The sequence below is a fragment of the Amphiprion ocellaris genome, chromosome 7 (genome assembly GCF_022539595.1).
Source record: "Amphiprion ocellaris isolate individual 3 ecotype Okinawa chromosome 7, ASM2253959v1, whole genome shotgun sequence".
Lineage (NCBI taxonomy): Eukaryota > Metazoa > Chordata > Actinopteri > Pomacentridae > Amphiprion > Amphiprion ocellaris.
The window spans coordinates 12,129,676-12,201,764 of NC_072772.1; the positions used below are offsets into that span (position 1 = coordinate 12,129,676).

General features: G+C 39.1%; 1 protein-coding gene across 3 annotated transcripts; it reads left to right on the plus strand.

Annotated features, from left to right (window-relative positions):
* Nucleotides 1-28,947: 28,947 nt before the first annotated feature.
* LOC111579784 (acetylcholinesterase-like) lies at nucleotides 28,948-39,984 on the plus strand. 3 transcript variants are annotated; one of them, XM_055012477.1, is made up of 11 exons: nucleotides 28,948-29,074; nucleotides 30,673-30,978; nucleotides 32,410-32,638; nucleotides 32,875-33,007; nucleotides 33,094-33,245; nucleotides 35,392-35,575; nucleotides 35,999-36,309; nucleotides 37,024-37,233; nucleotides 37,327-37,484; nucleotides 38,054-38,095; nucleotides 39,141-39,984. In XM_055012477.1, exons 2-10 carry the CDS (start codon nucleotides 30,681-30,683, stop codon nucleotides 38,080-38,082), a joined length of 1,704 nt encoding a protein of 567 aa, XP_054868452.1. In that variant the 5' UTR covers nucleotides 28,948-29,074; nucleotides 30,673-30,680; the 3' UTR covers nucleotides 38,083-38,095; nucleotides 39,141-39,984. The 3 variants fall into 3 exon arrangements, with proteins under 3 accessions (XP_054868452.1, XP_023142977.1, XP_035811718.1); XM_023287209.3 differs by lacking the exon at nucleotides 38,054-38,095; XM_035955825.2 differs by lacking the exons at nucleotides 28,948-29,074; nucleotides 38,054-38,095 and adding an exon at nucleotides 29,492-29,613.
* Nucleotides 39,985-72,089: the final 32,105 nt, after the last annotated feature.

Here is a 72,089-nt window from a genome sequence, read left to right on the forward strand (position 1 = left end):
TCACACATCTAACATGCGTGTGCACGTATGGGGGCATGTGTGCATTTGATATCGTAGTCTGCATTTACTTAAATCAGCTCCAGTCATGCGTTTTACACTGAGAGGAGTAAATGATCACATGCACACATTCATCACATATTTACTCGCGGATTCTGGGAAGAGTGTCTTTCAAAGAACCGTGTGTCAGCAGATGCAGTGCACTGACATGGAAAGTAACAAAAATAGAATAAATCAAGAGAGGTGGTGGAGGAGGAGGTGATCAAGGAAGAGAGAGAGAGAGGAGGGAGGAGCAGGGTGAAAAGGTAAGCCTCACTGGTATTTTTCTCCATTTTCACTGCAGCCATAACAGAGTTTAATGCTGTGGGACAATAGTTGAAAACCTAAGCTTTGTTATATTCCCTCCACACTCCCTTCTCATCTGTCTTGTGCAAACATTTTCTTTTCTCCTTTATATCATGCCTATATACTTCTGAAACAGTTTTTTGTGTGCTGATATGCGCCATTGTCAGTCAGTGGATCTCGCCATCTGTCTCACCTCTCTCTTTTGAACTCCTCTATTGTCTCAACCTGTCATCTTCTTTTCTCTTTCGGTTGCTGTGTGTACTTCGTGACCTGCAAAAATGAAACTGACGTAATCCACGCTTGAAATATTGCTCCTTTTGCTCTTTATCCTGCCATGTGTTTCCCTGGTGATGACGCTTATCTCGTTAGCTTCTCCCCTCATTCTCTTTCCATCTGTGCACATTTTTCTCTCCTTTGTCTCCACCTGCTCGCTTCTCCTGCCTCTCTTTTCTACTTTTGTTTACTCGGAAGCAGCCAAAGAGAGGAGAGGGGATTGGAGTTGAGGTTGTGATGGGTTGATTTGTCTCATTGGTACTGATTGTAATCAATTAGGGTGTGCTGCTCATTAGACTTGGATCTTTATGGAGGCGGCATCTGTTGCCTGTGCACACACTGACATACAATAGACCGCATCACTGCAAAGCTCTTTTGGTTCATCATAATATCACTTGCGGTGGTGTGGTCGTATTTTGACTACAGGAACTTGGGGTTAAATTTATGGTTGTAATAGAACACTGCAAATCCCCGTTTATGATGTCTACAATTTTATTATAGCGGTGGTATGAGTGTAGTCGACTCTACACAGTGAATACCACATAATAAATCTGATAAACACACTTTTTATTCCCTCAGTCTGTCCAGCACACTGCCCACGCACAAATACACACAATTTTCTGCCCAGTTCTCTTCGCTTGGCCCCATACAGTGTAAAGCTGTAGATTACAGCAAAGGTGAACACAGGCCACCCGTGCTTAACATGATATGCTGGCCATTCAAGGTCACAGCTGACACATGCACACACAAAGCAATAGACACTGAGGTATGCACACGGGCACAGAATTACACACACAGACCCCCAAAGCATAGTCATGCAAGTTAGGGTTAAAAGCCCAACTCATAAATCAGGGAGGGTGGAGGCATTAAAAGGACCCTGCTCACATACTGTAAATATGCAGCCTTTACGAGAACTACTGTTCCAGAGGTCAACGAGGGGAGCAACTGGGTTATGACAGGAAAATGAACACTGCAGATTTCCCTCTATATAGAGCTGTTAGATTCATGCCTCTACAACTATCTCTTGGTGTTCTTTCCCTTATTTTAAAATGCACCATAATCTCTGTGGCTAAATAAAGAGAGCTGAATCCAAATAAGCAACAGAGGGAAACTGCTGATACACAAAGGGAAGGAAAGATAAAAGAAAGGAGAATCTGTCCATGGTTCTGAGGAACGTGGCACATTTCCATGAATAGCTTTTAATTGCTCAATAAATGACAGATTACTGAAACAAAGGAGTGTCTGTCCATCTAATAAGTCGTGACACTTGGTCACGATAGTGAGTGGCTCCAGAGAAGCACAATGAGTTTCAGTCTGTCCAAGAATGAAATACCTCAGCAAAGGTTTCATGTATTGCCATCAAATTCAGTATAGATGGACATTGATGGCACAATCATTTGAATGATCCCGATTTTGCATTGAGCACAACAAAACAGCTTCTACAACCTGTCAGTATAGCAACTTACATTTTATAAGCAATTTCTGCACAGTTTGAAATTTGAAAATAGCTTTTATTTTTTTTAAAGTCTTTTATTTAACTCTATTTACTGTCTCAGTTTGTGCCCTGCGTGTTTCTTGGATTTTTGGTTAACCTTTGCCTGCTTCCTTTTTAAAATTCTTTTTGATTAACTGTTTGAACTTTTGGGCTCCACAGTGGCTTGGTGTTTAGCGCTTTCGCCTTGCAGTTAGACGATCCCTGGTCCGTGTCCCGGTCTGGGCCTGGGATCTTTCTGCATGGAGTTTGCATGTTCTTCCTGTGCATGCGTGGGTTTTCTGTGGGTACTCTGACTTCCTCTCACAGTCAAAAACATGCTGAGGTTAATTGGTAACTCTAAATTGTCCGTAGGCATGAATGCGAGTGTGATTGTTTGTGTCTATGTGTAGCCCTGTGATAGACTGGTGATCTGTCCAGGGTGTCCCGTCTTCACAATAAGTCAGCTGGGACAGGTTCCAGGCCCCCGGTGACCCTTATGAGGATTAAGCGGTGTATAGATACTGGATGGACGGATGGATGTTTGAGCTTTTGTCAACTTTGTATTGCCTTAGTTATCAAAGCTTGCTTTTTTGTTTTTTGGAAATGCATTTCATGTGGCTGCATTTGGGTCCTCTTCTGACACCCCACGCAACACATGGCAACGCGGTGTGAATGTGTGACCAGGGGTCTAAAAATATGTTTATTTAAGAGTGTGTATTTATTTTAGCAGCATTGCATCCTTAAGTGTTAAAATATTGTATGGTCCTGTAATGTTTTACCACGGAGGTATTAGGGTTAACTCAGGTTCATGAGCGTGAAAGCAAACACTTGTGCTTGCATGTGTCTTCAGGGTTTGCAAGACAGAAGGACAAAGAAAGGGGCAGGGGTGGGTGGGAGGAAAGACAAAATGTTTGAATGTGTCTACATTTACACCTGTCAGCTTTAAAACAGAACAACAGCATCAGGACAACAAAGGTTAGGCCTGTCTAAATTACTCTTTTCCTAGTACCATAGGCGCTCTCTCTCTCTCTCTCTCTCTCTCTCTCTCTCTCTCTCTCTCTCTCTCTGTGTGTGTGTGTGTGTGTGTGTTTTCCTGAACAGACCACACACTAATAGCCCTCAAGGTTAATTGACCGCAAGCAGAGCTCTTGTTCCTCCAAATAGACATTCAGGGTTAGGGTCTCCCTCCCACTCTCTCCCCTGACCTACACGGGCTATCATTATCAGCAACCTCTCTCGCTGTCTTTCTGTCTCTCTCCCCTTTCTGGCTTCTCTAAACAGAAAAAGCACACAGAGACAGACACCACCCCAGAGAACCTCCCTGCTCCCTTATTAACACAACACTATGTCTATCTGTAGTGGAGGAGTTATAAACTCAGCTGTGTGGAGTATCTGCTTGGGAAAAGAGTCTCAACTGCAAACAACCAGGCTTGAACAAGTGCTATACTGAGACTAGTGTGGTGTGTGGCAGATTATGTAAAAAAATTAACCAGATAATTTAGTAATAATAATAAAAGTAATGAAGTACTTCGAAGTGTTGCACATCTCAACACTGTGTGAAAAAAGCAACACTTCAACTCACTTGTATCTGAGTGCCCTCTGTCACAGAATGCACCTCGAGCAAGAATTTGGCTCAGATCAAATTCTTGGCTAGCTTGGGAAAAAGTCCAGCAGAAACCACAGCCATGCTGACAGATGTGTACGAAGAGCAAACACTGTTCTGTACATGAGTCTGTGAGTAGCACAAGTGGTCCAGAATGGGGTGAGATGATGTGGAGGATGACCCAAAACAACTGATGCCAGCATCCAGACTATGTAACCACTAGTGCAGAATGATTAAATATTGATGATCAGATTGATGACGGAGCAACCAAAACCGAATAGGGAGTCAGTCAGGACCGTCTCTTTGGACGATTTGGGCATGCAGACTTTCTTGGGTGTTGGTGATGTTGGCATCTTCCACTGAAGGCTCTTTCTCTTGTCAATTATGCCCAAATCTTCCGCATGCCCAAATACTCATTATTCATGGCACCTGCCCCATTGTGATCCTCTTGTGCTACTCATTGACATGTGAAATGGGACATTGTTTGCTGCCTGTACACATCCTTCATCATGGCAAGTGTTTCTGCTGGAGTGTTTCCCAAATTAGCCAGGAACTTGATGTGAGTCCTTTGCTCAAGGTTTATTCTATGTGGCATTTCATGTCGCTATACAGTATGCTGCTAATTTATTACAGTTGTTACCTTCAAAGTCCTTATTTTTCCAGTAAGTGTTGTGATGAAGCTAATGCAACAAGCAGGCAGAGAGAGGAATCCAAAGATCACAATCTGCCTCTGCTCACTGTCATATGACAATGCATCTTTCAAGAAAGTGTGTGGTTAGTCCGTCTGCTATTGCCTAATGTAATCCACAGTAAAGCTGTGAGTGTGTGGTTGTCTCTACTCAGTGTGATGCAAATAGTCATCTAGTCTACATTTGTACTTTACAGCACCATAAAGAAAGCATGACTCAATAATTAGTGGCAATAACCAGAGATAACTGAAGTAACTTCTTTAAGCACATATAAACACGTTCTCCAAAGGCAGTGCTCATGAAAGGAGATCATTTTTAATCCTTTGATAGTTGGTTACCTTGGATCTGTAGAGTACCAGTGTAGTGTTGTTACAACTGTCCATTTCTGACTCTTCTCCTTGGTTTTGTTTTTTCCTCCACTCTGGGGTTAAATCCTCTGAACATCAAGTCTATGTGGGAACTAAACAGGACCTGAAGGTCAGACTGGGCCTGCGTTCCTCCCTAAATGGGGCCGTGTAGCTCTAAGAGAAAACAAAACCAATTTAAGAAAAAAAAATTGCATTTAAGTTCACCTTGTCAGCTTTGAGAGATAAACGTTTTCAAAGTGACTTCAAATGTCTAACAAAGTGGCAATGTCAATGATAAACTGGAGTGAGATCCAGGATATGAGATGTGACATTTCACACACAACACATAATGTACAACCAGGACAAAAGTCATAACTGCCATTGTCCAATGGACAATCTGTAGCTGACAATATATCTAGAAGGCAAAGAAAAAACAGACAAAAAAAACCCAAAAACAAAAAGTAGAATTTATGCTCGGCTTGCATTATTGACATTTGATTAGAAGTCTAGCATAAAGTGACATGTTTGCCAGTGACAGATTACCAAATTAATTTAAATAAATAATACAACATACACAATGCAAGTTGTTGAACTGGTCTGTGGTAAAGTTGCATTGTGAATAATGCAGGCTTCGGGCTTTGATGATGAAGAGCATATCATGAAATTAAAACAGTCCAACTGATCAAAAAGCTTGTTTTTTTCTTGGCTCTAACATCAACATGTACACTACCAGTCAAAACTTTGGACACGCTTTCTCATTCATTTGAATGAAAAAGTAGTGTATGTTTGAACATATTCTTAGCACATGAGCCAGGATCCAGGTCTTGATATGTTTGCTACCAATTTGCTCAGTTAGCATCATTGGCTAATCATGGCAAATGAGAGTTAGCAGGGAGGCTAGATTGGCATAAGCTGGCATTAACTGGTGCATTAGCAAGTGCTGGGCAATTACTTTAATGATGTAAATTGGATTGAGATTTCTCCTTGCACAGGAAGTGAACAAGAGAAATGTAACAATGATTATGATTAGGCAGCTAATTATAGTATCTGCTCAATGCTGCACATATGCTTAGACAGACCCTGTTCATTTAGAACAGGCAGGGATGCTTGGTGTGATCGCTGATTGCAATGTTTTGCTGTGTGCGTGGTTGTGTGTGCAATGCTATAATTTTGACAGCTCTTTCACAGAATGTCCTAATTTAAAGATGGGGTGACTTCTTTTTCACTTTTTGATTTTCAGTATCATACGGGATTCATGAAGGGAGCGATAAACACAAGCCATTTGCATAAGAGCGATATATACTGTGTGTCCTCCCGTCTTTATTCTAAACTAGAGGACATGTTCTGCTCCAAGTTTTTACATATGAATCTCATGAATAATACTGTGGGAACATGGTGGCTCAGTGTTTGGCAATGTCACATCACAGCAGATCGTAGGGTTTTTCTGTTGTTTCTAAGTCTTCAATATCTCCAACAACTTAACACCTGCATATTAGATGAGTAGTTTAGCAGTGTTCTATTGTTTGTTCAGTTTTTTTTCCTTGTGTTTCTGGTGTTGTATTGTATGTCTTGCTTTCTATTTGTGTGTGCTTGCGTCTGTGTTGTGAGAGTGGCACTCCTTTTGATTTCCTGATTGTTCATCAGCCTCCACACCTGTCTTCCATCCATATACATTTCAGCACCAGTCTCCCATTCCTTGCCAGATCATTCAGTCAGCCCATGTGTTACTATCTGGCCTGATCTGGTTTTTGACTTTTGAACTAATCCCGCTCTCTTTGTGCGTCAATCATCCTCTACCTCTTCACTCCACTCAGTCCTGCCTCTTCACACAGTAGCTTGCCTATAACTCTTCTTGCCTGCCATGCTCTTTCCTTAGCCTGCTCCACCAGCCTCCAGATTGTCTGCCTAATCCAGCCAGCCAATGCTCACTCCTCACTACACTCCACCATCAGCTACCCTCAGTCCTGTGGGTTTGCCCGCCATTACCTCCAACCCCGCTCACCTCCATCCCCACCTCAGATGGTTCATATCCTTCGCAGTCCTGTGTCTGTGTCCTGTATTTGTGTTCAACCGGTTGATCGAAACAGTAAGTGTGAAGGGTTGACTGCCTATGTGTTATTCATGTGATAGAATAGTGACCTGTCCAGCTCTCACCCCGCCTCTGGCCGAGTGTGTGCTCTGTATTGGAAATGAATGAATTCATAATCATATGGTCTTATAGCAAAACATGGAGCACAGAAAATTAGAAGTATAGGGCAATGAAGAATAACATAGAAGGACTATACATATGTTAATGTGCTTCTGCTCAATTTTCAATCAATGTCCGTGCTAGATTTGACATTTTGTAGTTTGTGCAATGGAAAGTTTGCATTAAATGCCTGGAGTCAAGGAGGCAGTTGTCACAGCTAATAGATTTGGGAGAGTACATAAAATATTTCAGTTGCATTGTTGCGATGTAAACTAATAATTAAATTGTGTGTAAAACAAGTGATGGCAAGGACACTGTGTAAAGGCAAAAGCTAGCAGGAGCTCTACTGTAACAACAGAACAGGGTGCAGACATAGTATTCCACAGCTACAAACTCTTGGAGCAACTACCTTTTCACCTAAAAAGGAATGACAAAAAAAAAAAAAAGTTATGTAGCACTACGGGAGTGAAATAGTTCCTGCCCTTGAATGTCAGGGAGAGTGGAGGTCCACATAGTCAATTACAATCTAGTATGCTGGGTGTGCCAAGAAAAAAAATCCTTGACAAGGAAATACTTTTCAATCGAAATAAAGGACAAAATGTAAAACTATTCCCTTTTGTGTGGGCACAGGGCTGCAAGCAATCTTTGCCTTTATTTATTTATTTTGTTTTTTATAATAGCTATAACCTTGTTGGGAAGTGAGGGACAAATGGTGTGTGACTGTCTTGTTGCTCTGCATGTTTCTATGTTTGGCTCCGAGTGCCTCTAAGCCTCAGCAGGCTGCTGCTTTAGGCTTGCTGGTCTGCCCAAAGTGACGTAGAACAGTCGAGGCAGACAGCAACAAACAAAAGCAAACACACCCACAGACAGACTGAGAACTAGGAATACTCGCACTGTACAGCACCAACCAAAAGATAAGCAGGCTGGCATATGCTCAAATCCCTGAGACCGTATCTTCCCCTCCCTCCATTATTTCTGTTCTCCCATTTGTCCCTCTTCTCGCTTTCTCATGTTTCAAGAGGAGAAAAAAAGGAGATAACATACAGTGGAAAAAGACAGGTAAAATGCAGAGAGGAGGAGAAAATGTGCAGGATGATGTGGAGAGGAGAAATGGCAAAGGAAGCTAGTGGGATGGCAGAGGACAATAAATGATGGAAAGAGAAGAGGAAAGGAGTGGAGGAGAGGGGATTGGTGAGGACATGGCTGAAGGACATATGGCAATGGCAAAGTTAAAAGACTGATTTAGTATGCTGCTCACAAAGAACTCTGTGTGTGTGTGAGAGAGAGAAAGAGAGAGAGAGTAGGAAATACACTGACAGACAATCACACAGTCAGGGCATATACTTTACTATGGACATGCAGCCATGAGAGGGTTACATTTGTTTTTGGGGCTGTGCATTTGTCTTAGTATGCAAATGTGTCATTGCGTGCACATGCGCCATATATACATCTGTTCACATTCATCCATCTGTGCATGGTTAATTATGTATTAATGTGCATGCTGCAGGCCTACAGTATGTGCTGTGTTGTTTTGTATTTTTCATATACACATGCAACAAGGCTGCATACTACCTATATGTTTTGGGATCTTATATAACTCCATATACATCTGTTTGTGTGTGATGTGTTAAGGTGTGTTGACATGCCCTTGGCCACCTCTAAAGCAGATTAAGAGGACAGGGTGTCTGACCTTGTTGTTTCAGACTGGGCTCCAGTGACAGAACAAGAGTGCAAAGAGCACCTCTTTGTCCCCCTTGGTGTGCACGAAGCCTGGGTTGGCCCACCACCCTTTGACCGAACTGCTGGGGAATCAGGCTTAAAGTGCCACTGCAGGGTAATTGGGCTGTCTGTCTCCCCGTTACCACACATACAAAGCCTAACACAACACACACGGTTCTCTCCTTCAGTGGGCAAAGGGTGGATGTGTGAGGAACGAACCATTTGCTGCATGTGTTTCATTGTGGTTAAATTTATGTCTTACATATTGTAAAAACTCTATTTAACCTTTCACATAAACTTTAATTAACATGTCAAAGACACAGAAAGACAAAGAACGATGTGCTGAAACATGAACCATGGTATATTGGTATGATATTTCCTCAAGCGGTTTGAAGCATTTACTGTAAGTTGAATACACCTCACACATTGGATGTTCTCTGATCCACATTTAATGTCAACAAGTGACCCTATGACCTCATGAGAATTAAATTGGCCTTCTGGGACCATCTCTTTATTCTCTCTCTTTTCCAAGTTAGACACATGCTGAGCATGGGATAATTGCTCATTTCTAAATGTGCCAGATTAGCTGACCCCATAAAACAATAGTGGCACAGAGCACCCAGAAAAGAATTAGAATCTCCAAATTAGTTTTTATTTTGGGTTACATCCATTAGTAATGAAGTGAGTTGTATGCTGTTAGTAAATGTGTCTAGGCCATGTCAACGGGTCATGATGGGGTCAGGCCTGACGAGATGTTAAAGGGCAGAGAGAGGTGAATCTACAGAAGGGAGACTGACATCATAGGTCAGTCTAAGGGCAAATCAGTCACCTCTGCTGCATTGACAAAGAAAGAGGTATAGACAAAAAGGGAGTAATGAAAACAACAAGAAATCCACTCCAACCCCACATGTGCTGCACTTTGGGATGTGATATTTGAGGCCAGACCTATTAAAAGTATAAATGCACCCCTTTCATGCAAGAATATTGAATGTTTAAATAATTAAAGAGCCTTAAACTTAATTCTTATCTGTGATGTAAGATCTTGTTCTACCAACATCAAACCAAGTGTTCCACCCACAGTGAAAGGTTGAGAAGACAGGTCAGACTGACTCATTTAGACTGATTGATTGCCAATATAACATTGAGACATGTCTCCATATCAGTCTGAATACAAGATGACCTTTGATTTTGAAGAGATTGAACCCTCTTTAGAGGTGAATTACTTACTGGAAAAGGTGCCCACTAATGTCAGACTTGCAGGTAGACACATGCAATCTCAAGCATCACACGACAAGTCAACAAAACATTTGTTCTGCTGACAGTAGAAATACCTTGACACCGTACTTCACCACTACTGAGTTAGACTCTTGGCACTACACATTCCAAACAGGGTTAATTTTAGAAATAATATGTCAAGTTCAACAGTTGTAAACTATTGCAATAGGAGTCACTGGATGAACAGATTCTATTGAAAGTGGCAAAACAGTAAGACAGACCTTGGCCTTCTTTTGGAGGGTTTTGATGAGAAGCCAAGCATGTGAGCTGCTTAGTAAGTTAAAATAAGCAGGACTCTTTAGCCAACAGGGAGGTTTCATATATCGTAGTTGTTGATTGTGAGGCATGCAGCGGGACTGGACTGCTGACCACCACTCTTCACATGGTGGACACATGGTACAGTACAGTAACTATCTCCCTGTGCTTTGCAGGAAGTAAGTCCCATATTCCCCAAACACTTAACAGAACCGTGGATTAGGCAGTCAGCCCATCATTGAATCTAACAGTGTGCTGGTGCTGGACAGTCTTCTCCTCCACTTTAGTAAAGTTTACAAACCCCAGATATGGGCTGTGACACAGAGAACTACTCTATGTCACAGCCTTCACACATTCCCACAGCTTGTTCAGTTTTGGGCAGTGAACACTGGCTCGAAGCCTGTATGCATCCTCTAGCAGACAGTTCTGCTGGTGAGGGTGAAAGCCTAACACCACAGACAAAGGGAAGAGGTGCATAGTGGAACTGTAGACACCAAAGCAGTCTGACAATATCGTATGTGAAACCAGTTGCATTGTATCTCTACTGCAAGGAGCAAATAAAAAAATCAGTATATATTTATATTTACTAGCTTTGGTTGAGAAAGTACTTCTGTACCACTGAAGCTCACACTCTGTGTGCTGAAGACTTGTCAAAAGACACACGCAATTTATCCAACTGATGTGTAAAATTCTATTTCACTCCATGTTAGGTTTGTATAATGTCACAGTAGCTCCTGTACACACCCCTGTTCCCAGATCAGTTCTTTCTTTATTCATATTATACAAATGCGACTTCAGTCCAGAGGGATCATACTCTGCTCAATGGCAATATTTCAGACGTTATTGTTATCTGCTAATTGCTTTGTTGTATGTTTGCCATAGTGGGCGATGGATGCTGCTGTCTTCTGTGCAGCTAACTGGAATATCAATGACATGCAAAATATTCTGTGTCCCTGTCTGTCACTGTGAATGTGTACTGTCTGGCCAAAATGTATGGAACATGAATTGTATGTCTGCTCTTAATAATTCGCTCTTAACTAATTTTAAGTAATCACTTATTGCTTTAATAAGACCTTTTTTTTTTTTTTTTTGTTACTGTGGTTTGAAATACAGTTAAAAACAAAGTAGGCAAAGTACTTAATAATTAAAAGCACTCAGACCTTTCAGCTTTAATCTTGCATCCAGCTGGTGTTTTGGAACTACTTCAAATCGAAATCTCAATCGTACGGAGGAGTTGGCGTCCCTCCAGAGGTACGTCTGATTGTTTTGGATGAGCATTCTCCATGTTCACGATGACAGAAGAGGAGATCTCAAACTTTTTGCTTCACTAGCAACTCTTGCTGGTTAGTCAGGGAAAACCACACAGTGTAATTAGAGCTGGTTAGGACAGCATACAACTCAAACACATTTTGGGTGAACTCAGTTGACATTCTTAACTGATGGAGAGAACATATAAGATAATAAATAACCCAAACTCTGTAGGAATTTATATCCATTTAAAAATATCAGCTGCCACCCAGGTTCGTGTTATGAATTAATGATAATGGCAGTACAAATAGCCACAGTCATGCATAATTATGACATGCAATGACAGCTGCTCTGGTGCTGTTCAAGAACAACATCAATATGCCACAAACTGTGAAATCGTGCTACCTCTTTGCCAGTCTTTGTATTGACACGTCTTGAAATTGATGATTGGACTAAAGTATTGATGCAAACAACTGATTTATAATGTGCCGGATCGGACAGGAAAGCTTACACACATTCTTGTCTTTGTGTGCAGTTTCAGTGGATTCCCTATTCATAGTTTTTCCATCTGGATCCCAGGAGGTCATTGAATTTTCAATAGAGTAGGATGACAATGTTTTATTTGCATAGTCCAGTCAACTGAAATGCAGTAGCAAAGCTCATTATTGCCTTTCAAGTGACTAGTCTTAGCCTGAGGCGTAATTGAACATTTAGATGAATATTTCAAAGGACCCTAGTCTCTCTGCAAAGTTATTTTTTCATCTCTTATGACAACAGATCATGTAGAATACCTGATATAAGAGAATATTTTACTCAGAGTTATGATATATTGTGCTCCTGCTAAGAAAACAGGTCCGACGCATGTCTATTCTACAGTTCTGTTACCTGGCATGTTTAGTATCCTTATTCATATCGTGTTGCAAAGGGGAGATGTTGTCAATGAAATTATGAGAGCAGAAGCACCAGTTTTAATTATTAATGACTTCAGGAGTCTCAACTGCCCAAGTAACTGTGCTTCAAGTACAGTGTGCGGCAGTGTTTGAAGCAATAAACAGCAACTTACAGTACAACAGTGCACAAGTACTTCTTTGTATTTGTTTACTGCTATAATTCAGACAGAACTTTATGTGACAAGGTTTTGGCTTTAGAGTCTGTGCACAGCTGATGTTTCACAGTTTTATTCTTTAAAGTTTGTATTCAGCTTTGGCAGAAAATAAACAAATGGATAAAAGCGTCCCCTTAGGGAGCGTCCCTTAGGAGATGCTTTTATCCATTTATTAAGTGTAGGGATAACAAGATGTGATTGTGGTTACAGAAAATGTCACTGGGGTAATGAGAGCAGTAGATGTCTATTAAAACAACATAGGACCATAGGTCATCGGGATGTGAAAACTGGAGGTCAGAGAAAAGGAGGAGAGAGGTTAAGAGATTCGATGGGATACAGTAAAGGGGTTTGTGGATGGACAGAGAATTGGCAATTGGGATGATGATAGGATGTGTGAAGAAAAGCCCATATGCACAAAGCAGCTGGAGTGGCTGTGTGTTTGGGACCACAGGGCTGAATGTGCATGAGTGTGAGAGAAATGGTAGTTACAGGTTAGTGGAAAATCCTCAGTGGCTCAATTACACAGCCTTGTATGACCTGGGGGGACTGCTTGATGGGTCTATTAGCTCATAGTCAGGGTACCAATGCTGCCAGTGGGACCTATACTTTAACACAAACACACACCCTTAAATGAGTGCTTGAACACACCTCTATACACACGTGCACATGTACACACAACCCCACACACACATTGCTGAATGGTTAAAGGAAATCGAGTTGAATAAGTATTCTATACCGCTGCTGACCCATTAAATATATAATGTCTTGCACTCTTGCGCAGTAACTTATGTTGTGTATTTAACTGTAATGTCATACAATTTATGAGTCAAGAGGCTGTGGATGTAGGCAACACAGGATACAGTAAACACAACCGTTTTAACTCCCATTTTCACAGACCAGCTCAGGTCAAACAGATAGTGAGTTTAACCATCTCTGCACTGCAATGTTATCATAACTTAAGTATAGTGCTGAACCCACAAACCTCTATGTGAAACATGGGCACTCCACTAGATATGGTTTTACAAGGCCTGCAAAAAACATGTGTTGTGTAGTTTATAACACAAGGTAAGCATTATTTCCCCTCCTAGGCCTGGATCAAAGAATGACCTGATTCTTGGGTCAGGTGAAACCTTTCTTTCCCCCTGAATCCTACACATTGGACTCTCTGAACTGATCTTAGTCTGGCCTTTTATCCGCTAACTTCCCTCTGGAATCTCTTACAGGGAGAATGACCTGACAACAAATACTTCTGGGTCACAAGGACACACAAATCCACTCATCAAGTCATGATTCCCAGAGAAGTAAAAAAAAAACAAAAACAAAAACAAACTTACAGAGAATGCAAATTCATTTGAGTACAATCAATCAACTACTTCTATGTTTCTGAGACGGCGTCTGTTTTCCGTCAGTGCTGCTTGTTATCTGGCAATGCATAATTCTCTCAAATATATCAAAAGGAGCACCTTTTCAACGTTTCCCATTGATTTAAGCAGAGTTTATAATAGGAGCGAGTGAGCACAGGAAGGTTACCATATTGATAGTTTTCTTTGCAACAAGGTAAGCCTTTGTAAAAATCCAACATAATTACGACAATATAGTCAGGTCAATATTGGCCTAAAATATGACATGACTTTCAAAGAGTTTGCTCACGCAATTAGAGAATAAAGTTTGGACCAAGACTGAATCAATAATAAATTAAAAATGGGTTAATCACGTGTCCTTATATTTGTGTATGTATTGATGTTTTTAAAATAACAAATGAACACATTACATAAAAACAAATGCAATCAATTATATATTATAGACTCTGTTATTGGGCATTTTGTACAACTTTTGTGATTTGTGTGCGTATGTGTCTGTCTGTGTGTGTCTGTATAACTTTATTTCTTTTTCTGTCACATGAAGACAACTGAGAATAAAAATTTCAAGGATAGGAGATAGGAGATGTAACTGGAAGGGGGAGCTAGCCAACACATTTAATTGATGCCAAGTTTGTGGAGAACGGCATGGAGAAGGAGAAGAATAACTAAATATTCATTTGCACCAGAAAGGCATTCTCCTCCCATATTACCATTCTTAATATACATTTCTCCCCACTTTAAAATGGAGACACATTATGCAGCCCTGCATTCTGGCATCTTGCTCAGAGCTTTTATTGTGTTGAAAAGTGCTGTCACTGCAAGACAGGTTTTCCCCTCTGTGATTCTCCCTCCATATGTCCTCGCTAATACCTGGAGAGTTACAAATGACTTTATAAATACATGCTCAAAGAAAATGTTTGGAAAGGGTTGCAGTGAGCGTCAGTATGTGTGTGTGTGTGTGTGTGTGTGTGTGTGCTTAGCTGTGTGCCTGACCTGTGGCAATGTGTAGTCAAGAGAAATAATATTTGCCACAAAACATCCTACTTTGTGTGTACAATTCAATCCCTGTTTATAGCAGCACATGCCCCTTCAGTTCCACTCTGGGCCTTTTTTTTTTTTTTTTTTACAAACTGTCCTCACCACACAAATGATAACATTGGCTTTTTTTTTCTTTCAAGCGACCTGTTTCATTTTTCCTGACAAGTAATATTTACTATTAACCAAATAACAGCTGTACGTTCTGAGCAGCAAAAGTGTAGGTAGCATAATGTAGTTAAACCATTGCAGAACCTGGCCTGTTATTCTGAGGAATTACAGTCTTCATGGATAATTTCTCTACCATACTCGTAGTTACCCTTTGCAGATATTATAGAAAGACAGAACTGAATTACAAAATAAAAGGGCCACCTCCAGAGGCTGGACAAACTCTCTGTGATGTCAGCCATAAACAGTACTTTTGAAACTCAGTGTGGCAGCTTTGGCGGTCATCTTGTCAGTGCTCCTCCTGACTTGTGGCTAATCTAAAAATGAGCAAAGACGTGGAGCAGGAGGCAGGTCATGGACTATCCTACAACATATGTCCTACCCACCCTCTTAATTATGCACAATTTTAAGTCTTCATACTATTTGAACAGGTGAATTATGTAAAATTATGTAAAATGGGGAAATTAGCTATAGAGACCAAAATAGTTTTTTGTATCATGCTGTAAACGTGTTTATATCTGCTAGAGAGTTGGGCATTTTATGGGGATTGATGATCTCTGTAGCCAGCCTCAAGTGGCCATTCAAGGAACTGCAGGTTTTAGCACTTTAACGTTGGCTTACTATAGCGTTTCAGTCCTCGTGGTTGCCACTTACCCCCCACCTGACATCAACTGTATTTTTTTTTTTTTGATAGCTTCAGAATACAACTTGAGGATTTCACCACCATTGTGTTAACATAATGAAAGGTTTGTTTGAAAAGACTCTAGAATAAGGTTGTGGAAAGAAATAAGTTAGAAGACGGATGCCTCTACTGGATGACTAAGCCAGAGGTACCAGGAAAACTACTGTGAGTCCAGTGGAAACTTTGAAGCGTAGCCTTTCTCACAACTTGAATACCGTAATGTTCACATAGCTTGAAAAACATATTTTATGGGTTTTTATTTTAGGCTATAAGACAAAAAGTGCTTTGCTGATTTTCTACACATCACAAACTACTCATTACTGGTTTTATATTCTTTTAAGACTTTAAATCCCACAAAAACTGAACACCAGCAGACCAGAACACATCATTTTTTTTAAATGCCAATGCCAGTGTTGGTTTACTTTTCCAACAGTGATTAAGTATCTGGAGTATATCATTTTAAATGATGCATTCCTATTGATTCCTATTAAAAAACAAGAAAACAATTTCTACTAGTTCACTTTTATAGATTGATTTAACTTAATAATAAATGTCTGCTCTATTCAGTAATTACATTTTAATGTAAGACTCAGGCTATACTTTATATTTTACTAGCCTTTCAATAATCAGCAATATTTTTTTCATTATACAACATTTTATTTCAGGAAGCAAATGTTTAAAAGAAAGAACTGCACTGATATTCATAATGAATCCCAATGTTTAATACATCTCTATGATTTTTTTTTTAATTTTTATTTTTTTTTACTGGAGTTCTGAAGTGATTCTCATGGCATTTTACCTCAACGAACATCATGTGAACCCATTAAGTATTGTGCTTTTATATATATGTTGCAAAGTACACTACTACACTTATGCTTATTTTTTATTAACTGTTACATTGTTTTAACTGGCATTTTTATTCATACAACACACTTACTATCTGAGAATCGGTAGGAAGCCTTACCTTTAGCAAACCTATATACAACAGAGCATATTTTTTCCATTCTCTTTTCACCTCCCCTGTCTAGTCATCCATTTCCTTTAACCCAAATGAATTTATAACTTCTCATTTTAACCGCTCCTCTTCACCTTCTCCAGCTGCTTCATAGTGCCTTGTATTAGCATTCAAATACTTCTGTATTTTTTCAGTATCTTTATCTGCCACAGCTCTCTTTTCCTCCATTTTCTTATTACTCTACCATACAACCTTCTCCATTTCTGTATTTCATCTCTCACCATCTTGTACTTGACTTGAACCTTCTGCCTTATGTCCTCGCTTCTTCCCTCTCATAACCTTTCATCCACTGTCCCCTCCTTTTCTTTTCTTTCTCTCCCTGTCTTTCTACTCTGTCCTCCCTTATTTACCTCCATATAGCTGACCCCTTAGCTGTTTCTGGTGGGCCGTGAGCCTTCCCCGGTGTCTAATTAATAGAGTCCTGCTGAGAGACTAGATTTAAACAGCCTCACTACTGTGCCAGCAGGTCTGTCCTGGTAAAGGGAAAAGTAACACACGCAATAGATTTTGACACATACACGGACACAATTACATACCTACACGAGGCAGTTACATGGATCTACAGTCATCAGCCAAAACATTAAAACCACTGACAGGTGAAGGTAATAGCATTGATTATCTCCTTACAAAGGCACTATCAAGGTGTGAGATATATTAGGCAGCAAGTGAAGGGCCAGTTAATGTGTAGGAAGCAGGAACAATAGAGAGGCACAATGATCCAAACAACATTGACAAGGGCTAAATTGTGATGCAGCGGTTACTACAAACCAAAAGTGAATCAAGGAAGGACAACCGGTAACCTGTGACAGGGCCATTCCTGCCCGAGGCTCACTAATGCACCTTGGGAATGAAGGCTAGCCTGTGTTGTTCGATCCCATAGAAGAGCTGCTCTAGCACAAATGCTTAAAGCCTTAATGTTAGTCATTACATAAAGGTGTTAGAAGGTATATGACATTGAATCTTGCTGCATTTGGGGCTGTATAGCTGTAGATGGGTATGAGTACCTATGTTGACCACTGCCTATCACTCAAAGCACCTACAACAGGCACATGAGTATCAGGACTGGACCAAGGAAAGAGATGCTATTAAGGTTCATTCTTTCTTTCATATTGGCTGGGTGTGTGTGATTTACCTGTAGAAGAGATTGTAGCAGGCTGCACTATAAGAAAAAGAAATCTCAACCACTAGCTCAAACATTTTTGCAGACCATGTACACCACTTCATGGCAACAGTATTCCATGATAGCAATGACCCTCCTCAGCTGGATAATCCACCTTGCTACACTGCTGAAAAAAATGTTCAGGGATGGTTTGAGGAGCAGGGAAAGATATCGTGACTTTGTGTCCAAATTCTCCAGATCTCAATCCAATTGAACATCTTTAGGATGTACTGGAAAAAAATAAAAAAAATTGACCTATCCACGGAGGCCTCGCTTTGCCACTTGCAGGACTTTTGCTTAAAAAAAACAGTACACACAGTACTTCAGAGACCATGTGGAGTCCAACCTTTAGGAGTTTGGTTTCATGGCATGCACGTGTTGGACACAATACTAGGGAGGTGGTTTGAATGTTTTGGGTGATTGCTGTACACACGAATGCAGGTAGAAACTCACACTGTATTTCTCAAAGGCTGTCTTACTTACAGATGAACACACACAGTCAAAAATGATTATCTACTGTCTCAACCACAAAATGTGTCATTATCATCAATAAGGATTCAAATATAAGAGGGGTCAAAACAAAAGGTTAAATACATTTCATTGATTGAAAATAAGAAATAAATGGCAAATAAATTTAAAAATCATGAAGACAGTCAATCTTCAGAAGAACTCAGTCCATTTGAAGGAATAACATATTTGCTACTGGAAGTTAAGTTAGCTTTTCTTTTTATGGTACACACTGCTCAATTGACCTAATTCTGTGTGAGTGAAATTCTTCTCATTATGTTGGTGTCAGACAGTTGGCCCACTTTGATGCAATGCTACCCATTCAGGGGAATCACTGTAATATATTCCTGCAACTAGTAATGACTTTGCGAGAGAAAATTGTGTTAGAACTTGCAGAAGTGACACAGTACAAAAAATAACTCGTCACCTCATTTCAAGTTTACTTGGAAAGCCCATTTATTTTTCAAAATGTTAAAAATGATAATATCTTTCTGATACATAATAGATTATTCTTTTCACTTTTTCTTCTGAACCACTGGAGGTGCTGTTCTTTTGCAAAGCACAATGCGGGTACACTGTGGTGAGATGCCTCACACGCTCCTCTTGATGTACGTACGCTGGATTTTAGACAAGTAGAGGAACCATAATGCAGGATAACAGAAAGTATCACAGCTCTTGTAGTGCTTGTAAAAGTAAGTCCACAGTATTTAAATGGCTTGCTGTGCTCTCAGACGGACAAGGCAAATTTTAGAGAGGTCGTGATTGCTTGACAAGATCAGACGTGAATTTGCCTAGGGCAATGCGACCTGATGCGAAGATGCATTTGCTTTTAAGTTGAAAAAGTTTCTAGTCGAGGAAAAAAAATCTGTGCTTATTCTGAGACTCTATGACTGTGCTCCTTTAATAATCACAGACAAGAAGGGAAGAGACAGACTGAAAGGAACAAATAGAAATAACAGAATTGCATAGTGAGCTCTGTGTTCAAGCAGAGGCTATGCTGCCAGTCAAACAGAAACACAAATACACTCCCACTGACAGACTCGATGTGTCCATCACTTGCTAACAGCTAATGCATTGACCATTTAGGATGAAGAAACACCAACTCTCTGTACACTTCTTTTTCAGCAAAAAATGAATAAATAAAAGATGTGAGTCCCCTTCTGAACTCTGGTAGCCCAAATGGCAGTGCACACTCATCTGATGGAAGAGGCTGGGGCCAGTTCGCTGTTTCTCTTGTGCAAACAGCTGCACAGTGAACAAAGTGTGATCTTCAGTGCCTCCAGATCAATAAAAAGATGCAGAAAGATACAACACCACAAGGCCTCAGAGATGACAGTCACCACTTACTGTCCAGCTCACACCACACAAAAAGGAAAAAACTGCCCTCTTGATGTTTGCCAGCCAATCAATGACACGAATGACAACCTGTGATCTTGATAAGATTCACAAAAGGAAGTAGTCTCCTTTCCCTCTTTCCCCACTGCACTTCCTTAATCCTTAGAAAACAAGGTGTATAATGGCAATGAGGGGGTTAAAACAGTCCCTTTCAAAATTTTGCTATATTATATTGTTGTGATTAAGTTATAATATACTGTTCGATTATATAAAGGATCCCTGGTGTCTATTAAAGCACAAGCGTAATGTCGGTGTAATCATAGTCATTAGGGAAACCTCAGCCGGACTTGCTTTCAGTGGTGATTTTGCTGAGCACAAATCTTATTAAAACATTTAACAGTCCATAGGAACAAAAGTTGCCTGCCTTGCATACACACAAGCACACGCACACATACAACACACAGAGAGCTAACTATGCTTAGCATGTCAGGAGCATGTGACAATTTTTGGCTTCAGCGGTTTCAATTAGGAGTTTATAAGATTGACGACGAATACAACTTCATTTTCATTCCGCAACCACATAACTGTACTTTGATTTGCAATCATCAGCTGTATGTGCTCACTGATGCCTAAGCTGAACTGGGGATGTATGTTTTAAATTGGTTTCAGGATCGGAATACACATAAATGGAAAAGGCCACTTGACGCACACATGCAAACGAAGCACAGGCGCACACACTATGCAAAAACATACAGTCTGTAGGCAAATAAGTGTCAACTGTGTCAAAGGCCAAAGTGATTTTAAAATGAGTTTTTCACTGCAATAAATTGAACATTACTAGCAAGAGGCATTATGTTCATGAATGTTGGAACATGTGTGAGTGCTGGGATGGGAATGTTCACATGCACTTGTGTGTGTGTTCTCCTTTGTATTTGTGTGAAGACTGACTTTTCTCACAACATAATCAATCACTATCCACCGGTAATGTGTCATTTTCCACCTTTCAACTTTTCTGTTTCACACGCAGTCTCCGGTGGACGTGAAATATGTTTCCAGTGAGTTTCTCTTTGTTACAGCACTAAAGTCACATTAAACATTTTGAAATTTGTGATGCAACAGCAGGAAAGCAAATAAACTGTTGAGGAGGGAGCAATTTCTTACTCTTTACACAACTCAACTCAAGTAATGCGATGAACAGCGGTGGAAAATACAATTTGTGAAGTATACATGTTGAAATTGAAAGATAGAGATACTGTGTACTTCTTCATTATTCATTATCCATCTATCTTATTTCAGAGAAAAACAATAACTTTCTTTTAAATCAAAGACTTATTTTTTTTTTCAATTGAAGCTTGGCCCTTCACTTTTAAAAATATTCTTTCAACAGAATGTGTAATATCCAATGACGGTATCTCATTTTCCCTTTCCTCTCTGTTGCTCCTTTATTCCCATGCATCATTCCCCATTCACCTGTGAGTCCTAACAGCAATTAAAGCTACCTTGCATGGCATGCGTGGGGAGAGGCAGACAGAGAAGAAAAAGAGAAATGTGGTAAGGACACATGAAAGAGAGTAATAGAGAAGGGAGCAAAGGAAATGGAACACAGAGGCAAAAGAGCAGCACACAGAGAGAAAAAAAGGAGGAAAAGAAAATGAATAAGAACATAAACAAGTCTCTCACCTCTGTTTCTTTTCCTTCAATCTCATATATAAATGTGATGGTTCCTCTCCCCATACAAAACCCCATAGGCAATTTAAAGAAAGTAGGCCAAAATGAAATATGGCTGCAATATAAAAACAACACATCAGACACACGGCAGCCTGATAAGACCCTTTTGTGTGTGGATTTGCGCACACGAACGAGTGTGTGTGTGTGTGTGTGTGTGCGCAGACGGGCAAGTGAGAAAGACAGAGTGAGTTTGGGGTAAGCATGGGTGTGAAGGGACACTAAATGGGTCACAAGGCAGTTGAGGGTTTTATTAAGATTGAATCGAAAGTAGGATATCAAATGAAATTTTACTCCATTGAAATGGCTGGATAATCTATCATCCTGTTTCTTCCTCTGTCTCTCCCCATTCATGCACATACCCACACACAACCAGACACACGCACACACACACACACACACACACAACACACTTGTCCACCGGCTACCACTGCAGTCATGCTACACTCACACTTCTCTAACCTTTTAGCCACCAGCATACTGTAGCATAAACAGGCTAAATCCCTGGTAATCTGTCTGTGACAGGCATGAGGACCATGTTGACTTAAACTAAAGAGTGAGGCCTGACCCAAATATGGATGTGAGCATTAGTCAAGAATGTGACCTATTATTTAGCAATATCATGTCATGCGAGATAGGAAGACTACAAAGAAGATAGTGTTTTGGTTAGAGAAATGGATATGGCAGCCTCAAGAGGCAGTGGGAGATGACTGTATTTTCTTGTTTGGGTCTTAAAGACTTAATTACTCAGAAATTGTACACTGTGACATCAGTAAAGTGGGCACTCATCTGACCTAAATATTCAGTTTCAAGTGGCAGGAGGGGATTTTTTTTTTTTTTTTTAATGTACCGGGTTCAACCATCGTTGACAAATCCAGCTTTCTGTACTTAGAGCACTCGCTAGCTCCTGCTAAGGGGAGATATTTGAGTGCACATACATGAACTAAAGCCGAATTATAACGCATATGCTGACCTGCCACAACATTTAAACCACCTGTTTAATATTGTGTATCATGCTGCCAAAACAGTTGTGACTCCATCAGAGCATGGAAACAGAATGTTTAGGTTTAAGTCATGTGTGTCGTGGGGTGGGGTCTTCATCTATCAAGCTTGTTCCAGTAGATTTAGGGAAGGATCAATCGACCTGGGATGTGGGGATTTTAGAGGCCACGTCAACACGTCAGTGTGCTTGTTGTCTTCCTGAGCAGTTTCTGAGGTGTGGCGTGAAGGTTTGTCCATCTGGAGGAGACCACTGCTAAAGAGAGTGTCATGGAAAGGTACGCTTGTTCAAGAACAATGTTTAGGTGGGGATTAATATCAAAATAACATCCACAAGATGTCTTGATAGAACATTTCACTGTAACAAGATGATCAGTTTCACTCACTTTACCTTTAATATTGTAGCTGATCGATGACAGTTAAAGGCTTTCTGAATCTATCAGGTTTTTAAAATTTATTTATTTTTTGCTTGTTTTTGTTTTTTATCTAAAATTAAGGGTTCACATTAAATGGTTCCTCTGATTCTCTTTAGGACTCAGAACTAAAAGTTTGGTGTGTTTAGGTCAGGTACTTTGGTGAAAAGCTCTTTGAGAACCACAGCAGGCTTTTAATTAAAAACAGATAAAATGTTAAAAATCCAGTGATGCAAGAATGACAAAAGTAAAGAAAATCCTAACCCATATTACGATAGTTGTAGAAAAAGGTTACAGTTCAAATAAAACATTTCCACAATCAGAAGTTTGGTTAATGGTCAGTTTGAGTTATATTGGAAAACTTAGGCAGGTCTTGTGTACTTTACATAACTAGTCCCACACAAGATGATATCTACAAACATGTCAATTTAAATTTAGTCACTTTGTTACATGTTTCTGCTCATTTATTTGACAAATCACAACATTATTCATATCCAAGTTTCCAGAGATCTGCTTCCCATCTGTCACTAAGCTGACAAAACTTTCACATTTTCATTTGCCTCATGCATGAAATTAACCATATTATGTATTTCAGATAGTCACATTTGTTATACAAATTCATTTCATTTCTATCATTCTTTCCAATTGTATTTCTTCTATTTGTAATTTTTTCTCTTGTCACTTGTGATTGTGTTTTTTGGTACATGATATGGAGAGAAAGAGAAAGGAGATCTTTTGAATACTTTAAATGGAAACACTGGCTGCTTTAATACACCTTAACCTGAAGCTGAAAGGGTCGGCTATCACGAATTAAGATGACCCAATTAAAGTTCTTTCCGTTCCCAGTCTCCCAGTCAGTCCAATATGTTTTGCACTGAAATAGAACAGTCTTCTTTTATTGTAACAGTGTTTCATTGTGTTGACAGTCACAGTATACCTGAAAGAAACCAGAAGTTGGAAAATCCAAGGCAGCGATGTTTAAGTGCTTTGAGTAACAGCATGTCTACAATGGATGTGTTTCAATTCCATTTTTCACTTGTCTGTCTCGAACACTGACGGCTCGTGTTTTTCACATGCTTCAGTTGTGTTATTTTGGCTTTCAAAATAATTTTAGGTCTTCACGTCCATTCTGACAGGACTAGTGTAGCTCAGTGAGGAAAATAAGGCTGCTGCTGCCATGCTGTGTCTGCTGCCTGGGTGTTGTAAACAAGGTATTTGCAGCGTTCTGGGCCCAGCCACTGCACTGTAACTGATACTTGAAGGCCACCAAAAAAAACACCACAGGCTAGATAGAGGAGTGCCAGCGGGGAGATAGTAATATGGATACACTGCTAGCCCTGCTCTGTCCCACTTGACCTTGTCAGTCTCTATTCCCCAGTCCCTTCACTGAGTTATTTAGTTAGAGCGGTGTGTTGTGGAACCTGTTAACCAGCTGTCTCCCATTCATTACTTTCCTCCATCTGCTTCTCAGTTCAGCAGCTTTTAAGTAACACCCCACAAGCTAAGCCCACTGTCTCCCTCCCTGTTCTCTATCTGTCTCTGTTCTACCAATTAGGGGGGCTTATGTCAGTGAAGGACAAGTGCTTTCTATTACCTGTGAAGGTTACAGCAAGCCAGACCTTTTGCTGATTAGTCTGGTGTCTGAGCATGTTAGTATATGTGTAAACGTGCATTTACATGCACCTGTGCATGAGTATGCACCATGCATTGTGACAGATTTTTCTGTGTTACAAATCAGAGAATGATGGTGGTGCTGATTAAGGAAGTCAAGTAATGTCGCCTTACAGGTGATGTACAATGAAATTCCTTCCTTTTCCTCACATTATTTTGAATAAGTAGACTTCCCTGTTTTCTTCTATTATTTCTATCAGTAATAATCAGGAAATTTAACACTGAACATGTAATTTTAGAATTACATGTTTGAAATGTATTATATTGTTTATGCTTACATATTCATATATGATAATTTTAGTGTCTCAAAGGCTCTAGCTTCAAGCATTTGCATAGACACGTGCACACACACGCCCACGAAAAATATAGACAGGCAGAAAGAGCATGACATAAACCAATATCCTTCTCTGTGACACCATGATTGGATATTTACTATCTCTTTGCTCCAAGCTTACACACAGAAATGAATTAAATGTTTCTTCCCCCCCCCTTTCTTTTTAATTTTTTAACTGCTTATCCCTGCCTTCATAACAGCTGATTGACATTAAAAGACCACGGGTGAAATTAACTCATGTGTTTGGGGGGTTGCATTCCATCTCGCAGCCTATTTTGGTGATGTTGGTATGAGAGAGAGAAAACATTCTCTCAAAGGCTCCTATATCAAATGCCTGTCATTTCTTCCTTTAACCGCCTAATCCCTGATGGTGCGCGGTTATGGCGAAGCCTGCTGTCTTGCTTCTGAAACAAACTGTTTGCTTCCTCTTGCCCTGTCTTTCTGTCTCTCTCCCCACCTCTGTCTGTGCATCTATCCAGCCGCCCCGCTGAGCTGTACATGACTCTAAAGAGCCAGACCTCCTATGGCTCCTGTTCTCCTGAGCTCATGTCCAGGGTTACAGCCGGATGGCATACTGAAAGAGCAAAGGACAGAAGTAGACAGAGAGAGAGACGGGAAAGGGACACAAATTCTTGCCTGGAGAACAGGGTTACATGTTTCCACACCTAAATTTACTTCAGTACAGTATGAACCACGATAGTGAACACATTATTAATTGGGCTGATATATACAGACCTAGTCCTGCTTCTGTGCCTGAGTCTTTTCTGCCAAGACATTGCATCAGAGTCCCCGTAAGGCTTTCTTTATTGTTAATCCAATTGCACATAACATGCTATAAATAACATGAATACATGCCTAAGTACACACATACACAGACATGCACATGGGCTGCATACACAAACCCATACACTCACACACAGCACTAAAAATTCCAAAGAAGTTTACTTTTCTCTCCAGCTTTGGCCTCCGGATACATGGACAAGGTAAGCAAAGATGACCAAAAAAAGGGAGGAAAGAAATGCCAGAGACAGAATAAGCAGTCGTGTGAGAAATAAACAAGGGACAGACACAGGAAGTAGTATAATGAGTACTAACTAGACCCTGCATTAGTATATCAAATCAGCTTCTATTTCTGTGGAGATTATGACAAAAAAATAATCTGTCTGATATAACAGTTACTAAATCTGGATTTTCCTCTGAATTATGCTTAGAACCCGGGATGTTTCGGATTAAAATTAACAGACAATATGGACAGCCAACGAGCAACAGAAACTCAATATAGACAATAGAAAGTCATCCATTGGTATTAAGTTCTATTCATTCTTTGCTGTACTCGTTGCAAAGTGCATTCCTGTTTTCAATTCTGTATTTTTCTTTTTATTGATTATTGCTGCTAATCAGAAAGACTGTCTGTATAACTTTACCTCGATAGACGGTGAACCCTTAGCAACTTCAATATAAATATTGTTTTCCATACCATAAGGAATGCTGATGCAGATAGAAGAGAGACAGGTCAAGTCGGGTGAGTAAGATGCAACTGGGACAACACTTCAAAGCTACATTTGGCTGCTTCTGCCACCTTTACTATACGAACGGACACCTTGTCCTGCAGCAACGGCACACTAGCTCAAAGCTTTCCTCTCCCTTTTTCTTCGATTGCTCCAAACATTTGAGCTTCTGTGGACAGTGATAGACGGTTTTCTAATATGCTTATATGGCCCTAAATGTGACTGGCTGTTTCCCAGTTCCACCAGAAAACACTCCCTCTCCCCAATATGCAAAGAGGTATATTTATTATTTCACAAAAAGCAAAGATTAGAAGTCTAAAAAAAAAAAAAAAGAATGCCAATATTCCAATCTTGTGTTGCAAACAATATTATCATAACCAAACAGATTTATGTTGTGATCCTTTGGAGGGAAGCCACCCAAAGGAATCACTGGACTTAACAATCAGGCTGCATATAAAGATGTTTAAGCTAGTTCTACATCAACAGTACCCTTGTAGAGTAAAACTACTCTTTCACATGGAAACATCAGTATTAATAGAATAAAGTCATGACAATGAGTAAATATGTGGGGCGCAGGGGGAATTTTTCATCAGAACTTTTACTTTAACATAATGATAATAAAAAAATTAAAAATGACAACAACAATACTACTACTACTACTGCTGCTACTACTGATGATAATAATAAGCATAGCTATGACTATTGCTGTTGTTTTTGTTGTTGTGTTGCTAACGTTAGGGCCAGTGCAGTGCAGTTGTAGTGGGTGGTGGACTGGGCAGTCTGGACAGAGGGTGTCCACGCCTTCCTCATCCCATCAGTCCAGTGTCCTCATTCAGTCCAGACACACACCAACTGCTGACAAGGTAAGAAATCACCAAGGCTCTTGTTTTGCAAACTAGTGTTCGTAAGAGTTCTTTTTTTTTTTTTTTTTTTTTTTTTGGAAGTCCTTTGTGTCAATCTCTGCGTGAGCGCGTATCTTCCCGAAGCGTGCGTCGAACCAACTGTGCGCGATTTTCACCCTGTGAGCTTCTTGCCATTTGTTTGCTCTGCGCCTTTTTTCAAAGCGACGCGGCTTCACGGATCAGCTGCAGTTACTTGCGTCTTGATATTCGCCACCGGCCTCGGTGTTTGCAAATATTTGAGGATTATAGGCGCTGCTAAAGTGACACAGTTGCAGCGGGAGTGATCCTCTCTCTCTCTCTCTCTCTCTCTCTCTCTCTCTCTCTCTCTCTCTCACTCTTTTCTCTCTCTCTCTGGAAAGCAAAGATGACCAAAAAAAGGGAGGAAAGAAATGCCAGAGACAGAATAAGCAGTCGTGTGAGAAATAAACAAGGGACAGACACAGGAAGTAGTATAATGAGTACTAACTAGACCCTGCATTAGTATATCAAATCAGCTTCTATTTCTGTGGAGATTATGACAAAAAAATAATCTGTCTGATATAACAGTTACTAAATCTGGATTTTCCTCTGAATTATGCTTAGAACCCGGGATGTTTCGGATTAAAATTAACAGACAATATGGACAGCCAACGAGCAACAGAAACTCAATATAGACAATAGAAAGTCATCCATTGGTATTAAGTTCTATTCATTCTTTGCTGTACTCGTTGCAAAGTGCATTCCTGTTTTCAATTCTGTATTTTTCTTTTTATTGATTATTGCTGCTAATCAGAAAGACTGTCTGTATAACTTTACCTCGATAGACGGTGAACCCTTAGCAACTTCAATATAAATATTGTTTTCCATACCATAAGGAATGCTGATGCAGATAGAAGAGAGACAGGTCAAGTCGGGTGAGTAAGATGCAACTGGGACAACACTTCAAAGCTACATTTGGCTGCTTCTGCCACCTTTACTATACGAACGGACACCTTGTCCTGCAGCAACGGCACACTAGCTCAAAGCTTTCCTCTCCCTTTTTCTTCGATTGCTCCAAACATTTGAGCTTCTGTGGACAGTGATAGACGGTTTTCTAATATGCTTATATGGCCCTAAATGTGACTGGCTGTTTCCCAGTTCCACCAGAAAACACTCCCTCTCCCCAATATGCAAAGAGGTATATTTATTATTTCACAAAAAGCAAAGATTAGAAGTCTAAAAAAAAAAAAAAAGAATGCCAATATTCCAATCTTGTGTTGCAAACAATATTATCATAACCAAACAGATTTATGTTGTGATCCTTTGGAGGGAAGCCACCCAAAGGAATCACTGGACTTAACAATCAGGCTGCATATAAAGATGTTTAAGCTAGTTCTACATCAACAGTACCCTTGTAGAGTAAAACTACTCTTTCACATGGAAACATCAGTATTAATAGAATAAAGTCATGACAATGAGTAAATATGTGGGGCGCAGGGGGAATTTTTCATCAGAACTTTTACTTTAACATAATGATAATAAAAAAATTAAAAATGACAACAACAATACTACTACTACTACTGCTGCTACTACTGATGATAATAATAAGCATAGCTATGACTATTGCTGTTGTTTTTGTTGTTGTGTTGCTAACGTTAGGGCCAGTGCAGTGCAGTTGTAGTGGGTGGTGGACTGGGCAGTCTGGACAGAGGGTGTCCACGCCTTCCTCATCCCATCAGTCCAGTGTCCTCATTCAGTCCAGACACACACCAACTGCTGACAAGGTAAGAAATCACCAAGGCTCTTGTTTTGCAAACTAGTGTTCGTAAGAGTTCTTTTTTTTTTTTTTTTTTTTTTTTGGAAGTCCTTTGTGTCAATCTCTGCGTGAGCGCGTATCTTCCCGAAGCGTGCGTCGAACCAACTGTGCGCGATTTTCACCCTGTGAGCTTCTTGCCATTTGTTTGCTCTGCGCCTTTTTTCAAAGCGACGCGGCTTCACGGATCAGCTGCAGTTACTTGCGTCTTGATATTCGCCACCGGCCTCGGTGTTTGCAAATATTTGAGGATTATAGGCGCTGCTAAAGTGACACAGTTGCAGCGGGAGTGATCCTCTCTCTCTCTCTCTCTCTCTCTCTCTCTCTCACTCTTTCTCTCTCTCTCTCACCCACTGAAACTCACACACACCTGCTTTTAACAAGGTACGGCGTAAATACCAGTAGAAACAAACTCCTTTCGTTTGTTGTGGCTTCATGGACTTTCCACAACGCCCTGATTGCTTCCAAGTCTAATTACACAGTATCTAAACTTGGACTATGCCTTGTGCTGTAAGTAATTAATCCTGGTTTCTGATCCTTGAACTTCAGCTCCATGAACCTTAAACAAAGGACATGGTTGCTGTCATAAATAACAGACTTAATTATTTTTAAGAGGCACCCTACACTGAAAAAAAGTTCATATCATAGACACAATGATATTATTTACCTAATTTACAAATAAATAAATAAAAATCATAGTGCAATCCAAAAAAGTATTTGCAGTTAAATATGGGTTAACTCACAACATTGCACAGAAAAAGCTTCAAAATGCAGTCTTGTATGAAAGAAATAATTCTGTATGATACAGTAGAGTTACCCAGCAAGCTCAGTTGTTACTCTGCCAATGAGGCGGCGCCTTGGCAGAGTTATGTGACGATCGGTGTACGTTTGTCTGTTAGCAACATTACTCAAAAATGGACCGTTGGATTTGGATGAAATTTTCAGGGAAAGTCAGAAATGACACAAGGATGCAAGTGATTGGAAGTTTGCAGTGATGCAGCTTGTAGTCTGGATTCATGGATTTGTTAAATATTTCTGTATCATTGCAAGATAGCAGCAAGGCATCACTGTAACTATGACTACAAGTGAACGCTACGTCAGCTGCCTGCTGAGGATCACATGATTGCGATCCTGCTACAGATCAACCGTTGTGGACTTATCCGTCAGAAATGATACAAGGAACGATAGATTCAATTATCGGGGTGTTTCCGAGTCTCATCAATTCCCGCTGCCCTCTTCATATTTAGGTCATGTGATTCGGTATCCGTACATAAGGTACACATGTATAACACACCCCTGTGCTCAGCGCAAGGTCATTTTGTTTGTGGGTACATGTACACTAAAAGGCCACATTCTATAGTGCTGTGATTACAGCCACAAATTTTCAAGATTTCAGCCGTCGGAAATGATACAATGACTGAGCAGCCTTGGCGGAGTACTGCGCTCTCTGAGTGCTTTTCTTGTTGTATTATTATTTGCTTAATGTAATGCTTGAATCTAAGGCTACATTTTAATATACAAACAATAATAAAAGTTTTGGTGTGTGCATTTTTTTGTTTCTCTCCATAGGTAATTCCATGGCGACCATCTCTCAGCCTACACACTTTGCTCTTCTTCTGTTGCTTAATTTCCTGGCTGTGTCACTTGCGACTCAAGATGACCTCATAATCAGTACTAAGCATGGAAAAGTTCAAGGGAAGTTGCTTTCAGTGTTGGGTGGTGACGTTAGAGCATTTCTGGGAATTCCGTTTGGAAAACCACCTCTTGGAAAACTGAGATTTAGAGCTCCAGAGCCAGTGGACAAATGGGAGGGTGTGAAGGATGCTACCAAATTTTCCAGTTCCTGTTACCAGATGCCCGATACAGCATTCCCAGGTAGGACATGTGTTAACACACATGGGACACAATGCATGCACATGTACTAGAAAACATGCTGTGAATATGCATACATAAATTAAGAAACCTATGTTCTGAATTGTTTCTTTTTTTTTTTTTTACTGCAATCTGATCTAACTCACTTAGTATTTAGTGCTTGCAAATACTTAATCCCAATAAAGATACTATTGTCCTTGATATCACACACTTACAGTATTCCAGATTAGCTGCAATACCTGGCTGTGCCACTAAGTGGAGCCTCTTACTGTTGAACAGAATATTTTGTTTAAGCAGTGTGGGGGGTTTGGCCAGTAAAGGGGCACAATGATAAAGTCTTCTGGAATATGTAATGAAGCCCAGCTAGTGCATATTTGTTAAATCAAGCCAGGATCAATTAGGAAAGCATTTCTACAATCCAGTGGCATATGTGACAGCTGTCTTTGTAGCATGTATCTTATGTCTGTGACTTAAAATGGCAATATCAGCACAAGATTATTGTCCAGTGTACTCAGTTTGGAAACTAAATTAATCCGTTACTGATTGAAAATGCTGCATTTACTAAGAATATTAATAAATTAATGAAAACTGTGAAACAGTGGACGTGAGCAAATGATCGGGCTTTGGTTCATGCTGATCAGTTCAAATATCCTTTAATCTGCCCCATTCCTAATATTCGGTTTGTAGTACCATTTATTCATGATGCAACTTCACAGTTCTTTTCACTGCAGACTCTGGTCAAGGGTTGGCAGTTATATAACACCATGTCACACACAGTGCACACACACACGGTCACACACATACACACACCCAGTGGACGTGATTGACAGATTTAGTACTAGTACTAGTAACAAATCTTGTACACAAATCATGAGAAAACAAAGTTTATCAGTTAAGAAAATCAAAAATATATGTATTTGTTTACATACACACTCATTGACAACCAAATCAAATTAATTAACGGCCTATCCCCTCATTCAACAGATGGAGGCTGGTTATGGATATATAACTATTTATAGACACAGCCACCTGTCAGAGATTGCTGGAAGCCAGCTATGACCGGTGCCAGGCATATATGAAATGTCTAAACATACTCCAAATCTAGATATGACACCACAAATAGATATCCACACAAGGTATTGATATTAGACAGCTGTTTATGCTTTAGGCAAAGCAGTGCTAGCAAAAACTAAGTGAAACCACAGATATATATTTATGGATTTATTGCCACCATTTGATAGATGTAAGTTAATGAAATTTAAGTGCTGTTTTAGCTACATCTAATCCCATTTTTTTTACTGCAATGACTTGCCATAATGAGTTAAACTTCAATGGAGGTTTGAAGGAACAAAGATCAAAGCATCTATCAGCTGTTTTAGAATAGACTCCTAATTAGTCTCTATTCACATTGTGTTGTGTGATTATTCTTTCCAGGGTTCCAAGGTTCAGAGATGTGGAACCCAAACACTCCTTTGAGTGAGGACTGTCTGTATCTAAATGTCTGGTCCCCACGTTTCAACAAAAGTCAGCCCTCCACTATGGCTCCTGTCCTTGTCTGGATCTATGGAGGTGGTTACCACGGAGGAACATCTTCCCTGGACATTTATGGAGGCCACTTCCTCAGTAGATCTGAAGGTGTTGTTGTGGTATCAATGAATTACAGGTAAGTAGTGATGCAAGCAGAATACATAAAATACCAGGAGTGAGTAGGTATATGTCATATTTGTAACTGGAAACTCTATGATGGTTAATAGCAAGCATATTTGTGCATATAATGGAAACCATTCTCTATGCTTATTTAGAATACTGTGGAATCAGTGAGAATGAGTGAATAGTGGAATTTATCCTCATTTAAATGGTATCAACATCTTTACGCATTGTTGTGGTCATTCATGACAGATTGGGAGCTTTTGGCTTCCTGGCTCTTCCTGACAACAAGAACATCAAGGGAAATGTTGGCCTGCTGGATCAGCGCTTGGCCCTCAAATGGGTCGCTAACAATATTGCTGCTTTTGGAGGTGATCCCTCAAAGGTAAATGTTTTTGTCTACTTTCCTAAAATCAATCATTGTCTTAAGGATAAATAAGGTTTTGGGTAATGATTTGCTGTTGTCTCCAGGTAACTCTATTTGGGGAGAGTGCAGGGTCAGGATCTGTGGGTTTCCAGCTGCTCTCCCCTGGCAGCTACAGTCTTTTCCAAAGGGCTGTAATGCAGAGTGGCTGTCCTAATGCACCCTGGTCCACAATCAGCCAGACTGAAGCCTGGGACAGGTATGGCCTGCTAATGGATTTTTTTGCTTCACATATTTATATGTAAATATATTTGGTCCAAATTCACACTAACATACTTCAAGAACAATCAGATAGATTGCCTTGAAATTTAACACATGTATTCATCGTCTCCAGAGGATGGACTAATATGTTTACCAATCCAATCTGCGAGAGAAAGATTCAAAGATATATCTGGCTTTCAGTGAAATGCTCTGTGGCTTCTATAATTGTGAAACGGAAGCAGTTGAAAATCACCATGCCTCTTCCTAGAGTGGGTGAAAATGAGTGAACAATCAAATAGGTCCTTGGTCAGAGACATGACTGGGAACCCAACAGTCACTCTAACAGAGCTTCTGAAGTTCTCTGAAAAGATGGGAGAATTATCCCAAGTGGGATGTCATCCAGGTAAATGGAAGCCACTCTGAGTAAAAGGCATGTGACTGTCCAGTTGGAGTTTGTCAAACACCATTTTCAGGCATGTTTCCCCTCGTTGTGGCTATTGTGACTCTATGGGTCATGCTAACATTTCACTTCCAACTTCTGTTGTAGAGATTGAAGGAAATGAGATGTTGCACTACAGCTTTGCAAAAAAAAAAATGCCGTGCTTTACTTGAAAGTAAAAGCATAGAAATTAGCCATGTAGAAGTTTTGGTTAGTCTATTTATGCACATTACCCAGCTGATCACTTTGTATATTCATGCATTCGCCAGGTGGTTTACAGGTGTGAAGGTTCGTATAGCTTTCTATTTAGCATGTGGAGAGGTAGTAGCACACATGGAACCCAACATAAAATCCAGTTTTTATTTGCTGTAATAGGTTTTGCTTTATTTGTGGAGAGCTGACCATTTGGTGAAGGTCCAAAACACCATCTCCAGGACGTAAATGTTTGTCAAAGCCATAAATTCATGTGTTGTAGTTACACAAATGGGATTACACTCATCCATCTGTGGACAAATTGAGATTTTCCAAGCCTAGAATCAAAAGGTCTTGCTCTGTAAGGCAAAACATTTTCCTCCTCAGTGACTTCAGTGATGGCAGGAACACCATCTGTTTCCTGAAATATGTTGTCTTTCAGAAAGGTCCTGTTGTTGTCTGCCTTTACCTCTGTCCTCTGTGTCTTGTCTTCCATTTGATTTAGCCCCTAGTCTGTGCACTGTGGTTCGAATAAATACAGCCAACCGTCACACTGAAATGACTTGTAATTGTTCACATTATTGTCCACAGGGTAATCTGTCGTTGCATTTAGCTAAACTGTGGGTATGTCCATCTCACACATGTAAACAAACCAGCGTAAATGGATGAACGTACCAGTGAGTGTAAGTTTTCCCTGATGGAGATAAATGATGCAGTTAGCAAAATGGGTGTTTCAGGTATCTAATTCTAAAACTTACTTTCAATTAGACTAATAATAATAATAATAATAATAATAATAATAATAATAATAATAATAATAATAATCATAATCATAATCATAATCATAATCATAATCATAATCATAATAATAATCATAATAATAATAATAATCATCATCATCATCATCATTAATTAATTAATTAACATATTTTGTGTGAAAAACATGATTTTCATAAAGCTACAGAGAGCTAAGGTTTGTGGAACCCAGTATACACTGTTTTGTGCAACTCTTTGTTGTTATTTGCAAACATAGTATTTTTTTTTTTTGTGAAGCTGCAGTCAATGTCTCATTTCCCTGAATCTCTACAACAGAAGTGGATAGGGCAAAATTAGCATGACTGATAGAATTACAATAGCCACATTAATGAGAAATATCCCAGAATGAAAAAAAAGATAAAACTGAATAATCCATCATGGCAGCTAAAGAGCAGTAAGGCTGTGCAAAAGAATACATTTATAGAAAATAAAAGAAAAAAAAACTAGGTTCTGCAGTGTAGATTAATCAACTTTTTCCATTAAATGCTCTTCACTATTTTGCTTGGTCCTTCTATCACCCATCCTTTTCTCTTTTCCCTCTTATCTGGCTGAAATGATTCTTTCACATTCTTTATTTGCTCTTCCTTTCCACACTTTTTCTTATTTGTCTTCATTAATGTTCACCTTTCTCCCTCAAATTCCAGCTCATTCCTTCTTTCATAGATTTTTGTGCTCTCTTTTTGTTGTCAATATCCAGGTCCCTGATGCTGGCAAAATTGCTGGGGTGTCCCACATCTCATCCAGCTGTCGAGGATTGTCTGCAGCGGGCTGATCCTCAAAAAATCTCAATGAAGCAATATGATGTTCTCACACGACCTAAGATCTTAGCCTTTCCCTTTGTCCCTCATGTTGATGGAGACTTTCTACCAGATAAAGTTGAAGTAGGTGTCTGTGTTTTTTTTCTATGTGGTTGGGTTAGTGTGTGGGGAAGTAAGGCAGTGCCTGTTTTTTCTGTGTTTTATACATGGGAATCAAGAATAAAGCCAGTCTATGGTTTGTTATCTGTATGAAGCTGGGCGAATGACTGGCTTGACTGCATTATAATTACTTTATTTCATGCTGCCACGCCTTGAAACCTAGTATGTATATACACTAACATCCAATTGACATATTTATATTAATTAACCTGTACTAGCAGACATGTAACCTGTAGATGACAAACTCTGTACTGAATGGTTGAGTATCTACACAGTGTTGTTTGGCTCTCAGCAAAAATATTGTGATTCCATACTGTGCCTTTTAAATTATATATTATGTCCTTAGTTTGAAAAACTAATGGTCACCTCCTTTTTTTCTTCCTGCAGGTGCTGTTAAGTAGCAGTAACCTCCCAAAGAAAGAGCTGATGATAGGCTTAAACAAGGACGAAGGGACCTACTTCCTTCTTTATGAAGTGCCTGGATTCAACCTCAGCGGTCAGAGCCTCATCACCAGGAATGATTTCTTGAAAGGGGTGCAGCTTTCATTGCCCGATGCAAGTGATACCACAAGAGAGTCTGCCATTTTCCATTACACCGACTGGGCAGATGAGAACAACATGGTGAAAAATCGTGATGCACTGGGTAGCTTGGTTGGAGACCAAATGATCGTTTGTCCAGTGCTAGACTTTGCTCAGAGGTAAAGAATAATTCACAGTTTTAGTGATTGGGAATGGTCATAAGGTAAATAAGATCAAAAGGTAAATATTAAGATCCCATTAAATTTGAATTATGTTGATAAACCTGGCATTTAAATTGGAAACAACCTGTGCAAAAAAACAAAAACAAACAAACAAAAAAACTTGAATCTACATCCTTGGGTGAGAAAAAACTATCCAAAAAAAAAATCCAGCTTGAGTAATCCATGAGGTTAAAGGCTTATAATAACAAAGGTCTTCACAGCAGGTTATATTTAGTGAGATACGATGTTAAACTCTGGGAAGTTAGTACTGTAATTTTTGTCTTTTATTTGGATGAGAATAAGGAAAACCTCTATCTACCAGTAATGTGCTCTTGTGTATGTTGTCCAACACGGCACCTTGCTCTATGTCGCAACATTGTACTGTGGTTTGGCACTGTGACTACATCTGTGCAGTATCCCAGTCAAATTAATGAAGGTGCTGCACTTTTTTACAGGGTGCAACAGCCTAACAAAAACAAAAACTTTCCTGCTCTCCAGTCTAATTTTTTTGGGTTACCAAAAATGAAATCATCCTATTTCCTTTGTTTGTTACAGTACATGCACTATTTATTTGTTTTATTATCTATGATTAAGTGGACCATGCAATGCAATGCAAAAAAAAAGAAAAAAAAAAGACAAAAAACAACTATGTATTGCTTATGACATTTTCAGGTACTCACAAAATGGTAGGAAGACTTTCCTGTATTTATTTGACCATCGGTCATCTGTCAATCCTTGGCCTGCGTGGATGGGGGTTATGCACGGCTACGAGATAGAATTTGTCTTCGGAATGCCTCTGAATGTCTCCCTGGGATACACAAAGACCGAAGTTAACATGACCAAGAAATTCATGAAACACTGGGCCAACTTTGCTCGGACAGGGTATGCATCACCAGATAGTCCATCAGTCGATTGAGCTGTGTAAGGACCCTAAAAACACTATTGAACTGCTTGATTTTCATTTTTTCATATCAGGAATCCGGGGATTAATGGAGCTAACTGGCCTACATTTACCCTTGAAAACCAAGAGTATGTCACTTTGAACCACAACCATCCAGAGCTAAAGAGGATGATGAGACCTAAAGAGTGTCAGCTGTGGGGCAAATTCATTCCACAAGTACAGAGCATCTCAGGTTAGACACACAAACACCTACATAACCCATGTCTGTCTGTCTATCCATGTTTGAAGTTATTTTTGTCTCTTTATCACACAAACAGAGCAGATATGCAATAAAAAACAACAGTGGAAAAAAACAGATGGGAATAACTTTAGACACTGCACTCAGAATATTTTTTACTGCAAGTAAAATATATCATGCACGCGTTGCCAAAGAGAATTATACTATCAGACCTCCACTGATGAGGGCTTCTCCTTAGCCCTACGTGTGCTCTTAACTCCAAGTGAACATAATCAGAGCTGATGGGACCAACTCTGATCAGCTGTTCTGGAAACAGACACTCAAAAGGTTCATCAACTCAAGAATTCAGGGTCATGAATCAGAGTTTGTTAAACCTACTTTCTGAAACAGATTCCAGCTCTGTCCTCTCCAGGAAATCACTGTTTCATGTATTAAGTGTGGATGTTGCCAAGCTGTTACTGTGAACAAGACTGACCACTTGCCTTGTACTTGGAGTAAAACATTTTTTGAGTTCAGTATCTATAGTTATTCTCGCTAATCTTTTTTTTTTTTTTTTTTTTTAGTTGCAGACGTATTCTGTTTGATTGCATGATGAAGAAACAAAAGTAATGTCCTTCACACACACATACAAACACACAAATCCACAAACTCACAGTGTGCTACGGCTTTGAGGGGAGTTCACTTTCTTCACTTTTCTGTGTTCAGAAATGAACAATTCAGCATTTATAAAGCACTTGATTTAGCTTTTAATTATCATTATTCCTATTAACAAGATATGAATATTAAGAAAATAGATGAAATGGCGCCACTGCTGCCTGGAGTCACGGAGGGGTCGGTTTGTTCTTGTGCTTTGTTTTACAGCTGCTATCATAGAGAAAGATTTTTTCTGATCTTTGAATGAAAGTGAGTCAACTTTGATGGAACAGCATGCGTTTATCAAAGTCAAGAATCGCCCTCACGCATGAATCATACATCAATGACAGTCTAATTTTACATATGATCCACGATGATAAAGATGCAGAAAATAAAACACATGGCAGAAACAGCACACTGTAAATGCGGTAGAGAACCAAACAAAATTTCACAAGTCATGTTTTCAGGGGAGCTTGTGTCCTGCTAAGAGGAGCCGAGTTCCCCTCGGCTCCCCTGGAGTTCACTGCACGCACTCACACTCTCACACATGCAGACAGAACTCTATATAGTTGTGTGTAGTAGGAGGCATTGCGTCACACGCTGCCAGGGAGGCGTTTTTGCCTTGTTTAGCCTGTGGAGGAGATCTGTATCCTGGCTCGCTCCCCCTCTGCTTCACCACTGTTTTGGAGGTCTGAGTGGGAGGAGAGGAGGGTCAGTCATCACTTCACTGAACACTAATCACGTACGGAGTGAATAATACTCAAACACCTCCAGAATGACCCTTACGCTTTAATCATACACCGTATCGCGGGAGTTATTTCATTATTCCAATAAGGCTGATCGTGCAACACATTATACATATATATTTTGATTAATTTTACTAAAAGTGGCAGGAAAAGATGAAAGAGAATGTAATTGAACATGTACATTTACATATACACGCGAATCAGCTAAGGTAAAATGATCCTTTGTGGAAGACTACAATGTAAAAATCTTTCTGTGCCTCTTTTTCCGCAGATAAGCTGCTGACTTGTTCGAATGCAAGTGGGATTATACGCTGCAATTACATATTCCTCCTCATTTTACTGGTTAAAACTTTTACCTATTGATAAAGTGAAGAGACTTGTGTGCTGTAAAGCTGGGCTGATCTCTTGCACAAAAAAAGGAATGAACAAAACAGGGTCTGTACCACAGTTGTAAAACTTTTATGTGACTATTGCTTCATTTATCTTTTCAAAGACATTGATTTTTGCTATTCTAAATTTTACAGAATGTATTTTTTTTTTTTTTAAATATATACGCCCTTGTTTGCTGCCACTGCCTATACAAAATAGGATGGGCTGCAAAAACATTATTTTCAGATGCTAAAATCCCATCATAATGGAAAATGAAATACTTTGTGTTTTAATTTTGCGCACCAAGAAGTGGTTACTGCTGACATGTAAATTTTATTACTGTTCCGTTTTTTACATCGATGCCTTTTCTTTCAAAAGTGAACATATAAATGGTGGCAAGAGAAAAAAAAGCCAAATATTTGAGTGCACCCATATTGGGAAAAAAAGATTCTTCTGTGAATACAATACCCTTGATTTGAAACAGTTAAATTACTTAGAAATATACATTTCTAACTTGCCAAAAACACATTTTATCCTTGTTGGCAAGTACAATAACTCTCCCAAATAGCCATCACTACTTATGGCTGAGGGAAGACTTATTACGATTATAGTATTATAGTTTTTTCATGTTTAGTAGATTTTATCACAAAGACAACCAGGAAAGTTAGCGATTGTACTGATGTATTGTTTGCTGCACTGATGACCACATACTGATGAATAAAGATGTGAATAAAAGGTTAAGATGCTGTTTTGTTTTAGTGTTTTTGTTGTTTTTTTATTTTTATTTTTAACAGTTAAGTGATTTTTATGTATTTTGTGGTTGGCCAATTTTACGTTTGTCTAATAGACACACACACACACACACACACACACACACACACACACACACACACACACACACACACACACACACACACACACACACACACACACACACACACAGGAATTACATGTCTTTCCTTCATCTGTATCACACAAATACTATTACTAGGGTTTCGGTATGAAGGGAACAAAATGCAAATTTCTCTAATTATATGGGGTATTAAAAATGGGTTAAAATCTGACTTTGGCTCAAATATTGTAGCTTAACTAAAGAACAGCAATCAACTGCTTATAGTGTTTTTTTTTTCTCTCATGCTATTATCAGAGACATTGTGATGTAGAGCAAACACTTCAGAGATGTAAAGATTTTTTCAGTGTGCTTTTAAATGTAGGTCCTATAACATGTCAGAGTACAAACAGACTCTTTCTTGGTTTCTTTGGGTGTGAAAACTGTTAAGATCAAAATGTGCACTATTGCCCGTCAGCCCTGTCATACATACAAATTGCACAATATTGTGCAACAGAGAGCATTAGTGAGAGAAAAAAAAGTTATGTACAGTGTCTAAACAAACCTGGAGCTGCCATAAGGACTTGCTGAACGATGTGCTACTCTTGTCATCAGAAGTGTTTCACAATTTAGGAGACTGCGCAAGTGTTCCTCATCCTGTCACGGAAGACAGTAATGTGATAATAAACAGTGTCACCAAGCAAAGGTCAGATTGCTGATAGAAAAAGCTAATGAGATGTTGGAACAAAATGAACTGCTTTGATTGGATGACCTTGAATTCTATTTAAAATCTTATGGAACAAAAGTAATTATTGTTTGAGCATCTGGTACAGCGTGTGCGTGTGTGTGTGTGTGTGTTTGAGATATTATTTAACTTGCAAAGACTTTTGATGAGACTAGCATGTGTTGCATCCGCTGATATGTGTAACTCTTTGTGTTTTCAGCTAAAATGAACTTGTTAAATGCCAAGCAATTTATTTTTGTCAGAATCCGTTTGCATCTTTGCCCTCCTCCCCCCACACAACACACACAACAAATACACACACATCTACACACCTATACGAATCACACACAATAAGTTAGGATTGCTCTTTTCTGTTTGACCTTTCACAGCGACTGTTGGTAAGATGATTCCTGACCACTGTTTACAGGGCGTGGTGTATGTGTCCGTGTCTGACACTGTTAAAGGAAAGTGAGACACTATTGAGAGCAGGGGAGTTGCAGAAGGAGTATATTTGGCAAAGGTGGTCTGTTGAGACATGACCGCTGGCAAACGTCTGGTATTTTCCAAAGCGAATCACATTGTCTTCAGTGTGCCTCATCCATAATGGATGAAGATGAAGACTGTGAGGGGAAGCAACAGGGAGGCATAGATGGGAAAGAGAAAGGGAGTGAAAGAAAGAGAGGAAGTACAAAGACAAGGGAGAGATCTTTGTCAATGACTATAAGGAAGTCTGTGGAGGTACAGTAGTTAATTCAGACATTGTTTAGCATCTTCCTTACATTAAGTCAAGGTGATGCACCTCAGTTGTCATGTCTACATTGAAAGCCGGAATTGAATAACCAAATACACAACTTTAGTTTCTCCTGAAGTGGCAGTGAGGTAGGTTTTTGTCCTTGGCTGCATCTTGTTTTGTATTTTGGTGGCTCACTGTGTGCCGGGAGGAGGGCAGGTGCAATGAGAGAGTAGAACAGGCAATATTGGGAACAAAGCAGCTTTTGGTCTCCAAAATGGCCTGTTTTGCCATTTTTCTCCTCAACATTCTATTGTGATTATGGAGAATCTGAGCATCAGGTGGTAGAGATGGTCAGCTACAGACATCAGAGTTTATGTGTGAAGGAATGAATTGGATACATTATTATGGGCCCATTTTCTGCCCTGGCAGATAAGAAATATATACTGTGAATGCACTTCACTTCTAATGATCTAATTATGTTTGAGCAGAGCTAGGTGGTGATTCATTGACGTGTGAATCATGTGTGTTGGTCCAACAATGTAACGCAGATAATTACAATATGTTAAAAAGATTAACTCAAGTCGCAAATGAGACATGTTTTTTAATTAATGAAAACAACACACTAGCAGCACTGATCATAACAACAATACTCGCATGCTGACGTGCAACAGGTTGTCAACATCTTTAGCATGTTACCAAACACAAAGAAAGGCTATTTAAATAGGAATGCCATTATTGCACATACACTACTGGTCAAAAGTTTGGGGTCACTTAGAAATGTCCTTATTTTTTAAAAGAACAACTTTTTTTCAATGAAGATAATATTAAATTAACCAGAAAGACAGTCTAGACATTGCTAATGTGGTAAATGACTATTCTAGGTGGAAACAGCTGATTTTTAATGGAATATCTACATAGGGGTACAGAGGAACATTTCCAGCAACCATCACTCCTGTGTTCTAATGCTACATTGTGTTAGCTAATCATGCTGAAAGGCTAATTGATAATTAGAAAACCCTTGTGCAATTATGTTAGCACATAAATGAAAGTGTGAGTTTTCATGGAAAACATGAAATTGTCTTGGTGACCCTAAACCTTTGAATGGTAGTGTAATTGGTTATCAGCTAAAGTGCCTGACAAGTGAAATCATGGAAAATCTCTGCCACTCCATTGTTGTTGAGATACTACACTTAAATGTCTGTGGTGTCATTACACCTAAGATAACTATAATTATATTACCTGATTATATCTGTGTTTTTTTTCTTCTTTTTTGAGTGATGAACAGCTGCTTTACAGGAGGCCAGTTGTTTTGACTCATGTCAGTGCCACAGTTTAGTTCTCAGACATGACACTTGGAGACAGATGTCAGGGGTGAGCTGTGATTAATGCACATGACAGTGACAGCTTCATTAATGAAGAGGACAACACCTCCCTCTGCGTGTCATGTGAAATTATGATTACCAACCCCCAGGTGTAGTCGAGGCAGAAAACTCTGTCGAAAGAGTTACAATGCCTGATCCGAGAGAATAACATTTGTTTCACATGAGGCTGGAACATGCGGTGAGGTTTTAAGAAAACTGAGGTCCTTAAAACAAAGGCACCACTTTGAAACAACAGTTCAAGCTTTACATGAAATTTAAAGGATTGCCTCTGGTAGGATTCACTGGTCACTGTGTGTTTAGCAATCTTAGCCTTCCACGTGTATTCTGTGCAGTATATAATCAAAAATATTGAAGTGGGTGAAATGTATGTTAGTTGGACTCCAAAATTTCAGAAATGTCTGCTTTTTCCATCAGTGTTTTTTTACAGTGAAAATATTGCACAACTGTAGACTACAGTGCCACCATCCATATCCAACACATCAACAAGACTGTTTCTTATCTAAGTCTGGCAGTCCACAAGTCCTTCTTCTGACAAACTTCCTTCATGCCCCTCCCTGACATATATCCAGGCCAATTGAGAGATGTCCTGTTTCTAGTTTGCCCCAGTGTCTCAGTCTGCTGTTAGTAGTTCACCATCTAAAGGAGGCACCCTCTGTACATGTTTACTGCTACAATGAGGCGTAATTCTAATTGAAAAGATACATGTTTTTGTCTGTTAGGTGGCACACTATAGAATAGCTAACAAATGTTTATTTTTTCTTTTTTGTTACAAATAGAGTATGAAAGACATATGACACCTTGTTATTGATTATAGTTTGTTTTCTGTGTCAGAAAAATGTCAGGGGATGCATCACATTCTTAATGACTGCGAAGAATGACAGCAAAGAGCATGATAAACAGAACAAACAAGTACTCGGTTTGAAAAAAGATACACCTAAAGTAAACATGATTAAATAAATATGATTAAGAAAATTTTAAAACTGAAGCTCAATTACTTTTGAACTTCAAGCCATGTGTAATGTACTCAGACAGATGCACAGTTCAGTAAATTTGTTTAGCAATATCCAGCTTTAGCCAAGTCACTTTAGTGCATTTTTAAAACTTTCATGTGCATCTGTGTGGTATTTTGGTGCCAAGTGCAGAGTGCACAGATGGGAGCAAAGGAACGAACAGGTTTGTTCAAATAAAGCAGTGCAAAGTTCGTCTGTTGATATGCTGAAAGACGTGTCTTAGGCTTGGCTCTGAGAGTAGAAATCTCAAATCCATTCGTGTATCTGTTGCAACATCAATCTGTTGCAATTTTGGTGATTTTACCAACAAGACCAAACTATAATTTTAATAAACTCCCCAGCCAACTATGTGTGTGTGGTTAGAACATGCATGCCTGTAAATCTGTCTGCATTAATCTATGATGAATATGAGGGATTCTTACAGTATCTGTTGTCCACAGCTGCATTATACTGTATGAAAAGCTTATCCTTCAGTTGATTAAATCCCTGCAGCTATTGGAATGCAGGAGGAAACATGATGATAAATCTACAGCCTGTCATTTCAGTAGTGCCATGTCCACTGTCTGCCTTTTTATGAAAGTCCCTCTCTGCATAATCACATGCCTCAATATGTAACATGTATTAGCAAGTATGCGTATTATATGTGTGGAATTCAATATGAGACTCTGCATTCCCCGCATTTAGTAAAGGACCACATGTTTTTAGTTCAGCCCATGTGGACAGTGCAGCCTTGCGGTTATAGTGAATGCAGACCAACCAGAGTTTGAAGACTCCCCACTGTCAATAAAGTCTGCTGTTTGGGAAAACTACAGTTTCTCAGTTAACTACAATATCAATGGACAAAACAGGCAGATCAGACGGAAGCTATATGGTGGCATTGTTCAACTGCAATCAGGTATTTCCCACTCACGTAAGACAGCATCAGTGAACATCAGTGATACAAGAAAAAAGTGAATGAGTGCAAGCCCAGTTCCTGGTCAATATTTAAGCAGCAACTGTGAATTGCTCACAATTCAGATCAGGCCAAAGTGATAACAAACACCACACGTGTTCTTAAAACAACAGATATATGACCACACTATGTTGTCACGAGCACAGGTTTTAAACATATGCCAAAAGCAACTGAGCCTTGTTGAGAAGTTCCCATGGAAATTGCATCTCCATCCCTGAAAATGGCTTAGATGTTAGTCTACACCGTTGCTTGCTGTAGAATGTGCAGATCTATGAAGTTTCTGCCTCTTTCTCCTCTCATCTCCACTACTTGCTGTAGCTTGAGCAAACCAGGTCACGTAAGACTCTGCTCAAACACTGTGAAACTACTTCTTATTGGAGTAATTCAGCCATGTTTGAACAGGAAACTGATTAAAAAGAAGAATATTGATACAGAACACCCCACCCGGGAAGTGGACAGGATTGGTTCTTTAGGTTTGTCACTAAATAAAACCCTGTTTGACTCTGTAAAACTGTCATTGGGAAACTGCAGTTTAATGGTGAAACTGCTCCGCCATGGTGCAGAATACCTGTTTTGAAGTGTCTTCTAACATAGGTAAGTCTAGAACTGCAGTTAATGATTGATTTCACTGTCACTTCATCTGTCTATTATCTGGATTATCTATGTTTAATTAAATTACAAACTAGTAAAATTACAGGAAAAAAGCATTCAATGCACATCACGAAATCTCTGTTTTTACAAATTCATTCACTTAAGAAGTTTGGCCATAAAATGACATGTTTTTCATTGTACTTAAATCAGCAAAACACATATTTACATATATTTACTGTTATAACTTAACTTTTAAACTGCTATAACTTTAAAGCGCTAGTTTCCAGATTTTCACCTTGGATAGTATAATGTGTAAGCAGCATTGTACTCTACATTTAACACCTTTTTTTACAGTTACATAGTTAAGTCCAGGGCTGCACCTAGTGATTATTTTCAATGCCAATTAATCTGTTAAGTTTTGATTACTTGTTTGGTCTAAAAATGTCACAAAATTATGAAAAATCTGTGGTTTGCAAAGCAAAAATGACATCCTTAAATGTCTACAACCCAAAGATATTTAAATTTCTGTCAGAAAGGAGTAAGAAAAATGGAAGATATTCAAATTCAAGAAACAGAACAAAGATGCCATAAAGTCATACGATGTCCTATTTCACATTTTGTATGCAGTTTCTATTGCACATACATTTCCATCCTCCTTTATCCAGTGTGAGCTACAGGGTTCCAAAAATGTCTGCGTTGTTGTTAACTGGCCATTGCATTTTAGTGATGGTATAAGAAGCATTCAGATCCTTTAGTAAAATAAAAGCACCGTTATCCTCATTTAAAATACTCCAACAAAAGACCTGTATGTGTGAGTGTAATATTATTAAATGTACTTAAATATCACAAATAATAGCACAGGTTACAATGTAAAATGGCACATGTGATAGATTATTAAATATGATAATGTTGGACATTATTATGTGAAGCAGTATTGTTCTTTACTGTTAACAATCTTATTTACAGTAAAAAAAAAAAAAACAACACCATAGGTTAAAAAAACTAACAAACAAAAAAAACCTTTGTATTACATGCTAGTGACTACAGGTGACTGCAATCCTCTTCTACATCAAACTGATAAGTTATAACTGGGTTTGAACTGATGGTTGGATAAAACAGGCAATTTAGATTCATCACACTGGGCTTTGGGAGGAGATTTTTTTTTAGAACAAAACAGATGAATCAAGCAGTAATCAGCAGGTTAACTGATAATGAAAATTAATAATTACAGACAGCCATGGATGGAGACCTTTTACACCAAGGGACACATAACAAAGTGACACACAATCATAGTTGAGGGACTAATCTTACAATCATATACACCCATCCTCACCCTCTGCCTCCCACTGGAGTTGATGCTATGATTTTATAGATAACATTTGAGCATTTGAAAATGGTTAAGGCCTGAAGTTTTTAACTCAGTACCCCAACTGTGACCTGCAATACCATGAGGCAGATTTACTAAAATACACCTTGGCATTGGTCACAAAGCATTTGCAATTCATACCCCTTAGCTACCCTTGCCGCTGGTAAAAAAAAATAAGTATAAGCTTTTTTAAATAACCATTTAATAATTCATGATCCTCTCATTATGATAATACTTTAAGGATCTGATTTTAATCTTTTAGCACAGATGGCTGTTTTCTCTTATATTTGTCTTTTTTATGATGTTTGGTCTGCCGAAACAGTTGTACCTCTTAACTTCAGAACAGTTAATTCTTTCAGATCTAATCTTCTTCCAACTCCTCTGCAATTACTTCTGTCAGACATTTACACATACCCCTGGTCGTTCTGGGAAACCTGCCTCTTGAAAGCACTCCATTGGCTTCTTCTCTGCATGTATTCAGTGGCAGCAGTGAGAAAGATGAGGTGATGATGAATGCCGGGTGTTGTCCTGCCTATTTTGGCTGATATGTGTGCTTGCTCTAAAGATTAAATGATTTCTGGTCCAACAAAATGAAATAATGAGAGCAGAGAGAGATATATGTACAAAGACAGGAAGATAAGATGAAGAAAACTGAGTGTGAGTGAGATGGCAGAGATTTAGGGTCAAACGTGAGACAAGGGAAATACTTTAATCTGTTAGCTGAGAGCCACATTTTTTATTCATATGGAAACTTTTGCAGCACATCTACACGCTCTCAACACAATCATTTACTCCAATAAATGTGTTCATGTGATTATTTTGATGACAACCTTGTAAGAAGAATTGGATCTAATGATAAAGTAATAATTCATAATTCACTTATTGTTACACACACGCATGCACGCACATGTGCGCGCACACACACATATATACAGAAGAAAATTATCATACATAATCAAGAAAAGTAACATCCAGCGGACTGATTTCAAAATGATGAAATGACACTTTCAACTGTGAAACTCAAATACAAAATGAATGAAACTAGTGCCAGGGTTTGCTATTTTCCCACTTTTTTTCCCCCAATAATAAATATATAAAGAAAACGAAATGAAAAGAAAAAGCCCAACAACAGATTTTCCTCCCATGTGTAATTTAACATACACATACATCAGGAGCAGCTTGGGTCATGTTTGCCAATACTTCACCCTCTATCACCTTCAGGACAGCTTCATCCAATTATCCCCTGCATCATAAAGCTGAATCTCCTTCAAGCATTTTTGTCAGGACATGTAGACATGTCCATTATCAGCATACCCATGAAGAAGCAGTGCTCAACTGGTTAATCCCATAACAAGAGGCCTTCCAGACATCCCCCGGAGTTAACCAGAAAATGCTATTTAGCACCATGGCAAAGCGAGAACGAGCCTGACCTCAGCTGTCAGTCGAGACGGAGACAGCCATCATTCAAATGAGACAGGTGATTAAGGGAAGGACAAATCCAGACAGCTAAAGAGAAACAGAGAAAGAAAGAGGGAGGTACAAGAGGAGATGGGAACAGGCTGCATGGACGTGAGGGAGAAAAATGACAGCGGGTAATGGGAGAGGATACGACAGTAGCAGGTAAAGGGTTCAGGTGGAAGCAGGATGGAGAAAGGAGTCGATGACGAGGATAGAGAAAGAAAATGCGAGGGATAAAGAGAGGGGGGATGAGTCGTTTTCATGCAGACCAAGAAAAATAAACACAAAAGTCTGGGAAGTGAGAGAAGAGGAAGGAAGGGATTTGGTGACAATGAATGATACAAGGAAAGGCAGCCGGCTTTCATCAGGCTACTGATGAGTAGAAGTGGAGAAATATAATAGCATCATTCCATGGAAATTGAAAAAGGTCCCAGAAATGTCTTTTAGAAATCACTTTTATGCACACTGGGTGGTTTTATCACAGGGTATGGGGGATCATTTTTAGGAGGGGAGCAGCAAAAATAAACAGAGCCTTGTTCAAAAGCAGATGTCAAACATTTGCTTTTCCTGATTTGAACTTTTCCCTTACCTCAGTTCCTCCCAATGCAACAATTAAATGAAGTCTTCCCACCTTCTTTCACCCTCAAGGACAGGCATTCATAGTTTAAAGATGCCGAACAATACTGTAGCACTGCGTCTGGTTGCATACAACATACTTGCACAGTATAATGGTGCTATTGAGGTTGTTTTGTTGTCTTCAGTCTGAAGGACAGAGTTAGTCCAAGGTAGATGTGTCACTTCTTGAACTTGTATCTAACAATTGAGCAAATAAGTAAGCCATCTGTCTCCTTCCTGCCCACATCTCTCATCCTCTCTTCAGGGAAAATTCTGATTCAGAAAACTTTATTTGTCCCCAGGGGGCAATTAAAAACAATTGACTTTATTATTCATTGTGTGTTCATGTCTTCTGTATTTGTGGGTCTGTGCATGAGCACATTGTGAGATTTAATGTCAGTTCAGCTCAGGCTCGATTGTGCTGAATTGACAGCTGACGTAGTGTTAATAAAATGTATGCTTTGTGTGCGGTAAAAAAAAATAAAGCTGAACTGATAGAAACTTTTTCCCTCGCTGTCACTTCCTGTTAGTGGCATGTCTGCATGCAGGGAGGCTGTGATGTTGACACAAAAAAAGGTCTGTTTCAGAGAGGTCTGGTTTCATGCCAGGGAGATTATGAAAACAGACATTAGGGATTGGTCTGTGGAACAATGAAAACTGACTTTGAGGGATGTCCAGTTCCATTACAGACATCAAATCATACAGAAGGGGGATTAAAACCTCAGATGGAGGAGGTTAAAACTGATTCCTACAAACTATGCTTAAAAAATTTCCACTGCATTATCTGAAGACAAAGGTCTGTGAGTCTTAACCATAGAATTTACAAGAAATGCTGTTTGGATGAATTTTAACTGAGATTTAAAGGCCCTTTCTCTCTTTCCTGGTGTAGACATAACAATGTAACTTCTTATTTTTAGCCATCATAGTTTTTGGATCAAAGAAAACATCGGCTCATTGTTATTCATTTTATTAACCTTTAGACCTTTTGAGTTTATAAATTTGATGATATTCAGTGGCATTTTTTCTTTCATAAACCAACTATGGCAATAATTTTTATCACAGTGGGTTAGCATATGTGGTGTAAACTTTGTTTTTCTATTTAATTTCTGGAAATTAGCTTATTTTTATGCTGCTATTCTTAAAGGTCCACATAACATCTCAAACACATTACAACTTACGATCACTACAGTTATGACTATTACTACTTTTAATACTTATGCTAAGGAGTAAAATGCACACCAAATATGGAAATTGTCAATGAAACTATGAGTGATTAAACATATGATTGAATCAACCCTAATCAAGCACCTTATCTATGATCTGTAACTGCAATAGTTCATAAACAGAAAGCTTTTTACACACATTTGTTGTCTGTGTGGAGATAATCCCTGTACACAGCAAACCATGTCTGAACCAGTGATGACTCAGGTCATTTGACATTGACCTCAGCTGATGTGACGCAGATGAATAAAGGCTCCACCGTGTTACTCTGCTGTGCAATGTGACATTCAGGTCAAGGTTTATTGCATGTGGACAATGTGCACATGTTTAGGAGCTGCTTTGCAACTGGACTGTTTTAATCTCTGCTCACAGGATTTAAAAAAAAAAAAAAAAACAAGGATAAGGGGCAAATATTTGTTTTTCCAGTGTGATGTGAGACCAGGCATTAACACAAAAAAAGCACAAACTGCTTGCTTGACCTTGTTCAGTGGGAGAGGGGAGGAGGAGGCTGCCAGAAGGTGCAACGAGGTGAATCAGAATTATGCGTCATATTATATATCAGAAATTGGTGTGTTCGGTGGTATTTCTATTTGTGGAAATCGACTATCTCCTTCCGTTGAAGGAGGACTTCTTCCTCCCTCTTTGCAGCTGTAACTTTATGAGAACAGATGAAGGTTTGTATCACTGAGGGACATGGAGAGATGTACAGAATGATAAAGAATTAGACACAGAGGCACCCAGGAAGGAACTGTCCTTGTCTATTGTCACTGAATGACAAATAATGGTGAGGAGGGAATTAATCATCATATACACAATGAAGTGGTGAATAATAGAAATGATCAAGCAGCAGTGTGATGGATGTTAGAGGTCAGCTTTGCACGCCTAAAACTTACAATCAGTGAGGTCTATTGTGAAAGCATTGGCAACATGCAGTGTTATAGTGTGATTTATTTTTCATGTTTCCCTGAACGATGCTCTCTGTTCTTAGTAGAATAAGTATATCATTCACCAGCTGTCAGTGGAGGTTTGTCCATATCCAAGGAGGCTTCAAGACTAAATAGTGAGTAAATGTATCAAAGTTCTCCATTATTTCACACTGTATGATGTCAGCGGCGGCTTGTGAGGCCTGCGCCATTCCACCCTCCATCACTAACTATCCAAATTTAATCCAAGGTAAGCAAATGCAATATATGCTGTACTATGATCAAAAGCTGTTCAGAGATTAGATTAAATATTTGATGCCTCCAATTAAAAATGCACTTCTGCACTCACAAACAAGACAAATAGTATTTTCATTCCATTTTTTTTTTTTTTATGCCACAAAATATATAGACCAGCTGATTTTTTTAAACAAAACCTGCTTGGCACAAGGTTTTTCATTTTGGGGATTGATGGACAAACATTAGTTAATCAGATTAACAATTACGTTTAAAAGTATCTGCTCATCAGAGGTGTTTTTGCAGGTCAGCATTTGCGCACTGTGCCAGCATTAAGGCTTTGTACCTTTTGTGCGACAGTAGCTCTTCTATGGAATTGAACTGCATGGCCCAGCTTTTACTCCTCACACACAAAGATGATTCAAGGTGTCCACACACTGTTGCTGGTCATTGGTTGTCCCTCTCTTTTGCTTTTGACCTTGTGTTTGCACAATGATCTAACAATTCAATCACACACTACTTCATCTCCACTGTACAACACTGAAGCATTAAGAGAACTGGATTGCGCACCATCACTCAGTGCTGCTGCAGATTTCCCCAGCATTTTTCAATGCTCCACACTTCTAAAAGATATATCTGTAAACCTTTTGTTAGGACACCTACAACTGCAAACGGAGTCAAGTGCTACTTTTTCTTCAATGAATGTTTAGTTCATGAAAGTTTCGTATTTGTCAAAAATCCCCAATGAAAAATGTATTTTTACTTTTTATTACGACATGACAGTTTACATGTAAAGTCTATACACAGAGTAGGAACACAGGGCTGAGGCTAGTGGGGAAAATACTACTGTGTACTATGTGGAGAAATTAGCAACTTCTTTGGGAAATGCACCAGGTGAGCAAAGTATATTCAAGTATGGTTAATTTTATTTGAAAATACTGTAGAAAGTAATGCAAATTTTCAATTTTTAATTTTTAAATGTGTTTATTTTTATTTTTTTATTTTTTCAAAATTCATGTCAAAGCCAAATTAAATTGACCATGATTGAATGTGGAAAAGCAGTGAAAAGGGACAACTACCAGACAGGATGAATCCCTTTTAAAAGCACTGTATCTGACATATTCTGGTTACTCTGAATTTCTTGTCCTTCATATTTGAACTTTTCTGTTCTTAACAATGCATTCAAATGAGCTCTGTGATCTCTTGGAGAAATTATAGCATTTAACCTCAAGTCATTTAAACTATGATTAGTTCTTTTTTTCTTTCTTTGCTTCACTCACTTATTCATTTCTTTAATTGGCAATTTATTAATTTATCTCTTCATCACACAAGAGACACATTACAGTGACAAAAAAGAGTAAAAACACAGAAAACAAGATGCTGTTCTTATGAATTACAGAAAATACTTAATGTAGTAATATTTTAATTCAAGGCTGCATGTGTGCCCTGCAAGTCAAGCAACCTGCCCTGAGTAAATCTGATTATAAATGCTGGCTGGGTTTGGCTCAAGGCCAGTTGACCCTGAGAGGATAAGTTTAAAAAAAACAAACAAAAAAAAAAATTATGTCAATCCATCCATGTTCCACATATTTTATTTTTTCTCTTGCTTAAATTTTTCATAGTTGTAAAGCTCTAGAGCCTGGGGCCAGAGGCAGGGTGCACCCTGACACACCCAGCACCAACAAAACTGTGATCTGATCCCCCAGTGTCTACTTGTATTTTCAATTTGTGCAAAAAAGACTTTTGGGAAACTGCTGAAAGTCTGCAAAAAAGTGTTGAAATATATATTAATACTTCATGTTTGGCTTGGAGCAATAATTGCCATATCAATAAAACCAATATGGGAAAAAATGTAATGAAAACAGACTTAGATTCCCTCATCAGTCCAAGGTTCTCATTTCATAGGTGTCACACTGTAAAAAGTAGTATAGCAGGTTGTGTGCAAGGAAAATATATATACACTGAAAAATGTAATGGATCAAAACAACACTATTTATATAAATGATCATGAAAATTTCATAAAAGAAAACAACAAACTCAATTTGTCGTCTCTGAAAAGGTTTCAAGCAATACAATTTCAATATATGTTCTAATCTGCCATCTAAAAGTGATGACTGAGGCTTGTAATGGTGTCTGAAAAAAGCCATGCATTTAAAGGTTAATTTTTTTTATTGAAATGACCTGGTAAAAATACATGGTAAATTCAAATGGAACCTTGACACAGATGCCAGGCAATTATTTACACACAAATGGCCGAAGGCTGTCCAGGTCTGAACTCATACCTAACCACTGGGGTAATGTGTTCACCCCAATATAATATAAAATGCTAGCTGTGGTATGTATTAGTGTCTGCTAGAGACTGAACTGTTTTGCATGCAGAGTTCATCATGCTGTACTTGCTTACGTAAAAGCAAATATCAATTATTAGTTTGACTCTTTCAAGTAAAATCAAGCTGGCCGATCTGCGTCTGTAAAGAAACAGAAAGAAGAGATGGTACTGTGTGGTGATAATGTGCACTGAGAGAAAAAAAAAAAAGTTTGGAGTCCGAAATGTCAACAAAAGTTTACCGTAAAGCTTTAGTGCTGAATCATTTGCTGTAATAGTAAAAGTGGATCCCAGAGATGCTGTTTGAAGCTGGAGAGATGCTGTTTTGCTGCGGTGGTCCTAACCTCCTTCTGCATTTACAATGCAAAGAGGCAAATGCTTGACTTGCTGTTGACTCCCTTTGCTTCAAAGGAATTTTTTATTTTTTTTGGATATGCAATCGAATTTGATATCAGTGCTAGGGATTTGGGAATTATTATTATATGAATATTTCTCCTTCACTCTGCAAGTGAGAAGTGTATCTTAACATCTAACAAAAGACGATGCAAGCAAAGCATATTCTAAACCTGGCATAAGCTCACTTTCACCTTCACTTTTCATTCATCTCGGTGGTAAAGAAGTGAGAAAGGAATTGAGAAAAACAAAAGAGACAACCCGTCTGCTCACTCTCTTGTCTTTGAGGGCAGTTTATAATCAAATGCTTGTTTATTTCTTCATCTATACAGTAAAGCACTACTTGACCTGATACACCAGTGAAAAAGGTAAATTCAACATGATTGTGGTTGACTGCACTGTCATTCTACTATCGCTGTTTCTACCTGAAAACAAATTGCGTTGGCTTTTAAAATGGCCTTTAGAAGAAAAAGTCCACTTAAGTCATTACAAAGAGAACCGATGAATTTCTCAAAATCTCTAAAGATGTTTTTCATTTGATCCTCTCAATAAATTGTGGAATATATAGATTTAAAAAAAAAAAGACACAAACGTGCACTCCTCTTCATCCCTCCATCCTCTCTTCTCATTGCACTGCTATTGCCAAGCGCCTTAGTGCTCAGCTGCTCTCTTTTCAATACCGCTGATTAAAAATGTCTGATGCATCAACACGACTAAGCTGATTACAGATTTAGTTTCCCTGAGCAAAGGTTTCCAAAGAGTGCTGGGGAAAAGTGGGAAAGAAGAGAGGAATAATAGAACACACAGGAGTCAAAAAGCGGCTGAATTACGTCGAGTGTCTAATTTCTGAAAGTGTGTGACTGAGGGAGCGTGTTCTTCTGTGTCTGTGCGATTCGTTTGAAGGGTGACTGAATATGAAGTGTGTGATTTTAAAGAAGTAAACCTCTCAAGAAGCTCATTGTGCTGCAAGCATAGCACATCAATAGTATTGGCCAGATCATAAACTTTCAGCTTTCCAGGTTTTTGTAACAACTGCGTTTTGTGATTCTCCTTAAAAGAAGGCCACATGTTTACACTCCGTCACACACCTCTGGCCCTCTGGCTAAAGAGATTTATAACAGTAAGGATCGGTAAGCTCTGCCCTGAAGCTGTGTGCACCCAAGTGCCCACTCCAAACTGCAGAGGACAGATGTCTCGGATGGAAAATGATTTGGGAAATAATCTGACCTATTTTACCAAAGGTCTTTGCCTCCAAGTTGGGTGGGTAAATGTAGTGGTGTTAGTACGCATGAATGTTTCAACTTTGGAGTGGAACTTTCTAATGCAGGACATGCTGATCAAATTATCTTAGTGGTGTACAAAAACATGACCGAATCACTCTGACTGTTGTGATGCAGGTTGAAACTCTTTAAATTCCCAGCTGTCAGCCTGCCCCAAGCATGAAATTTGGACAGGCGGGATAGGTTTTGTTTCCTGAATTTGACTTACTGCAAATGACCCCCGGCAATAACAGAAATGACGTCTATGCCGTTGTTATAAAACAAGTCTGTGCGCCGACAAAGTCAGCCTCTCATTCAGTTTAGTGTCTCGAGGCAATACATTGGCATGACATCACAGACTCTGTCATTTCAGCCTTGTCTCACTTTGTCTGATCACAAACATTGTATTGTCCACATAACAAATACATTTTCTCTTCAAGACAACAAATCACAGAAACAATGGGAGGGAAAGCAAATGGGATATTCTGCCTAAAGCAATGAGGAAGATTATCAAAACCTAGAAAATAATGATAAAAAAGGCGGCAAATTTTGTCTATCATAGAGAAAACATAAAGGAATATTACATTGTGGTCTGTTTTCGGTTTCAGGCTGTGTTTATCATGGGAACAGGATATGGGCTGAACTACCTGCGGCAGCTTCAATACAGTGAACGAGGTTAAGTTTGGCAATAGATTGAGGATTTGGACTTAAAAGTTATTTGAATGTAAGGACAGTTTATACAATGTACAAAAGAGTAGAACATTTAGACAAAAAAGTCCATTTAGATTTTATGTAGATGCACATAGTCAAACCTTTTTCAAATTTAATATTTTATACTGTAATAAAGTGAGTCTGGTTCTTGGCGGAACACTCACAGTTGTTGGTAGGGTTAAGTGAATTTATAACACTGAAACACAATAAAATATTAAACCTGAAACACTGAACAACTAGCTATACCATTTGTTTGTAGTACATTACCTGTCCAGAAGAAGCACAACAGCCGCTACATTATGATTACAGCTTGTTTCTTTCTTTTGTTGTTTCAACCGCACAAAAGCTTCTGAACCAGTGTTTTTCTTTGCCTCTTGTCCCTCTTAAAAGCTTAAGATCTGTGTAATTTTTTGAGTCTCTGAAAAGCATCAAAACCAATCAAACAATCACAGCCATCCCAACAGTTGAAATACACACTGGTTAATGAACAACTGCTGTTATTGAATGTGCAAAACTACAAAAAAAAAAAAAAAAAAAAAAAAAAGAACCATATAAAGAGCCTCACTTCTTGTACAACATCTCTGGTCATACCGATTCAGACTCAACAATATACATAGGACACTTTCAAACCTGATTCATTTGTTGCAGACTTTGGAGCTTTCAGAATCTCAGGTGAGAAACCACCCTGACCACAAAGCTGAACCTTGATCCAGCGAAAATAGATGGTCTTGGTCTGGATCAAACTGGACCATGTTTTGATTTGTCTCTCATGTAAAAATTGATGCTGGATGGTTCGGACTGTCAGGCCAACTACAGGAAGTTACAGCAAGCTAGCAGCAGAACCAGAAAAAGTACAAATGAGGTGTGCACTGGGAAATGGAGGATGCCAAGTATTAATTGAAATAGTGTCAAGGTGGCACAGTAAGTCACGTGGAAGAAAACTCCTAAAATTGCCAAGGCTGTTTAGGTATTTTCAGTGAGAATGACAGAGAAAGACTAAGAGCGTGTCAGAGCAACATCACCTGGAAGTGCAGCAGTACAAGTTTACGTAATTGTTGAGTACTGGAGGACACAACCCAAGTAGGTGATAATGACAGGACCTAGGTATGCCACAGAAAATTCTTTAGAACACTGACATAAAGGCTGTGTGAAAGAAAATTAACCTTGTTTTGGACCTTGGTTCATACTTTCAGTTGTGCAAAGACCCATAGACAGTAAACTGAACTACAGTAAATGCTCTATTTATTCATGAAAGTTCAAATGAAAATGTCAGACTGGATAGATATTTTGACTTATTTATACTTTAACCTAATTACAACTTTAACAATGTACAATTGCAATAAGCATTTATTTCATATTTTCAATGATGAATGAAAGAATAAGAAAAAAAACAGAAACATAACACTGTTGGCAAAATATGAGAGTCTGGCTTGGTAAAGAAAACTTTATTCCAGACGTCCCTTCTATTTAACTTATCTTGGCCCCAAACTATTTTTTAAAATAAATTACAGAATTTTTGCTTCTTTCTTTTTATAATTCTAGTCTGAAAAAACAGACAAGTGACGTGACACATTATGTTTTTGTTGGGTCACAGCTAAGCCTTCAAGTAACAACCTTGGTAAATGAACATAAATAGCAATTAAAGGCCATAAACATTATAAAGTGGCCACAATCAAACCAAAAGCTGTGGGAGTCGTGTTGCTCTGGTGTGACCTCAGTGCAACAAATAAATCCCTTCCTCTGCATCAGGAGGAGATTTTAATTTTTGTTCATGTCATCCAGCTCTGATATGGTCAACAGATGATTAGGTGATTCAGTCATTCAGGCTCTCATTAAATTATATGAGGCTGTGTCTGAAATCACCCCTGTTCTCTTATTCACCACTCCCTATATAATGGGCACTCAATAGTTTACTCAGTAGTGAGCAAAAAAATAAAGATTTTGCACCCTCACACTTCATCTTATTTATTACTCTATTTTTTATTTATTTTTTTGTTCCATTGGAGATGTTAAGTGTTTCGGACAAGCAAACTAAATGTGAGGCAGTGAATTTAGTGAGTTGATTTCTGACATGACCACAATGTTTTATCTGAAATTGAATCCCTTTCCCCTATATTCCATTCATTAGTGTAAAAATGTAAAAACCTATTCTGAATCTACGATATGAAATGCCTGTGATGTAAGTGCAAACACAAGGGAGGGAAACCAGTGTACTCACACTAGTATAATGGTCTCTGTTCGTATAGTGACAGACAGCAGATGGACCCAGCAGACAGTTTAAGAGAAGACATTGTATGTGCGCACATATATGTTTCTGGATGCATGTGTATGTGCACACATTGGCTGATTGAGTCAAGAGAGGTGAGACGTAACAAGGATGGAGCAAAAGAAGCAAAGAGTAATCACAAACTGCCACAGACACTTATCCTTCGGCCGTCTCAACAGAATTACACACAAACCTCCATAAACACACATATGTGCATATACATACCGATGCCTACACACACTTGTGTAACAGGTGGTTACACACAGGCACAAACCCTGCACTGACGCTCACACATTAGGCTTCATTGGAAAAAGAACAGAAAAACGGCCCATTTATTTTCAATCTCTTAGTGACATCAACAAGTAAACTGCTGTCTAGTGAAATTATTTACCTTGCTTCCTCTGGCATTCCACTTCACTGCTAGTTTCCTTTTCAACACTGATGAGCCCCATGTGAAACTGGGGCCATGTGCAGTTAGCAGTGGAAGACACTGGGGGACAGGGTGAAGCAGAGGGAGACACGTAACCGAGATAATAGACACAGAAACTTTAAAGTCACTAGTGGGATGAGACAGAATCACAGAGGGATGCTCCCATAGAATCATATGGATAAGCAGGAAATCAAAAACAAGAAGATATTTTTGTTATCTGTAATGCTACAAAAACTGGTTTTCTTTATCATTAAACAACTTGGTTGATTTGGTATCCTTGTGTCTAAATATATTGAGCAACTTTTTAAATAAACTGGAAATAATAATAATAATGATAACTGGAGTAGAAGGTTACAGTTAAGAGAGGTCTTTGTAATTGAAGAAGTGCAGTGAGGTGTGTTGGTATTATGGAAAAATATTAAACAGGGTTAAGGCAAAGTTAGATGCCTCAGCTGACCAAGGTTTCTTACAGTCCTTTCCAAGGTTTTGGGTTTGCAGTTCTGACAAACTGACCACCAACCAAAAGTGCTGTTCGATACGTACACTCCACATAGCACAATGAAGGATACAAGCGATAAAGTTTTGTCTCCTTCTGTCTAAAGGATTTTTGGGCTGTTTAAACGTGGCCCCACTCTGATCCCCATGGATGACCCATTAGCTTGGGTGGACTGACTAAGTACACAAGCCCATTAACCTTTCTCACAAATGCCACTGCCAGCAACAAAGCACTCTGCACAGACAGCGGACTGAGGGTCATTTCCTTAAAGGGTCCATATTGCTTGGAGAGGGATCTGAGCACCAGAAGCTTCTGCTGCATAATATCAGGCCAGAGCATTGGCTTTTGTGACATCCTGCCATCTCATGTTCTCTCACTATAACCACTGATCGGTTCGTCTTCTTGGTGGAATACAAAGGTATTGATCAAACAGGAAGAATGTCATTGAACTCACAAACACAGTGAATCAAGGCACTTTGCTGCACACCATATTCCTACAAATAAGCAATTTTGCTAAAAAGCTTAGGTGGTGGAGTCTGTGCACCTTGGATTTAGCTAGATCACTAGGGGTAGAAAAAAAAGTCATTAAGTGGTGGATGCCTTTCAGGGTTTATGTGCTGTGAAACCAGCACCTGGCCTGTTGCACTGTTTGCCAGAACAGCTCATGACCAAGACAGGTGGATGGTGATTATGTTGAAAGACTGATGAAGAATAAAGATTAGATGAAAAGAGTCTCTCTGGCCTGCCCAAATGTGCTCAAATCTGGTGTGTGACTTCAGTTATTGTAACAAGGCCAATGCCAGTCACTGTGAAGAAAAAAAAAAAAAATATATATATATCTATATGCAACGAAAGTATGAAGAGCGAGAGAAGGGAGAGGAGAAGTAAAACACATTGCGGGAAAAGAGAATTAGAGTCAGTGAGAAAAAGGCTTGGAAGCAATGGTTTGAGATATAAGGAGAAAAGAAAGATGTAGAGAAACAAGGAGAAAAAGACGAAGAGGAAACAAATCCAAAGGGAAAGACAGAAGAAGAGAAGGTGTCTGTGTTCTTATCCTGTTTTAAGTCAGTCTCTTGGTCATTAATGAGACTATCACAGCAAAGTCTGAGGGAATTAACCATCCGTACAGAACAGGAATTAAATACACACCCACAGACCTGTGTGACTCTCTTTCTCCCATTACACATAAACACACAATCTCATGCTTCATTTTCCTGCAGGTGCAACACCAGCAATATGGCAAATGCAGTTTTCTTGCATTTGTGCCAGTTTGGTAATTTCTCATTTTTCAAACAAGCATGCATTTACAAAGGTGGGAGGAGAAGTGCAGGTGAGGCTGAAGACCTCAGTTGCAAAAACAAAGATTTCTCACACTGATCGGATTACACAGTACAGACTTGGTGCTTGTTTTGGCGTGACATTCCACATTGCACAACATTCTTTTCATTTACTGTTGCATGATATACATATATTTTGATGCCCATTTTTTATGCAGCTGTGGAACACTCTTACCCATAATATTACCCTGAGCTCCAAAAAAGTGTCAAAAGTGATGTTTTATTTGGTGAATCAGCAGCTTACAACAACTTGGTCAAACATCTGAGTTTGTCTGTGCAGTTAATTGAATACTTCCAGTCCTTACACAACAGTAAACAATACTTGTCTCAACTACAGTCTCTAAAGTGAGAGAGGCACTGTGTGTATTCTGCAAGGACGCCACAATCCAATGATAAATAATGTTCTGTATTTTAAAGGTCACAATTATTTTTTGTAGTTCAACGGTAAAATCATCTGAGGTAGAGTAGCTGTCCTCAGTACTGAGTCCTGTACTCCATCAAATATGTGCAGACGTTTTCAATAAAAGCAAAAACTTTTCCATTCCTGTCAAGAGGATTGATTGTTGTGATACTGCTTTTGAAGGGGATAAGAGGTGTGCATGTGATTGGTCATCACTGAAACTTGTCGTGACTCCCTCTGGTGAGTCTGTATTCCTCCAGCTAATAATCTATTCAGCCTCTCTTCCACATCGTGCTCAGCTGCACTTGACTCCGCCTGGTTTGCAGCAGTGCCCGTGGTCACAGAAACTGCAAAACATTTCTGGTCTCCAAGCTCACCCCTACTGAGTTTTTTATGAGATTGTCCACACATACTAAATCCTGCAAAAGCACACACACATGTTCTCCATTTTACACATGCTTACACACACATAAACATACTGTAGACAAGCACGCAGGACTTATTATCCAAACAACATAGTGTGAAATTAGAGAACTCTGCGCTTCTACTCAGGCTCCATGACCACAGAACAACAAGGAACACAAGGAGCTAACCTGAACCTATATCACATGCATGTAATAACAGTGAACCCTGGCCTCTCAAAGAGATTCAATGACAAAGTGTGTCAAAATCAACACCAAGAAGCCAATTTTATAAGGTGAAATGAAAATGTTAACCTGTCCATGAACGCACTGCATTAAGGCCTGAGTGTGACCTAGTCTTATACATTAGTTTGAACCAATCAGAAGCAGTTAGCAACAGCAAGACCCAATGCTATCCACTCACGCTGAATCAGTGAGAAAGGTCTAACTGCACTCCTTCCACGGAAGGCATACATTTTTAGCTAATTCCAAAGATATTGTGAGGATACATCCCTTTAAGGCTCTTACATCTGCATTTTGTTTGAGCTTCACAAAGAAACTTATTGATCTCTTGTCAAACAGAAACTCTCTCGTCATATCAGAACCTGACAACGACAAGATCTAGAATTGCCTGCCAATGCTAACATCCTCAAAGCTACAACGCTGACATCCTGGTGTTTAGTAGATGTGATGTATACCACATTAAGATAAAACTCAGATTTTAAAGTCACAGTGGCAGTATAACTATTTGGTAGATGTTGAGATATTTCACAGTAAAGTGAAATATCTGACCTGCTGGAGGTGCTAAAGGAATTACCAATGTCAGAAGGATCCATTGTCTAGACATCTGTCCAGATTTCCATGATAATTCACCAGATAGTTGTTTTTCCAGTCTGGACCTAGTCTGGTAGACCGTCTGACCATAAGACAGACAGTCCAACACTGCCATCCAAATATTCATGCTGCCAGGAGCCTGTGTCAGTTAAAGCTGGTTGCATGCGTTATATAGTTGGCACTTGTTTTTGACAGGCCTTGCTGACCTTAGCAGAACAGAACAGCCTGATGTTATTTAAAGTGAATGCTGATGGTGCAGCATCCATTCTCATATACTGTACATGTTACAGGGCCCATGCAGGCTGATTTACATTGGACAATCAAAATGAAACCCACGAGGGATTAATCAAAAATAGTGACTTGATAATACAATTACAAGACACTAAAGGAGGATTCATGGCACCACAGCTTCACTTACATTTGTTGGTATTCAAAGACTATTCTAGACTATTCAAATCCCAGAGGCTGTAATTCAACCAAACCATTGTTGCAGATGAACTCTTGCTAGATTTATACCCTCAGTACAACAGAACCATATGGACCAAATGATGCTGCACTTCTGTTCTGTCACTTACAGACTGGAGAGATGAGAAACTTCCCCTTCATTATGGGTCAAAGAGAGGGGAAGGTTGAGACAAACTACACTCAGAACCTGGTTGATAATATGTGATATATGCATCAGGATGTTATTATAATGATCATTTCCTTCCCCCACATATCATAATCAGGCTAATGGGAATATGGAATCTGTGTATATTGTCTTTATTCGAATAGCATATGCATATAATATTACAAATTGAGCATTTGCCTTTCATCATCGCAATGGAAGAGATTTATTTAAATACTGTTAAGTATATGTCTGACGTAGGACTTTTGACTTTTCCAGGATGTACCCTGTCTCTCGTCCAATAACAGGTAGATGGAATATGCACAGGGATAATTTGGGCTTTAAATTAGAAGACTTGCCATGACAGACCATCATGCAGTCACAGCATCTGAGGAGCTAAAGACGACTGAGGAACAAATGTAGCTAACGTTACCACTGGCTTTAATTTACGCTTACAGGTCAAACTATGTGGAAATGTAAGGCTGAGAGATATTTAAAGATGATAAAAACGGGCACCCGTATAGCTCAACAGGTTAAGCGGGTGACCCATGTACAGGGGCTGGTCCCCGATGCAGCGGCCCAGGTTCAATTCCTGCTCGCGGCCCTTTGCTGCATGTCCTTCTCCCTCCTTTCCTGTCTATCTCTCACTGCACCTGTCAAATAAAGCTGAAAAGGCCAAAAAAAAAACTTAAAAAAAAAAAAAAGATGATGAAAACTTTAAGACCAATGAAGAATGACTGCATGACTGGGTTAGTGTGTTGTCATGTCTCCTGTTGTGCTTCAACTTCAGTTGCTGTTTTAATTTTTCCTGCTCTCAGTGATTACATATACTGCATTTTAACACAGCAAAAGTCCCAATAAAGCTTTTCTAATGCACATTTGTGTTGTCCGTTTGTTTATGTTTCTGTTGTCAGACATTGGAATAAATATAAAATAGTGAGTGAAACGCAGCTCATTAAGGCTACCTGTTAACTGGCAGTCACATCAGAGCAATTTTCAATCTGCTGCTCTGCACAGCTTAACTACTGATTTTAAAACCACAATGTCATCTGAAAACTCACCAAACCCTCGAGTTAAAGACAATGACTGTTCTGGGAATTCAGTGATATTCACATGTAAACTGATTGCTTAGAGAGAAACCCAGAACAGCTAGAAGTCCCTGGTCTCACACATTCATTTATGTCTTTGCAAGCTGGAGTGTGGTCAAATGTTTTGTTCTATGCTGTCAATCACAGACACAGAGAAAGTCTTCTTCCTGAAGGGAGCATGGGCAGCAGCAGCATAGCTACTTTTAAAGCTACAGAGACTGAAGCAGATTGTTAAGAACATGACTAAAACTGAGGACTATACAGACATGGTAAAATTAATCATCTTTGCAGTGTTTTGAGCTGACATTAAAAGACATATTCTTGGAACCTGGAAGACATTCATTAATTTACCAAAAATGGGTCACATATTATGACTTTAAATTGTCTTCCTTGCCGCAAATATTTGAATTTGCTGTACTCTATGAGTATAGTTCTGATACAAGACATGGACAGAGAGGCTGCATCATAGGAAAGTAGCTGTTTTAGAAACAGAGGATGGGCCTGCTGCTCCAGATGCTCTGTCAAGGAAGACGTGGGCAGGGTGCTGCTGCTGGCACATTACTGAGGCTGTTGAGAAGCATCCACACATGGTGTGTTAGCCCTTCCCAGATGGAGTCACCTCACTCTGTGTCACAATTACAGATACAATGACAGTCTTGGAACAAGGAGGGATATCCTTGTATTACTCAGACGGGCCTCTCATAAGTTGCTATTCCAGTCTCTTCATTAGCCTCGTAAAGACAAGTGTAAACTTTTACACTTAAAGTTGTTAAGGTTGTTGTTAGAGGCTCAACACAAAAAATTTATTTTTTTTCCTGCACTGTGGTCATGTGGACGTGCAACCATGCCATCCTATCAACCCATATTTGTTTCCTATACTATTAATGCACTCTCAGTTACATACTGAAACAAACATTATTTTGTGTGAAACAAACATGTTTGCTCACTGAAGGAAACAAAGCTCACGTAAGGAGGTATTAGTAGCGGATGGAGATAGTCAGGAACAGAACTTACACCCAGTGCACTGGGAGACTGGGGATTAATGTCCCTGGTGGGGACATTGTTGTTAGATTTTAGTTTATTTTTCATTCATTGTGTACTTTCGGGTTCTGACTTGGTTAGGTTTGGTTTAGGCACCAATACTATGTAGTTAGGTTTAGATAAATATGATGATTTGGTTGACACTTTCATAACTATAACTATGTGTTTGATGAAATATATGTTGATTTGGATGTGGATGTATTTGTGATATATTATAGACAAATTCTGAAAAAATACATTTCCTCCTAAACGTAACTGAGAATGCAGGTTAGCTGTATAGTAATGTAATTTTTGAGATATAAAGCTGGGATGTGAGGTCTACTGATAGCATGATTCCCTGAGGTAGAGACATCTACAACAGATCGGTATTATAACAGTCAACAAAAAAAAGAGAAATCAACCAACATCTGGTTTGTTTATATGCAGTCAGTAATAGAGTTTGACGAGGGCCAGAGCTCAATAAGCATCACCCATGTTTCTTGTCTATTTTCTGCAATCTCTATCATTTCCAGGATATATGCTGAAGACTTATGTAGGTTAAAGAGAGCCATGGTCACACTCTGACTCACTGCTGACATGTCAAACCTTCATTTGAGGAGGCTGTTCACGACATACAGCATAATTCTCATATGATCAAATTATGAGCTTATGGGCTCATGCATTTTCCTCACACAAGTGAGTCTGCCACTCACAAATGTAAATCATTACAGGGTGAAAGCTAGAGGAAGGCTTTGCATTTTAAATAATGTGAATCTTCAAAACTTTGTCTGCATTTGTTTGCAGAGGGTCAAAAAGTTTACTGTGCTACTTTTAGTGTTAAAATAGGTTAATTAGGCAAATTGTTTACAAGATATTGAAGTACAATCGGTCTGAAGCCACAAGGGAAACGACAGCAGGATATGTGATCTTCGCAAGCTATTTACAGTCTCAAAAATAACAATGAGGTGTTAGACACAGGGACGGTACATGAAGGGTTGGGGGGGAAAAAAGCATGCATTTAAAACAGAAGATAAGTGGGAAGAAGAAAATCAGAGGCAAGAAATGCAGAGATGCACCGAATAATAGAGTGGGGACAGTTTTTTTGTTGTTGTGCATAAATACATTCTTAAAGACACAACATGTATAAGGTGTTCACGTGCATAAACAGGGTGCATTTGCAAATGTGCACACAGACAGCGCTTGTAGCACGGTTAATGAAATCACCACGGTAAGTTTGACCTTTGTAGCAGCCCAGTATTCCTTAGTTCACCTCACTAATGCACACACACATACTAGTGTGACTATGCACTCGCTTGCATGAAATGCGTAATTGCACCTGTCGCGCACTCACGTGCCACACAGTCAGTGACGTGAGGATCATCAGGCGGCAATAAGGAATGACTGAGACGTGCTGAGATGACGCAAGGCGTACCTTTAGAGGTTTGAAGCATTTCACTCAGCCGGCTCTGTCAAGCACAAGGTCTCTGTTATCTCGTAGACATAAGCAATTGCCTTCATGGAGACGTGGACACACATAGGCTCAGAAAGTATTCATCACAAGTGGTTGCCAGGGTAATATGGGTCACTGCTCCCTCAGCTATGCCCTCACTTTTGAGATGTTTGAGAGAGAGAGAATGAGAGGGGGAGGAAGAAATGGAGGAAATGAAAGTGGAGAAATGAGAAGAACAGATGGGATCAAGAAACAGTGGAGGTGGTGGAGAACATTGGCACACTCTGATTTACCCGAGGACATGACTGTTTCATTTTTTTACTAACACACTGGTTTTGTGACCATTTAGACCTTGCTGAATGTTATTTTTCTACACTTACTGAATGTGTCTTTTTAGTGTGCTGTCTTCAAATGCTTTGCACTAGCTGTCTGTGTAAAGCTTACTTTTGGAGGGGCAATCTTTACACCAGTTAAATCTAAACTGTTAAGCCCACAATTTTTTTATTCATGCTGCTGCAGCTATACTCTATAACCATAGTCATTTCCAGCCCAGGCTTATATCCATGTACTGCAAGGGCTAACATAATGACAACCTAAAAGGACATTTCTCTTTAAAAAAAAAAAAAAAAGATTTTACTGATATACTCTATGCACATATTCTACGTTAACATAATAACTTATTCCACGTGAGTTGACAGACTAAACTATTCACAAGATTTTTGGACTATTCTTTTATTGGATCTCTAAATGAAGCTTCAATTTAAGTTCATTTGATAGACCAAATTCCTTCCTCTCTCCAAAGCACGAGTATGATTATGTTTGTGAACTAACAAATAACAGCATAATGGCCAACATGGGAGGAATTGTTGTAGCAAAAGAAAGAAACAATACAGAGAAGTGCAAAGAGAAAGGAGGAACATTGGGACAAGAAAATGAGATAAACAAGAAAAGCGGATGTGTGTGGCTGCTGTCACAAAGGAAAGAATGGGCAATTTTTAACCAAAAAGTCAGTAAGCCACAAAGATTGTTTGCTATTCTTGGTCCATTTGTTCTTTGCCTTCCTTGCTCTTCTCTGTTTCTGATGATGGTATTACAGCCAATCTATTGGGGTTGTGCACCATTTTATGTATTTTCTGTGATCATCAAGCAAAAGTTGCAAAAAAATAAATAACTGAAAACCCACACGGGCCTACATGGCAACTTGTACATGAATACTTCAAGGAAACCAGTCAGGGTCTATGGTGACTCAGATGCTCCTGCATGCCCATATTAAAGAGCTGTTCTTCTTTTGTTTCTTCTATCTCTCCAATGCATAACACAATAAATTATTTTGTTCATTTTTCTTTTCTTTTCTCAGTATTTAATGGGTTCCTTAACTAATTTATGTGGTAATGTCATTTTTGCATTAAATATATTTGTTTAACTACCCCATAGATGGACAACATGGGTCAAAAGCAACCCATATGTATTCTAGATGGAATTTGATAGGAACCGTTATGTGAATAATTTTAACTTATTTAAGGGATTTTCTTTATATTTTTTTATTTTAATTTTTGATTTTTAATAAATTTGTCAACCTTTCTAAAAATGTGTTTCCATCTTATCATTATGGGGTTCTAAGTGAAGATTTATGGGAATAATTGCAAATTGCATTCATTTAAAATTCAATCTATAATGAAACAAATTGTGCAAAAAGTCAAGGGAACTGTATGAAGCATCTGTAAATACAATGAATTGATAGCTCATGTGGTACAGTTAAACTTGAGAATGGATTTTTTGAAAAAATACAGCAAAGCACTAGTATAGGATGTGCAATGGAGAAGAAGCTAAACTAATTCAATCAAACAGATTTTTTTTAATATGAGGCCTCGAGTTAAACTTGCTTGAAAATGAAGACAGGCTGGCTTCATAGTCTTTCACTCTGAAACTGCAATCTTGCATCACTGTCTTGGACTTGATGTTATTATTTGTGAAGATTCCATAAATTCCAAAACAACAAAAACAGTTTTATTTTTTAAATTACTAAAATGAAGTTTTTAAAAAGTGCCTCTGTGTCTCATTATGAGGACACTTTCAGGAGCACTTACACTGTAATAATTTAATTTGTTCATCCATTACTAATTTATTCTTTCTGTGCAAGGAAATAATATACTCAGTGCAATGCTGTCGATGTAAATGCTTAAGTGTAATCACATGTTCACAGAGCTTGCATTACAATGCACATGAAATATTTAGGGATGTGTGCTGCCTGAGTGTTTTTCAGACTCATCATCAATTCTACAATTGTTACATTATTAACTTCATCCCTGTCTCTGCTGATCAAGGTGTTTATCTCACTTTATGATTTGAGACGGATTAAATTCATAATAAAAATCTGCTGTCGTTCTCAATATCCTGCTCAACAAGCAGATGGGCTGATGGGGGCAGTGATTACAGGAGCCAAATAAAGTGGCAGAGAAAGTTAACTTTTTTTTAATAGGTAGACACTCAGACACAGACACAGGAAGTTCAACTCATTTATCTGTCAAAATTAAGGCCTAATTGAGTCAGATAACAAGATTTTTAGGCTAATACGGAAAGAGGTGTCTGGCTGAACAAAAGCAGTAGGAAGGTGGAAAGACATTATTTTATTGTTTGTAATGAAACACCTCGCCTTGTTGGCATTTTGCCCAACAAAACCTGGTGTTGAGCCCAGTAGAAACAACAATTGCTGGCAATGCAATGTGGTAATTCAGATAACTTCACAAAAAATACACAGACTGTCACAAAATGACTTAATAGTTAAATAAAAAAAGCCAGAGCAAAAAACAGCAGTGCAGGTTTAGCAGTTCTGTACTGATCACCGAAGCCACAAAGCACTTACAGGCAACACTGACATTTCAAATAAGAATTAAGATTGATTAGAGAACAGGATTAAACAACCAGTTGGGCAGTCATACAAGAATACATCAGAACAGTAACTGTATCCCACAGGGGGTGCAAGGCCTGTGTAAAAGTACTTTAAACTAAGTCAGCTTTTGCCTGCCTACTGGGTCCCCACTTCAGTCCTACCATTGCCTTCACAAAATCCCCCATTTTGGTCTTTGTCTATCTGTGTGCGTGCATGCATGTGTGTGTGCACATAAAACAAAGGGAATGATGTTGGACACTTATGAAAGAGCCACTGCAAATAATCAATATATTCTGAGATCAACTCTATGGTCAAAATCCATCATTTTTATCGTGTTTTGTCATTGTTATAAACTTAGAGGTGTAAAGAAAAAACTATTAAAATATGAAGACATTTACTTCTGCCATTCCTCAAAGTGCCCCCACAACTAGACGGGCTCACAGCTTTACAAGCCAGTAAGAATTTTACTCAGCTGCTCCGTTTCAACTGAGGAACCAATAGACCAACAGGAAACAGAATAGTGTTAGCACATTGTGTGGCTAATGCAGCTAACATTACTGTTAGCTTTGATCGTATGCCCACAGGTCAGAGCTGGTGGAAACTTTATTGAAACCAACAAACAAGGACTATGTGTGGGTTAGTGTGGTTTTTGTCGCTTGTTGTGCTTGAGTGGAACATAAGCTCAACCAGCATTTACATCTGTTGTGCTCACCTATACTGTATTTTAATGCAGCTAAATTCCAAATAAAGTTTTTTTTTTTAAATTTTTCATATCATGTTAGTACGAATGAGACTAGTACAGTCCATTAAAACTAAAACTATAGGATAATCAGCAGTCACAGCATAGCCATTTCCAACTGACTAATTTGCTGAAAGGGGGAACAATATGTGACTTTTAAAACTTAATTAGGACTTCCCTTGGTGGCTGACTAGATTCCTAGACTGGCTTCAATCTTGGAGATATTTCTTAGGTTACTTGTGTTTATTTTTTCCATTCTATAGTGTTGACAAAGCCCATATTAAAATGAATACAAACAGGGCATTTTCACTGTTTACTTATAATTTATCACCATGGATACTTCTGATGAAAAACAGCATGATGAATGTTCTTGTATTCTTTACTTCCATGAACGTATTAGAGTAGAATAGAATAGAATAGAATAGAATTGCCATTTGCAGGGGTACATTACAGTACAGGTACATTGGGAATCTGTACGTTTTCTTGAGTGAGCTTTTGTCACAGCCAGGGTTTTGAGCCCCTCTTTATTGCCGTCTGCCCCTCTGCTGCTGGTGTGTGTCGTTCTACGTGCTGCATTTGCGCTGTTGGAGATCAGTGTGGATGCAGAACAGCTGTGGAAGACACACCTGCAGTTCATCCACCAGCACTGCACTCAGTGTCGGAGCCTACTGACTGTCTGCCTGGTGATTGGAATCATGCTCGGACCACGATACGTCTGAAGACGAGGGAGCAGCTTGTTTTCCCCTCAGCCGCCCTCCAGTGCGAGGGCGTGGACCTTCCCACCCTGGACTGCCCCGATCGGCCGGCGTGAGCCTATGGACTGCCGCTCCCCTGGAGCCTGACTTCCCCCCTCCCTCACCTGGAGTGAGTTTTGGCCTGAGTGGCATTGTTCATTGATTTGTTAATAAAACCCATTTAATTGAGATCCGCCTACTATCTGCTCTGTATGCTCTCACTCTTGGGTTCAAATCCCCCCGTTCCGTGACAGCATTATATATTGGGAGGAAAAATAAGAAAAAGGTAAGAGCAAAGATACCATGGAAAAGCAATTGTACACATTTTGTCTTGTACAGAGGTTATGTTGCACTTGTTGGTTTGCATTATTGCACATATTGGTTTGAAAATGAAATGATCATAGCAATATTTCACATGAATAGGGACATTATGTTTGGGGAGATGGGGGAGGGGTTGTTGGTAAGGTGGTTAACTGTTTATTGTCCAGAGTGTGAATAGGTTGTGCAATTAGGTACTTCTTCCCCTCCTTAATGTCCTGTGCCGCTAGACTGAGTGGCAGGAAAAAAGCTCCTCTGGAAGTGAGCCTTTTCAGTGCTGATGCTCCCATATTACACCTCCAACAAAGTTCGTTTTTTTTTTTTTTTTTTTAAGTATATCTGGAATTTTTAAACTTTCTTGGTGCTGTAATGTGAATCACAAGATTGGATGTAAAAAGTCAGCAAAATATAATGGATCCTCTCCACCCAATTAGCATTCATGTAGGAAATGATATAAATAAGAATGCTGCCGTGTCGGGTCAAACCGAGGATTCCCATCGCTGCTTACGTCAAGAGATTCAGGCCGGTGCAGTGAAAAGTGAAACAGAGAACAGAGAAATCTAAGAGGAGGACTTCCCTAATAATCCTGCATGTCCTTGAACCTTCTGATGTATTTCAGTACATCTACATCCCCCAAGGGAAAAACATGGTTCTTTTGAAGAACATGAGAATTGCTGATTATCATGTGACACAGCAACCTCTCTCTTTCTCTGTCTTTGACTTTGTGCCTGTGTCTGAATGTGGTTCTGTTTGCGTAGGCAGTGTGCAACTTTAATTTTACACATGTAGTTCCAGTAAATTCCGTATGCATGTACATGCATTCGTGCATGCATGCCTTTCCCAGGTATATCTCTGGTGCTATGTAAGTAGTATAATTTGTATAAATACAACAGAAAAACACAAAATTTTGACATTTATTTTCTGTCTGCCATTGACTCACGAATAAATTGTCAATTATTTAAAGACAGGGACAAGGCAATTTTGAGTAAAGTGCCTCTATGTTATTGGTGCAACAGAAAAAAGCTGACTTTGTGAATTTTCAACTTTACAATTAGACAGGAGCTGCTTGAACACATCATTAGTTTTGGTACTTGTGAGACTCGACTGTCTCATT

What these genes read in the sequence shown, in the direction of transcription:
- LOC111579784 (XM_023287209.3), top strand. Translation starts at nt 30,681, where the DNA reads ATGGCGACCATCTCTCAGCCTACACACTTTGCTCTTCTTCTGTTGCTT. An exon ending in GTGCTAGACTTTGCTCAGAG is followed by an intron (nt 36,310 to 37,023) that starts GTAAAGAATAAT and finishes TGACATTTTCAG; the next exon opens with GTACTCACAAAATGGTAGGA. An exon ending in ACAAGTACAGAGCATCTCAG is followed by an intron (nt 37,485 to 39,140) that starts GTTAGACACACA and finishes CTTTTTCCGCAG; the next exon opens with ATAAGCTGCTGACTTGTTCG.